This window comes from Hermetia illucens, chromosome 3, assembly GCF_905115235.1.
Source record: "Hermetia illucens chromosome 3, iHerIll2.2.curated.20191125, whole genome shotgun sequence".
Taxonomy (NCBI): Eukaryota; Metazoa; Arthropoda; class Insecta; order Diptera; family Stratiomyidae; genus Hermetia; species Hermetia illucens.
The window spans coordinates 85,124,468-85,196,556 of record NC_051851.1 but is presented as its reverse complement, the minus strand read 5'-3'; positions in this window follow the sequence as shown (position 1 = coordinate 85,196,556).

Sequence of the window (72,089 nt, the reverse complement as noted above, 5' to 3'; positions counted from 1 at the left end):
AATAAACCTCTCTTGGAATTTCTTCCAATCTGTTTGTTTAAGCTTTAGCCTATGGACGCCACTGTCCTCCGCAGAAGGTGAGCTCTTCGTCCATCAAACAGAACCTCAATAGGAATAGCGTTATGGTCACAATCTTAAGAAGCAGTCAATAGTTTCCGTTGAGGATTCCTAAAATTAAAGTTCGGGCGCACGTTAGCAATGCACAAATCCAGAAGGGATTTTGCTCTGGACCAGATTGGACTATCTGACCCATATAATTCGCAATTTTTCCTCTATCTGGTATTGCTTTATCCAAGATTTGGCCAATACCCCTCTGGGATTCTTTGTGGCATTTAGCGACTAGATATTCTCAGCATTCAAATCGTCGACTATAATATAATAATTATGCAACCTGTTCAATTCGAGTACCATAAATAGAGAATGGAATTCCCCTTTAAACTTCGATAAATTCAGGCCAATTAATATGCCTGAAACGATCATGGCGACCCAGTATTCCGGTACCATCTCCCCCATCACAATTTCGTCTATTGTTTCTCACGAATTCAAAATCCTCGAATTTTATGGAATGCCTCGGACTGAGGTGACTTTTCGAAATCGAGACATTGTGAGGCTGTTGCCTGGCAGTGAAATCAAGATGCTCCGCTCTTCGGTATATTCGTACGATGGAATTCACATCAATTGTAGTGATAGACCATCCAGCGGTACCGTTGTACCTACAGACCGGCAAGGATTCTGTTTGTATTAATATTCTGTGATACTGTTTATTTCTGTGTTATGTACTTGTAGCGTATGCTGCATGTTTTCACACATGGTTAATACCTTATTGAAGATGGTGTTCATCGCGCCACTTGCGCCTTATTGGGACTTCTTAGCTCCCCCTTGTCGAACCACATCTGCAAACCGGATACTCGGGACAATTGGTGCCGAAAAAACGTACCGTCCAACACAGCTGACAACTTCGTTCTTTATCTCGGTCCCTGCTGCCTTGTGACTGTAACGTTGCGATATGCTGGACATCTACGATAGGAAGCTGGATGCCCTCCCCTTCCGCAGTTGACAAAGAAGGTTTTTTCCTTGTTCTCTGCTTGAGTCAGCGAACATTCGGCTGTGACATGGCCTTCGCCATGCTTTACACATCGCAAGGTCGTTTGGCAGTTCACTGCTGAGTGATCATAGCGCTGGCATCTTCGGTACTGGTGTGTCTCGCCCATCACCAAGCACTCAAAACCAATTGCCTGGCAAGCTGATCTGATTTGATGCCGATCATATCGCTTACCCGGCCCTCTGCGCAAGCATCTCCAAGAGGAATTGCGGCTGAATTCGTTTTTCCAAAACGGATCTCCTCGTACCAAAATGCGACCTGAGAGGAACTTGACCTCAGTTTCTGTCTCTTGGAGGATCGTGCTGTTTCTCCACATTCAATCCTTTCAGAAGAAAGTTTTGCACCTTGTTTTCCTTTGGTGTGTAGGTGAAGTGAGGAGTCTTCACTAGCTCGAGCACCTCCCTTGCTTTCTTGTAATCCGCTATTTGGACTCATAATTCGATGGACAGATACTGTATAAAATGAACTCATATGAATGGCGCGGTTAGAGTTTGGAACTAGATACATCAAGAAATATTTTGACCATATACGAATGGGAAATTAGGAAAATAGGAAATTTATCACACAAGATGAATACAACACACTTTTATCCCCATGGAACCGCTTTTGCAAAGAAAGTAATTCCCTGAAGCTACTTCGAAGTCAAAACAATACACAGTTCTCAATTGAGAGACTGGATTCTGGCAACAGAACTTAAATGATCAAAATCGCCATTTAACTCGTTCGAAAAATAAAAATTTGCACACTTAGATTTTATTTACCTTGCTTAACATAAAACTCATATTCATGCTCAACTCAGGGAAATCCACCTATACGGATACAAAAAGCTTCTAAACGATCCTTAACTTCTTTTCTACTAAAAGTACCAGAAAGTCTGATAAAAGAGATGTGTCCATTCTTTGGTGGCATCACAGAAAAATATTTAGCGAAACAAAACTACCGTAGAAAACTCATATTCAGCAACATATCTGGGGACTTTCATCCCAATGGATCCGCATATACATAATATAGTACATTTCGAGATATGCGTGCATCGTCAGGTGACCGAACTCCGCATTTATATAAGCCTGATAAAACGCGTAGAGAGGTGACCAATCACTCGGCCATGCATCCATTTGGAAATCTCTGGACAAACATAAAGTGGTGCCTACCGATTAAATCCTTTCAAAATTGGCCTTGAGAAGACATGAGAGTTGAAATTAGTGTCCTTGTTTTTTTTTTACAGTTGTTGTGTAAGTTGAAAAAGGAACTAGGTTTCCTTCCTTGAATGAATACTAGTACCTAATTCAAATTAGGTACTAGCACTGAGGAAGGAGGCACGTGGTCTCCGAAATGATTGTATGCGGGAAAAAATGAAAATATTTACAGGATAAGGAAAAAAGCCTAGTTCTTTTTTCACCATTTTATTGACAATAGAAAAATGTTTATAATAAAAATAGGTAGGTATACGTTAGTTGTATCTCTTCGGCAGTCAACTAGCGTTATTAACACTAAAGAGGGACAACATATCAACCCAGTTGAAATGGGGTTGCCCCACACATTTCTGATGGGAGGTCGCAAATCGCTAGTAATGAAGAGGCTGACAGACCCACTCGCCAAGGATCTGGCTTCACAAGGGGGAGATTTTACCCAAACGCCAAATGGAGAAATTCCCACCATTAGACAAAATAAGACAGAAGAGGAAGCAAAGTCGCTAAAAGTCCAGAGCTAAACGCTTCAAGTATGAAAGGTTTTGTGCTTTGACTCATTATATTACGTTCATTTGAGTGGGCATTTGTCCCATTTAGCTTCGTCAGACGTGCGCTTCAGAATGATACCGGCAACAAATTGCTTAGAATGCATTTAATGCACTAAAGTTACAACTTTGAATTATTATAACTCTGTTAGTAATCGCACTATTACTATTACGCACTATTTCAGACGAACTCTGTTAGTAATAGAGCGAGTTTCAAACGAAGCAGCATGTTGATAGCAGGGATGATAGCCTTCTTATCGAATGAGGGTTAACGCCTGTACCTATCGTTGAAAATTAGCACGAAGTGAATCTATTTTGCGATGGCAAAAAAGATGGGACGATTCAACTAAATGAAGCTGGACCCACAGGATTATTCCAGATGTCTCAAAATAGATGAAACGAAAGCACGGTGAAGTTAGTTACGATCTAATTCAATTCGTAAGTGGACGCGGTGACGACTCTTGTGATGATTGTGGAGGATACGGAGAATATTGTTTTTAACGGTCCGTTGTTGGTCGTACACAGAGCAGAGGCGAAAATCTAGGCCAGGGCATGGTTATCGCCCGAGAATATCATGAACCACATGTTAGCCTCTGAAAAAACTTGCACGGCAGTGGAAAAATTCATAAACGCGATCCACAATCTTCTAAGGAAGAAGAGGTTCGGAGGAAAGTAGCAAATAACGACACCAACCGCAGTTCGTAACTAACCCTGTCCTGCGATGTAATACGGAAATGACAGTCCGGCGGGGTAAGGGAAGGAGAAGAAGAGGGTGGTTTTAGTGAGTAAAAGTGTTACATAACCATATCGCCGGAGCAAGCGGTAGGTTTTGAACCTTTTCACTTTCTAAAGTTAAACACAATGACAGATAGACAGGTTGATAGACAGGCAGTAAACAGATTTTAATAAGGGTTTTGTTTTACACAAAACCTTAAAAAGGAACTCGATGCCTCTGTAATGACATTCTTACTGTCCCTTCAGAAGAGAGACCTGAAACCCCTGATACATCTTTTAACAGGAGACTGCTTTTTATACTTCCTCAAGGAAAAAATTTTCTGGTAATCTTAGCTATAAGTAGCGTAGGTGATAAAGAGAAGATGACGGGCGTATATCTCATTCACGGATAGCCCGCCTCCTCAGAATTTGGTCCAAAATACCTTGAAAATTTGTATACTATCCACCTCTAGAAGATGTCTTCAAAGTACCAAAACTCTGCGAAGCCAGCCACAAGACAGTGGAATGGGCTTAACAAGAGGAGCTGGTGATCTCCCAGCGAAAGTAACTTAACCGAACCTAAGCTGTCGCGGGACATGTATCCACAAACGAGATGAAAAACTTGTTGCACGATGGTGGCGCACCACCACTTTTCAAGGTTATTCGTACCAACTTTCACGCATTGTTGGAAAGCAACCACTGCTATTTGAGGCACTCATTTATGCAACAAAGTTTTGCCCTATTGTTTCACGATATACATTTGTCTACTGGAAACCTTGCAATGACATAGCTGCTACGTCTAAGAGTATCTTCTTATGCCAATGGCGTTGCTCCCTACCGAAGTGTGATAAACTATTTTAAAAGCATTTGCTAGAAATGGGAACTTTGTTATTTCCGGATGATTTGGGCCTCGGGTCAACAGTGCTACAGTGCGAACCTATTCGATCCATCCCATAAGGACTAACTCCCAATGCCATAGGCGAGTCCGAGTGCCAAATATGTGCTGAATCTGCCTAGGCTTCGTGTCTTATCTTCGAATTTTCATAGTTGTAAATTTATCTCGGCAGAAACCCCTTTTACTGAGACGGAGATCCCCTAATACATAGAGTGTTCAATTTGCGGACACGTAGCCAGACCTTAGCTTGGGATTCTATTTTCGCCTAATTTCAGGTTTCCATCTAACTGTTCGGAAATTGTTTTCCCCCTTCCCCAATCAATCATCATGTATCATGTCAGCGAGACAAATAAGACCCTCTTATTTTAGAAAACCTTTGGTGTAGTAAATCATCCTCAATCTGAATTTGATTGGTACATCAAACCAACGTTATGACGGTAAGGTAGAGTTTACTTAGCTGCCGAGATCCATTCCTGTTAAAAGTAACGATGGTTTTATGAATACACTTTTTTTGAGGAATTTGTATACATGGTGATGATATTGGCAATATAATGTTAAAAAAATATTTGAGCTCTGCAAGAAATGCATCAATCTTGTATAAATTATGATAATTCCGCCAATGTTTACATTACATTATACGTTGCTAATCAAAATTTCAAGTTTCAATCGTTTTAAGATGGTAGTTCTGCTGCTTTCTTACAAAATGTATAATAAGGTTCGATTAGACTGAAAATTCCTGGATATATTCTCATAAGCTACAACTACTCATCTTAGATATAATTTTCATCCAGTGCAGCACATGCCAGACAGTGAAACACGGCCTTCGTGCCTTTCTTCACGCATTTGACAAAAGAAACAGAAAACTCATGAAAATGGTAATTCCCATACACCATTGATTTCTCAATCAGTTAGCATTTTAGATGTCACCATTACTCATTTACTCATTTTCACAACAACTCGGAACACTTTAGCGCCTACATCTTAGATACACCGAAAAGGGATTGCCTGAAGGTTCGACCTCTCGTGTGCCCTTCCACTTCTGCTACTTTGCCACTTTGTCGCACTGTCATCCTGTCCTATTCCACCCTATTTTTTACTACACACAATATGTACATATCTATCGACTAGAAAGAGATAAGATGCCATTAAAGCAAATCAAGCATTACTTTGTCAGTTTCAGAAAGGATTTGCCCCTAAATACCTCCACTCAACAATATTAAGGTTGGCCAGATGGAACCGACGAGAGTCAAGGAACCGAAAATCGACAGAGCGAAGTTGGGAAAAGGAAATCAAAGACGGGATGCGAGATTGTATAAAAAAGAATTGGAAACGAATAAATGACTGTATTTGTATACGAGAAACGGGTAAAGATCAACTTGCTATTAGGGTGGATGGGGTGGCCGTGATATCGGTTTCATAACAATTTACTATTTATGCTCTGGGCTGGAGTTTCGATTTGCTGACTAGATTGCCCCAAACATGTCGTCCATATTGCTGGCAGATATACACGGATCTTTGAACCCTCTACCAGTTTAACAGAACAATGGGTTTTCATATTGGCTCCTAATTAATTGGAGACGCTCTCAACTTCATTTCTTTCATTTTGTTTTCGAGAAATATTCAAATCATGCTGAATTACAAACCCCATCATTTGCTTCGCTACGAAGGTTTTATTTTCAACCTGCTTCAAAACAGAAAAAGCGAAGCGACTATTGACGTAAAGCTTTTGGTAAGCAAAAAATCCCTTTCCACAAATTGGTCACACTTGTAGTATTGACGAACGAATTGAACTGAACAAAACGAATCGGGAACTGTTGAACTTTATCGGTTCCCACCGAGCACCCTTCCAGATGAGCGCCACGTTTCCGTCAAACTGCTACCGGAGCAATCGAATGGACCCAAAACATCCGAAAACCGCCACCCACACCCAGCAATTCTGTCTTTTTTATGGATTCGCCGAATCGACATCACAGTAATAGAAACAGGAGTAGAGGTTGCGTAGCCCCCATTGCCTACGTAACCTAAACCAAGCGAAGAAATGAGACGGGCATGGAAGTTTTGCTGTTTGTCGTTCAGATGCTTAAGGATTTCGATTACTCCCCGTTGAAACCGAAGTCCTTTTTAAAGTTCTTACCGACACTTGTTCAATGGAAGTGGTTTTAGTTGACATTTCGATAAGACATTTATACCGACCGACTGGATACCCGAGAGCAGATATTTTCATGCAAGGACTATATCTATATTTGGGCGGAAAGGGCAGAGCCGAACCAGTCAAACGGTATCACACAGGCATTTCGCCTCAATTCGGCCAGCCTCAAGATGCTCTACGTACATAATTGTCGGGGTTGGAGAAAATGATATCGGCAGACGACCAGATACGAAAAGGACTCTTATTGAATTAATGGGAAAGGTTGCAAGGTATTATTATCAGGAGGGAATAATTTGGAACCTTTTTTTGCAAGCGAAAATCACATTTCCGAAGGGTTATAAATGTGAGATTGATGTCCTTCGAATAGATCTTAGTAAGGAATATAACATTATTACTAAGTGTGTCGTTTGAGTAGCGAAAACACTAAATTTCGGCGAATCGGAAAATCAATTTGGGCAAATATGCTCAGTTTATTGGAAAATTTAAATCGTCCTTTTCATAGTAAGGGACATTGCATCAATCTTCTTTTATAATTCCTTAATTCGCCATTAACTGCGGTTTTTAACGGAACGTGAGTAATTGAAGCGGCCCAAACCTGTCCTTGGTAATAATTTGAATAAATACACATATAGCCTTAAGGATGTCTTCCTAAAAGTAGGGGCTGGTGGTTTGTAAGAGAATGAACTGAAATGATCTATACTTTTTAGCAACTGAATTGGGTATTTGATATTGTTTTTGAATCTCTACATATTGGGTGTGTAGGAAGATTCTGTAGTCTATATAACGGTGAGCGATGAGCTAGGTTTCCATAGGCTTGTCATCTTATTGGTATGTGTGGCGATGATTCAGCTCGGAAGATCTGTGGGGGCAAGATCTAAATCAGAAAAAGATGTGCCCGATCCTATCTCAGATGAGCGAGTAGGAGTATGTTAGGGACATCGAATTCTGGGACACCTGTACAAAGCTGAGATGTTTGAAGTTATTAGGGTTAAGTCTAGACTAAATATAGATCACTGTCACGTCGATGATGATGACAAGAGGTGCAAAAATACGGAAACGACATTAGAAGCTGATTTGATAACTTCGTCACTCCCTTTGGGGCCCAAATGGGCTCGGTTAGATAGGGCGAAATTGATGTATGGCGATTAATGTTTATTTTCAAAATACGTTGACTTACACTTGGTAACCCCGGAAAACCAGCAGTTAGAGTGGCGGTGAACTAACATAAGTAACATGGAAATGGCTCTTAAGGTAATGTTGCAGGTTATTCCGACCGAGTCTTTGCAGGACCATAAGCACGTTCATAGCTATGACACAGTGCGGGTTCAGTTGAGTTGAACTTCTCACTATGGCCTGATCCTGACTTCGAACGAAAACTATGGAAGAATTTGTTCCAACTCACGCGAGACCCCTTTGCTTGCATAGATAATCGTGGGGATTATTTAAGGCAGCTACAGTTTCTAGCGGAGATTGTGGCTGGAACCCATAATACAACGACAACAATAGTAACAACCATAGCAACTATAATTACGACCAACAGCCGAAGTTAAAATTTCCCGAACGATTGGCACCGGACATACACCTTGTTTATCGCTTTTAGCGACTAAACTGGCAGATTTTACTATAAATAACTTTGCAAGAAGCGCAAAGCTACAACACTCAGCTACGGAAAAAGTAGAAGGGTCCACTGTTCCAGCGACATAGGGAACTAATTGTGAGAGAAGCAATAACCCGGTGAAAGGTAATAGTCTCGTGGACAAAAAAGGAGAAACGCCAACTATCTCGACGTAGGAAAAAAGGAAAAGAGAAACGATGACAAGTTTCGAGCTGCATAACACTTCATCGAGAAAAAGGTTGACCAACTCGCCAACCAAAGACGAAAATGTAAGTCATATAACCGGAGATAATGATTACCTAAAAGAAGTCAACTCAAAAACTGCGGGACCACCTTACGGATAATAAAGGCTCCATGCATACTAATGGTATAATGGAATTAGATGAACCCCTAAACTATATTACATAATGGCGATACCTTTGGAAGATTAACGAAAAGGAACTGAGGATAAAATAAATCGCTAAGGTATACACCAGAACAACGACAACAAGAACAACAACCGATAAAAGGAGACAAGGGAAAACAGCGCAGACGTATCGCCAATAATGGACGAAGTAGCGTCACAGAAAATTTACGAATCAACAGTAACAGCGGAAGTTAGATATCGACAGCAGTGACTGCCTTTAGCAAAGTCGACGTCGATTGTTATGACAATATTAACGGTAAAGAAAAACAAAGGAGGCAAACCACGTTCAGAGGGAAGTCATCGATCTGAGCAAGGGAGGATCTTTAGCAGAATGTCTTCGAAAAATCCGCAACAGAGCCAAACCAGAAGAGTCAGATCGATCCATCAGACTCGAATCGGTGGTATACTGGTCCAGATTGAGTCGAAGGCTAACAAGAAGAATACGTTCTGCGAGACAATATAGAACACTCTAGACGCTGACGCGATGGTTTCCAGCTTAGAATCTATGCGCACTTTAGAAAACGAAGACTTGCGCGTCGTGCTGTATGGATTGTGGTATACAGGAAGAAGACGGGCCTCATGTTTCACTTCCGGGTGATATCAGGTCTTCAAAGAAGAGCTGCAAAAAGTGAAAAATTACTCATGATGATTCTCACTCAACTAGCGAACATGCATAGAAGTGCGACTGTTCACGATCTGATGAGGGTGCAAAAAAATTTGACTTTTTATTTTACAGGTACCAGTATCCAGATAGGAGTTCGAACATGGCTGAGGAGAGGGCTTTGTTTGGGTTCCTTCTTGGAAAGTGACTGAATCTATGTCCACCTTTTGAAATAAGCTCGGCGCCTTCCAAGACGAAATTCGAAAGGCAAAAAGGAGAGTTCTATTTCTAACGCATAGCTCAATCAAATTACCGAGAATACAAATTTTCCAATTATCCGAGGGGGCTGGGCTTACTGTCCTAATTATCGGTAGTACTCTGCCAGTGCTGTCACAAAGTGACGTAATCTTTGCTATGGAGTCCTTAATGTCAACGAATCGAACTTGACGAATTTGTAGAAGCTCTTCCAATAAAATTAAATGAGTCAAAAGGTGCGGACGCAGATAGAAGACTTGCGACAGAATCGGTAATTAACTCAACAATGTTTGACAGCGAGTGTTTTTTCCTTCCGATGTAAGGTTATGAGGCTCGTGCTAATGAGGAAAACCGAAGGCGACCCGAAGTCGCCGTCAGCCGTAACGAGAAATTGCTTGAGAAGTAAATCAAGCAACATTGGTTGACGGACTACTGTAGGTGACTTCTGACTAAAACAATATGGTTTTAGAGCCAGGCAATCCACAGTTGATGCGATTGAGGAAGTGGCCCAAACGGCCCAGTGGTGCCCCTTGCGATGTTAGACATAAGAAACGCTTAATATTCTGGGAACTTGTGCGACATGTTCAAGGCGCTGGAAAATTGGTTTCATATTCCCGGAAATGTGAAATATTTTGCGGGTATTGAGGAATTGTTTTACGAAACCAAGGAAAAACAGCATGAGGCGGCTCAGGGATATATCCTTAATTCTGACCTTTAGAACCACTCATGCATTAGTATGCTACAATCCTTACTTTGTGAATCACACCTGGTGTGATACGCGGACGTTGTTGCGGCACTTTTCAAATACACTCAGTGAATTGAGCCCGTTTATCTTATCGTCTCAGAGACAACCGTAGTGGTGACCGCAAAAGTTATTCAGATTGTACTCCATGCCGCAGAGCGGAGATTTGCATACTATTGAAATGGAGAGGGGAAATAAGAAAGCATTGCTTATGAAAAGAGCCTGCGCTTTCAGTGTATGGCAGTAATATTGGGAAACAAAATTGAGGGGCGGGTGTACTGCACATCTCATCGGAGACCTGTAGCCATGATTCAATTGAAACCACGTTGAGGCTGATCTAACCCAAAATCGGAAAATCACGGTTGCCCAACTGCATTTATTGCAAGAGTGTCATAGATGACTCCCGCCTCACCTCTTTCTTCTCCAGAAAATGCAAGCAATATCGCCATCGCTTGTCAATGGAAGGGTGTTGCTCCAGATATGTAACATACCCGAGGTTATGCAACAAAGAAGGGTCAAGCGGAACAGTGCGCACCTCACACTCAAGAAATTTTTAAGACGAAAAAGAAGTAGATGGATTTAAGAGACGGCAGGGTAGCAAAAAAAAGCTTGCATGAGGTAATTTGTGAAACAGTTCCGGATTAATGTACAGGGTGTATTTTAGGTAGAAGTAAGTCTGAGAGGTATTTTGGCGCTTTGTGCGTAATGCTTCTAGAGGGTTATGGCCACCACATGTTTACATAATTCCTAGTGAGTGCGCGATGGTTGAGTTGGTTGATCTCGTCACGTCCGATTCCAATCTCGCTTTGTTCTTCTTTGAGCTTTTCCGCTGCTGTTGGCACCTGCACAGCAGCAGTCATTCAACATGAAATCAAGGAAAAATAACGATAGCAACAAAGATAATATGTGGATGCACTATATGTATATATAATTTACTATTGGAAATTGCACCCAGTATTTAATGTTTTCTACTTATAACGATTCCTACCTTTCTAGAAAAATATTTAAAAAGAAGTTTGGAATGTTGTATAATTTTTTGTTAGAATCTTTCCAAAAGAAGACTCTTTCCTTTAATGCAACATTATTTTCAATTTTATATAGACTTTAACCAAAACAATAATTTCGTCTTTTATCCGAGGGTCCATTTAAGGTTAAGTTAAGTTGTGCTGTCGAAGATATTTCCGAGGTGTGATTTATTTTGTGGCAAACTGACGCAACCACTTAGGTGCATAGGTAAGGTTATCTGCTCTTCCTCTTCACAATGGCTGCAGATAGTCAATGCAAAACTTCATCATTAGCAGGTGATATTTTGGAAAACAGCGGCGGAAGGACTTCAAATTACTTTTATAATTTTTTAATCGGTGTAATTGAACCTAGACATAATGTCAACAGTTTTGAATATAATGTTAAGGATGTTTTTCTAAACAGAAAAAGTATTAAACATAACTCTAAGTGAACAAATTTCTCTTAGGGCTTCCCTTTGCATTAATCATCACCTGTAGGCATTTGATACCCGCCTTAGAGACGAACGAACTCCGGATTACTGTCGTTACGCAAGGTTTCGGTTCCAGTCTCGCTGGTGACAGAGGGATTTGTGTGGTGACTGGAAGTTGGGTACCAATCGACTCTGCTGGGAATGAGTACCTGAGTCAACTCAGGCTAATAACCACGAGCCCAATGCTGACCACATTGCCTCCTGCAGTGAGTGTACTACAGTGCATTGTTACGATTTTAAATGTGTTTTAGTACATTGCACTCTTTGCATTGCCGTACCAACGATTATTAACTGCATGTTGAGTTTTTCATCCTCCTCATATGAGGTCCCATAATTCGCATACAACGCACTTAGCTCTGCGAATATTTCGAGCAAGACGCGTACCCTAGCATATTGCTCTTGGTGCTGGGTGGGGTCACCCAGCAGTTGCCCTTCCTTATACTTTTCGTATCCTCCTCTTCCTCTTCTGTGTGGCATTAGCGGTCAGCGTCTGCTCATATTCAAAAACATTACCGTTAACGGAAATATAGCAGCTTCATATATGAGGATTCTTTGCGACTTCGTCGTTATGAACTTCACCTGTTGTAATGCACTGATGGCTCGAACTGTTCTTCCCCTGCCATAGTGCGCAATTAAAGGCGGCTACGCAACCTTTGTTAATATGTACTTCGTTAAACATTTTCTGCATTGTAGGGAAGTGCTATTCGCGCTAATATATAAAGGAGCTATATTACTGATATTAAAATAGCTCATCCTCCACTTCCACTAGAATTGCCGACATTTGGAGCAATTCAACTGCCACTGAAGTCAAGAAAGGAATATTATGAATGAAATCAAGCAAAGCAACAGAACCAACAGAACCTGGCAACTTTGTATCTGACTTCTAGAATGCGAAGAGCTCCTATCAACGAATGTCATATATCCAAAATTTGCTGCAATGTTGGTCGCTCTCTATAGCTTTGAGTGTTGGCTGAATATAAAAGGCAATGAACGAAAATGAAGATGTTGTATTGGACTAATGGCACAGCACGCTATGATCACATCCGAAATAGGGACATCCTTCGACAAAGCCAAACTGCCCAAACTATCAGGATCAGCGGATTCCGCTTCTGAACGGGACAAAGACTGAAGAAGATGAGAAAGAAAACAGTTAAAACTCCCTAATCCGACGCATACACTACACATAACTCAACTGACTTCACTTTCCTTGCTGTAAAGAGTTTAAGTGCCACTTTCATCGCTTTTACCGCTAACTTCTGATATACGGTAAGACCTTACTCTTTCTCTAAAGCCTTGCAAACCTCATCCTGTGAAATTACCTTCTATTCTGATTTAACGCCTGCTTGTCTAGCTTGACCAATTTGTTTCCAGTTACATCCTAGATTTTTCGAACTAAGATCTCCTTTTTAGAATTGTGTGATGCTGCTATCATTTTTATCCGTCTAGAAGTGCCAACATATACCCCTTTATCATGTCTGGAGATAACAATCACTTCCAATTTCTCCTTTTTTTAAGTTCCTCCTTTCTTTATGCTGAGGTCGAGGCTGAGCCTTCGCCGTCCTGCATGCCTGACGCCTCTTATCATGACACCTGTTCTGGAAAAACTTGTAAAGCTGCGTAATGTGTTTACGCAGTGCGATGAAAGCCTGTCGAGATTAGATTCTTCGTTTACCGAGAGATAAAGCAGTGAGAACTTTTCTGGATCTTGAACTTATGAACTTGAGCATGGTTAACGCGTTATCATGTCCTGGGAGCCGGCTTCTAACAAGATCTTAATTACAAAATTCAGTTCAGGTGGAGGAACACCACAATTGTCCAGGGTAATGCACCAACGGAAATTTGCGACATAAACAACTGTACATAGTTCAGCAAAGGCTTTATAAAGTGATATTGTGATCGTGATGGTTTATCTGAATTCCAAGGTGGGCCCTGAAAACTCTTGCTCAGATGTGCTATGAAGAAATACAGTATTGATGACCATAGCAATAATGGATAGAGGTTTGTGGATTTCTGCAGCTTTGACACACCGCAGTTTTTTGAATTGTCCAATAAGCAGCAATGCCAATCTATGAGTCCAGCAGCATTAGTACACGCCATAGCTGTCACCTTTTCTTTGGAAACTTTAAATTTCCATGTGGTAGATTCTTGCGGAGATGCAAGTAATTTCCTTGATAGTGATTTTCAGTTGAAAAAGGATCTCGTCTGCATTGTAGACATCGTCGCGAGTAAGAGCTTCTTCCTCCAAAAACGGCTAAAATGTTTTTTGAATTGTTCAGCCGCTCTTGAATTTGGTGATAGTATTTTACCTTGAACTTGTATTTTAAGTATTACATGCTGTAACTTGAAATTTTTGAAGTCAACCAGGGCCTGCTTTGAAATTCTCTGATCCATCGATTTTTTCATTCAACTCGAGAGATTTCTCATACAAAAGTGGGCCACGTTTCTCCCAAGTTACGCCTTTGTATGAACAAATTTGAAGCAGCACCACCCAGTTCTTGGTCTTTCGTATTCTTCGTCACTATTCTTGTCTTTACTTCGTCTCCGCTGTCCCTCGTGGGCACAAATGCTGTGAGAGCCTCTCAATTTTTTTTATATGGGTGATTGTTGTTTTTCCAACACCATAAAGAAGTGCTAGAAATGCGTTACTTTCACCCTTATCTAATTTCGACAGGATATCTACTTTTTTTCACTGTAAGGACAGGTTGTTTCCGCTCGGACTCGATGTTGACGCCATGCACAAATTAATTAACAAACCAAATTGCATATATGTATGTAATGAAAAAGGAAAAACTCTCGTTTCTATATGCGGGATGAAAATTCTGGGGGGGTTTAACGTTAGTACCTGCCATGTAGGCATAATCCCACGGTCCTCGTCGGACACGGATTGATTTTGGCACCATAATCAGAGCCCCGCCATGCAAGCACAGCGGTGCTGGCTTATACTGAGTGCAGGCTCAGCATTCATACCAGTGGATGCGAGACCTATCTTACACCTCTGCCGCAACTAAGAGGCACGGCACCCGAGTTGTACAGCGCAAATGCACGCTTGTGCTCCGAGGAGCTCTGCCCGTGATGTATGCATAACTACAACCACCATGAAACTCCCACTAAAGGGCCAACTGCAAATAACCGGGCCGAGAACACATTCTCCAAGAATTCTCCTGGAGCATATGCTCTCAGAGGGCGATCCCGGTTCCCATGGGGCCAGATAACCTCCGATGAGGCTTCGTGGCAGAGCCACTTCAGATGAGTCCCTTGCAGACTCGGGTCTGGTCGCCCTTCTCGAGTACGTAGGGACGAAACTCCCCAACGGGTTAACTGGAATCAGTCCGAGGCGGAGAACCGCAAAGGAACCTTTCACAAGCGTACTACCGCTCTGTGTACAATACAACACAAAGGACATCACAAGACGACACTAACACCAAACAGGCAAGACTGACCACCGGGGCCAATAGGCCAATCGCCCATCAACTGCAGGCGAAGCAGCGTCGAGGAGCTCCCTCCTTCGTCAAAAGGCAGCACGCGCGAACTTATTAGCGCATTTAAGTGTCCCCCCGCCAGTAAGGCACTGGCTAACATCGAAGATACCGTTCAATACGTGAACGTCCATGTCGTCTAGATTGCGGATGTCACGGTACGCTGGACAGACACAGAGAACATGTAACCAGTCCTACGAGTCAGCTCCACATAAAACACACCCCTGACTGGGAAGCAAGATTGCGTTTGAAGAGGAACTCATTCAAGCTACCGTGCCCCGTCAGGAGGAAGCCCATCTCGAGTCCGAAGTCCACGACGGAACTTCCTCTGGCAGACACGTTTCTAACGTACTCATACGTGACCCGACCTTTCCCACATTCATCCCATCTAAGCTGCCTCTATATGCGGGATGTAAGAAATAGGTACATATTTACGCACAGAATCTTCCTACCAACATTCAATGAAGTAAAACACGCTCAATACCTATCTATACACAGTGGCAGCGAGCGACAAATTCGCGCCAACTTTCGGATAATTGAGCGTTAGGATAAACTAAGTCGCCGTTCGGATAATTAAGGTTTGGACAATCGAGGTTGTACTGTGAACTGTGAGTGTGTCTGAAATGTTCTACACTGACGGGACACTCGACATAAATTAAGAGCAATCGATGTGAAGTTTCAGTGCAATATGAAGTACAAAGCGGGATCCTCTTTGTTACCGGTTATGTTCTGCTTGCTGTGACATCTTTTCTCAAAAATCTTGACTCAGTGTAGTACCTGTGGACGTACTGAAGATGGAACTGGCAGTGGATAGGTCACATAATAAGGAACGGGCTATGGTACGCAGTAAAATCCACCATAATAGAGGGGCCGACGAGTAGGCCGGCATAGAATGGGCAGAAGACCATGCAAGCCTACCTACGGGTAAATAGAAGCCAGATAATACCAGCCACAAATGCTTTGGGATCAATTCGTGCAGTTAGCGATGCGGTGATTTTCCGACGTTAGTATACCTTTTTTAAGCTTTATTCCAACGGTATCCTACTTGATAGCAAGATTGCTCGTAATAGGAGAGATTCCCTGATTCATAGCCCTTTCCGCTGTAAATGTCCTAACAAAGATCAAAAAACTTATTTATCTGGAGTGAGAAATGAGGTGCTAAAAAGTGTCTTTCAAGATTACTCTTTGTCAATATCTTTTCGATAAACAATGGTATCTAAAATAGTCGATAGGCTTAATTTCCTTAAAGTGAATTTGTCCATATAAAAACCACGTTTTCTCGCATTTATGGGTAATATTCCTAAAATCTTCCATAATTAAGTCCATCATTGACTTATAAAGTCATTTGAAAGCTAACAGAATAAGGCAACCTTTACCGGCTTGGCAGGTTTCTGAATTTAAAGTTCCCTTACAATAATGCATATTAAAATTTAGATAAAAAATCAATTTTGAAATTTCTTGCAAATTCAAACAGTTATATCTTCGAAGGGATGATGACAATTGCAACTGAAAAAATATTCATTCATAAGAAATTTTATGAAGTTTCCGAAAACGGTATCAAATCTGGAATTAATTGATACAGAGAGTGGAAAATTGTGACTTTTTTGGCAAGGTCAACCTTTTTGACACTATTTACGAAAAACAGTATCCTTTAACGGTAAAAGATATAGTACCCATACATATAGTACTCATTCCCTGGACTAATTTTCCTCAAACAAGTGGTACTATTCATTATTAAAATTTGGACCATCATAAACGGGACACCATCTACAATGAAATCTATAAGCGACACAATGATCATCTGGTTGTCGATAAAATCTGGCTCAATAGGTTATGGGATGGTCACATAATTCGTAGGGTTGATGATGATCCAGCCAGGTATATAAGGGCAAAATCTATGGTAGAAAAGGAAAGCTTGGCATACCCTCCCTAAGACGGGGCGAATGAATAGGCGCAAGACAACTTTTCTGGATATCGAATTGGTAAACTTCGGCGCAAAATCGGCGGGTCTAGATTGGATACCGATTGTTGATCCGTTGATGGTGATGGGTTACACTCGTGCATTATTATTCAGGGAAAACCTTTCAGTTATGGTTAGAAGACACTGACTAGTTTCTGGAATGTCTCTAGGCTCCTCAATCGCAACACTATGTTTTGGAATCTGGAAAGTCTGTCAAAATCGAGCGTGAATCCCATGTCGCATCTATGCTGACGGCATTCAAATAGCGAATGCTTGCGATCTGGAAACCTATTCCAGACGGGATGACTGTGGAATCTCAGCCACGAATCAATTCAGACTTCGGATATAGAGGCAAGAAAATATTTTGCAAATGTTTCTCCAGTCCAAGCTAGAACATAATTTCAAGTCTTTTTCTTCTCGTTTATGAGATATAAAAGGATTTCAGCTATCACTGATAAAATAACTGCAACATATAAACAAGTGGCATATCGCCGTGCATCTGTTACCTGCTGCTTGCAAAATTTTCCAGAGCCGCATGACATCTATACTCTGGACAACATTGTGGAAAAATGTGCTGAATTTAGTTCCCCGTTTCTTTCTGAAATAATTAAGACTTGCCTTTTTCTATTCGCTCGTAATAATTTTTTTTAGCTTGCGAATAGCGATATTTCGGGAAAAACTTGCTCCCTTCATCAGTGCAAACAAGTCTTGTTGCTAACAACAGTGCTAACAAGACAAATATTACTAACGAATAGAAAAAGGCAAGTCTTAATTATTTCAAATAATTTAATCGCTAGAAACACCGGGAAATTACACTTAGAGTCGAAGTAAATATATTTGAAATAGTTGGCACAGGAGGAGGATTCTCAACGTGACGTATGATGACACAAATTGTCACAAGCTGCATTGAGGTAAATTCTGGTGTTTAAAGTGGATTCTGGCAGGCCATCATTCAGTCGCCTGTAGCATTCCTTACCCTGTGATGGGATTGATGGATAAACAAATGGGGAGACAAACATCTACAGGGTTTTATATAAGTAACGTTTTGTTTTACACAGCACTTTAAAAATATCTGGTATATCACCTATAATTGAGTTTTATGATTATACTCGAAAGTTGGACTTTTTCGGACCTTAAGAACATCCCTCACACTACCATCACAACCACAAATTAGTATTTAGATCTAGATCCTGTAAATGAAGAAATATGATGTGATTACAGACTTCTTTGTCTATCCTGAAAGAAGAAAAGGTTTTTTTATTTAGTTTTTTCAAAAAATTTTTTTTTAAATAATGGCGAATAGCAATTGTCTAGATCTGAATTCAACTTAGTGTCATCCAGCTAATTAAAAGAAACCTGTGACTTTCAGATAAATGGACCAGCAGGCAGACAAGCAGACATATCGACCCGATTTCAGTAAACCTTAGTTTTTGAACTCATGTACCGGACAAAAGGGTAAAGATTATTATAAAATGCAAAGGCGTGATGAAGTTTGGGTGAAAAGTCCACCCTCGTGGTCAGCGCGGATTGCAAGATTTCCCCTTAGCTCTAAAGGCGTACAGGATGTTCCACTATTGGCAATTTGAGAGATTTTCGTACGAAATAGGTCACACGATTCGATGTGAGCAAGCCATCGTTGTTTCGGTCGGCGGTTTAGTTGCTTATCAATGATTTTGATGTTCAGACCAAGTGACCATGCCACCTAAGGTCCAATCCCATATGAATCGTGGATATCTTCATTTAGTAACACCTCGTCTCCATTACCGCGAGACGCGGTCCATTATATTCTATAGGCAGGCAGCATTCAGAACTACTAGGTTGCGATAGAGCAGATGACGTTGCGGCAAATTTTAGATTTAAGACGTTCGTTGATACGTCGATCACAAAGAACACCAATTGTGGAACGCCTCTTCATCTAGGTTGCGTTAATGTATGAAGCAATTGCATAACGCAGTCCTCATTGGCTGATAGTATTGACCCGAGATATTTAAATTACTCAGAGGAGAGGACAATGCCGCTGACAGTGATTGTGCCTGTTTCATGGGGATTGGTCGTAGTTTAAACATTCTACTGGACTACCTTCCTTTTCCCATATTGGAACTGTGGTACTTTCTTGCCAGTCAGAAAACCCCAGAGCTCGGATGGGATGTTGTCAGGTCCTGTTGCCTTCCCCGATTTTATTCGTTTTTTTGTTTCTTCAGCTTCAGTTGCGCTGACAGGTGGAACTGGTCCAAATATCGGCAATGATTATAGAAGTGGAGGATGAACAAATTCTTCAGTTGAAATCTGCTCGAAATATTTTTGCAATCTATCTGTCGCGGCTCGACGATCGGCAAGCAAAGTACCGTTCTTGTGATTGACGCAACAGAAGTGTTCAATATCCTATGTGTTTTCGTGTTGGCTTTTGGCAAGTCGATATAGATCTCTCTTGTTATCGTAAAGTTCTTTGTAGTGGACCGCTCGGGTGGCAGTGAGCGCTTTCTTTGCTTCCCGGTTGGCATTCTTACAAATTTGCCAATTGGCCAGCGTTTTATCATTGAGAAACTTGTGGTGGACGCGTTTCTTTTCACGAGCCTGGCTTGGTGACTCCCAGGTTTACAGAGGCCGTTTTGTGGGTGGTGTCTTTATTTTGGTTCTTTATTCTCCCGAAATCGCTACATTTAATGCGCGTGGGACCTGTGCGTTCCTCTGTTGTTTTATCACTCGCTTGATTCGCAGGACGGCAATTATCACTGATGTTGGTCTCATAGGAAACGGCTTTGCTATCAGTGACGGTGGTAAAATGTCGGCATTTTATAAGAATTTGCGTTTTACTATTCCGACTATAAAATGTCGGAAGATGAGATAATGGTTTGGTGAACTATGTATTCATAAGTACGAAGTCATGGGCAAGATCGATTATACGCTCACCGCCCGCGTCCAAACCCTTTTTTCTCAAGGCACCTGTTATCGTCTGCCTTTTCATCCACATAACCATTAAGGTCACCTGCAATGATGATATTGTCGTAAGCAAGCACGTTGCGGGTCTATGCATTGAGAAGTTGCAAGAGGGCATCTTCACCTGTCTGTGGTGCGTACGCGGTGAAGAAATGAATAGTACGATCAGCCGGTCATCAAGCCGTTCGACTTCTGGGAGGACATCACGGAAACCCTTTGAGATGGCTACGCTGTATTGGGTATGTGAGCTATCAAAATTGAGAAGTTTATAGTTATCTTTACTATGTGCACGTTCTAAGTTGCAGTTTTTGACAGTCTGGTGCCATTGAGTTTCTTGTAGAGCGCAGACATCGACTCGTCTTTTTCGAATGGGTCAAGTTCCTCGGTCTTTCCCGCCCATGCATCAAGGACCCTTGCCCATTTCTCGACACATGAAGACCGTTATGGCGCGTCAAATGAGGTGGACGCCCTAGTGTTTTTTTGAGGCTTGTTACTCGATCCGATTATGTTTCTTCTATCGACATTGGATGCATTTTCTTGGTCGGCCTGTCGCGGAACCTGTCACCAAGAGAGATTAGGTAGGATTTGGCATAGTGGAATAACTCAAACTATACTTTATCTGTCTCTTTCCCTGATCTTAGCATTTTATTTTTGTTTTACTGAGAATAGTGAAAAGTACTTTGCCTCAAGCCTTCCTCCTTTACTTGGCCCTTTCGCTATGACAGCCCAGCACTTTACCACTTGAGCCATCCGGACACTAAACAAATCACTGGTCATAAAAATAGCTGCTTCTGAAATGACGTTGTCACACTTAGAAAGCCGAAAACAATAATTTCACTTCACTTCAACCAGAGCGCGGGTGCACCAAATACCACAACAATAATAACCAGTTTCTTTTTACCTGCAATCAATTTTAAAAAATTGATTTTTGTCCGACTGTAACTGCAATTAACGACACTTTTGGGTCCGAATGTGAGTCGTCAAAACAAGATGAACCCAGATAACGGAATAAAACTAAACGGTTTGGAAAAACGAAAACTCCTATTCGGTGTCAAAAGGGGTCCTATTCGGTGTCAAAAGGGGTCGCATCGAAATGTGCTGCGTCGGAACGAAACTGACTCTCCTCGCGAAGTAATGCTTTGCGGAAGCTTCACGGAGGATGTAGGCGATGATAAGTAGCGAAGGACCGCTCGAATATTAGTATCACAACATAGGTTTCAAGTTCAAAAGGATAAGCAATGTATTTTCAGTGTCTAAACTGAAAGCAATAATCAGATTTGTGTCTAGGCTGGCGACTTGCATTGACACTTGTTGATCTGAATGTAGTTACTACTGAAGTAGATCACCAAATGAAGCTACTTGTGGGAGGCAAATCCGACAAGAGTCTGCCAGTCACAAAACGAAAATGTAAATAGTCCTTTTACGAAGCCAACTGGGATGATCGCAAAGTGACTGATGTCACATTGGACCAATTCGGGTCGGTGATACAAATGAAAGTTCCAAGTGATTCGCAAAAATTTTGAATGAGTACATCTGAAGATATATTGTTAACTTTTTGCAATGGGGATACGTTTAGAACTTTGGTATTACTATGAAACGTCGAGAGAAACCCCGAAGATGTAATTTCAAGCAAACTGTAAAGTGAGAACCGAACCGTAACCAAAATAACAATAAGCCTAGTTTCTTCTTGTCTGCCACAGGTTTGTGTTGGTATTAGTCTCAGGAGCTCCACGTTACCATCATCATCATCACCATCTCCTCTTCTCGTATATCTGTTATTTTAGTGCAAATAACTCACTCGAACTAATCCTGAGAACAATATTAAGCTTCTTGTACATTACGAAAGTACATTCTCTGGTTTTTGGAGAATTTATGAACCTCTGAGTGAAACACGGCATATCCACTTGTATCCGTTTTTCAGTTTTAGGGGAAGTGTGCATAAGAGGATGCATTTAGGCTATGAATTTATAATGTTAATTTCCTCGTATGTTGGTTTTTATGTTTGAGAGTGTTCGACCATTTCTATTACAGGGTGGGGTTCGAATCGCAGAGAGGCAAGGAATTCTCCGTTGGACGTCCTGAATCCACTGTTGTGTTAATTGATTGCAAGGCGCTGTTTGAATAATTAAAACAAATTTTCTGTGGGAAAATAACTTTCGGAGCCAAAATCAACTCTCACCATCGTGATTGCAGCTTGTATTGCAAATATTAGCAGAGTCTAATAAGGATGTGAATAAATAAACGAGTGAATTTTGGCTCAATGAAAAGCGTTAGCTTATATGCTTTGGTCTAAGCAGAAGCATTCAGTTGTGTTTCTGTCCCTAGTTTTAATTGAAAGATAAATCTCCTTATCTAAGTGGAAAAACTTTGGTCACTTCGTTTAGATAGAAACATGACTGTAAAGCGGTGAAACTGTTTCGGCTCCGCAGGTTGCAAATTATGAAAGCCTCTTTAGCCAACATGCGCCTTTGATGAATAGGCTACCACTTGCTTCATTTCCAAGTTTTTCTTTGAGGTGGTGCTTCATTGGAATTCGTTAAAACATTACCGGGACTCATGGTTTTGCGCTTTGTCATGCAAATGATACTCCGATGTAGTTTTAGCAAATTATGAAGAGTTTTCCGAGCCTTCTACCACTTTTAGACATTCACAGGCGAAGTTCATCTACATAACTGAAATTGTGGCTTTATATGCATTTTCTAAACCCCCAAAAACATCCTATAACATGGACACTGAATAATGTTGCTGCACGCTAGTGCTTTATCTGATAACACTCATTTGTTTATTGCACTTGCATAATATATATTACATTCGCATGGTGTAGTCTTTAGTCTATTTCTCCAGGCTTGGATTTGAATTGTGCGGAAACGTGTAGAATAGAAGCTACCTCTTCTCTGGCTGAGATATATCTTCAAGTTATTTGCAAAGGAAAATTATGTTCTTATACGTAAGATGATATTCGGAGTTCCGAATATTTCCGTATGAAGATCTACAACCTACATTCCCAAATCTACAGGAAGAAATCCTTCAGTACCATCTTCTTCCCCATTGCAGGGGCTAATATTTCACCTTTAAGCCAAATAGATGTGTTAGAAGTATTTATGTTTGGTTGCATGAAATGGAGAGAACTTTCGAAAGGATTCTGTCGATAGATTCCGTGTAGAGAAACGTTTTAAGCTGTTTGCTGAAGGATCGAAATATGGGGCCTGAGATGTTTTGCAGTAGCCAAAGCTTTTCCGTCCGCATCTTGCAATAGTATTCTGTTAGCGGATTCGATTCAAGTACAATTTCGAATGTTTAAGAAACTACACACCATGTGAGAACCTTCTTAGTTTATTTGAAAGGGAACACCTGCATTATTCCTTTGTGGAAAAACGTTATATCTCGGGGACACTCGAGTTCGAATGTTGATCCAGGTCTTTGAGTGATTACGGTATGTTACTATCAATTCGCACTATAATACCTTCTACCCAGCTCGACTTGCATATTATGCAGAAGGCAGTGGGCGTCGCCTTAGTTCCTCCATGGGTGCAAGGCAACAAATCCATATTGCAATCGATTAAATGCGTTGATTTTTTAAGGGTGTTTTCCAATGTGACGGCTTGCAGAAATAGTTTTTTTATATATATATTTGGAAATCAGAATATGTTGAGAGCACACTTCATAAATTTCAGATTTCTAAATATTTACGGAGCCGCAGCAAATAGAAGAGTAAGCGTCATGTTGATGTGCATAAAAAAAGGAAAATTTCAATCGCTTTTTTCTGTAAACCTGCCGTACGGTTTCGTGGAACTTTTATCCACAAAAACCAACTCCTCCTTTCACTCTTCCCAAGGAATCGCCGCATTGAATTACGCCACGAGGCTGGACCAGTATTTAACCGTTATTCGTGATGGTGGTCCTCTTCCTTTCTTTCTTCCTTCTAAACTGCTCTTGGCAAAGTATTCCGCGGATATTGTTTATTGCTTGTTCCACCGCTTTTCACACCTCAATCGTTGAGTTCGATTCCACTATCTTCCCCGCTGATAAGTGAATATTGCCAACCTTGGGCAGTGGAAGAGTGCATATTCTGCATCCTCCGTTACGTACTCGCAAATCGAGCAGTCCGGAGGATCATCCTAACCAAATCGGTGAAGTTATCCTCAATTACCACAATGTCCGAATAGAAGCTCTGTTAAGTCATAGCCCACGTTACCATCCGTCTAATCCAGTTTTCGACGTTTGGGATCAACATATGGGTCCAGCGTCCTTTTTGTGCTTATTTTCCATCGTCTCTGCCATTCTACTAGTGACAGATCCCCTGCCCTTGGTCTCCCTACCTCCCTCTCGTCGAGGGGCGTTAATTTCACCAGTTTCGTAAATTCGTGGTACTACAATCGCCAATATATCGATTGGCATCATCCCACCTATTTTACATCCTGCGCCGTCGGATGTCGTACGGTAAGCGCAGCAAGTTGTTATTTTTATTCTATTGTTGATACTACCTAGAGCGGTTGCCCAAACGGTTTCTGCGTACAATAACACCGAGGTAACCACTCTTCAAATGAGTTCTCGACGGCTTTGCCATGGACTCTTTATATTTGGTAGAATTGAAGCGATCAACATTTTTTGGAGTTCAACTTTTGATGGAAAATCACTCCAAAATGGTTGAGAGTAGACTGAGAACGTATAACTTGGTTTCCGACTTTAATCTTCATAAAAGTATCCTTCCTGCGCTTGGGGATCAAGGCTAACGTGTTGTGTGTTGCGGGTGATGGCCCACCATCTTCCTGCAAGATCACTTCGTTGGCGTATATTTTGACATCCTCGATGGGTCTTGCTAGGTTGGAATTCCAAGATCTGCGAATCCAGTAGAGGGGACACCGCCAGGCGGACGCAACGTTAGCACTCCGTAATAAAGTATGTTCCACAATACAAGGCCGAGGACTGATTTTTGTGGTACACCAGAAGTTATTCGATATTCGTCATTTGAATCGCAACAAAGCCGCCTTTCTATCAAAAACTCAAGAGCAATATGTTTAACGTACATCGCGGCACGCAGCCTGATTTGTTTCCTCGCCGTTTACGTTGAGGGTTACCATCGTACAATATTTGTTTCTTTTAATAGTTGATTTCGCCAGATTTCTCACCAAATTGACAGCGGTTCCCCTTAATTGATGCCATAACTGGTTTGTAGCTTCAGGGCCACCTTCCCTGCAAGGCTGCTTGAAATGCATGGTTTTACTTTGAATTTCTTCCAGCAACTTTGTATAAATGGTGTAGCTTCTCATATTCTGGCCTCTTTCAGCAGCGTTGACATCGTCTTCTCGCATTTAAGCATGCCTTAGGATACTCATTGATTTCAGCATTCCACCAGAAATGTGGTCTCCGATCGCCGTGACGTGAAACTGGCATAAGACAACTACATTCTTTTCAGAACCTGTGCAGTCATATCCATTACATTTCTTAACAAGTTTGTACCTTGCAGTGTCATGGAGTTTGTGGAAGGTCATCCTATTTCTGTCCTACCTTGATGCGCCCCATTTGAAAGACAATTGCTTGATGGTTGCTAATATTCGCTAACATGCCATTGGAGATTCTGAGGTAAGCCACCTCTGATCAATGTTATCTCTATTATAGGACCCATTTGTCCTTTTCGAAATGTGTTTGAACCTCCGGTGTTTGACAAAATATTGTGCAGACACGAGAATACCACCAATAATAATGCGTCTTCCTGCGTTCGTCTGATACGTGTTACGTTCTACCCTAGACCTTTCAGAGAAGTATTTAAGTTTACTGTGCGTAAAATCTCCGAATAGGTAAGTTCGTTTTTGGCTAGTAATAGTACGGGCGTCGGGTTGGGCCCTTCTTCAAGCTTCTCTTGTTTCCAAACTTCGACCAAGTCAGTTCTTTCAATTTCTTATCAGCTTTCGTTGCGATGACGACTGTCTTCTTTGAGGTGCCTTCTCTTAGGGTTTTTGAAGCGCTTTGTCATTCTTTCTCTTCGAAGCTTCGTCAATAACCTCCCTTTTCGATTCGCGGTACTCTGATGGGAGCTTATTATTCTAAAGCCCTTTTGCTAAGCTCTTGACATTATTGAAGTAGAGAGAGCGAGGGAGTTACTTTTGTTGTATGAGTTGTAGATTATACTGCACCTCGCTTATGCCTGCCCGCCTCCAACTATTCTCTTGTTTTGATATACGATGGCCACCATCGTAGCCCTTGCTTGCAAGTTGCTCCAAAGTGAAAACCAGCCTACTTTCTGTCGATCGATAGATACATACAGTTACTCAAAAAAGTATCCGGACAATGGTTAATTTAGAATTGTAATGCGAAAAACATAGATTTGTAAAATAGTAACATAATTTCGTTTTCCACGATAATAATATTTTATAGCAACACTTTCGAATGAGCCAAAAAAAATCATCATTTCGTTTTAGTACAGTTGTTTTTCTGAGAATTTATGTATACATGCTTGTTATGAAAGTCAAAAAAGTATCCGGACAGCGATGAATTCTTGGAAAATGCACAATATTGCAACTGAGTTGTCTTTTGATTTAACATGGTGATTAAACATTGATTAGTAGCGCATTTAATTCTTCTGTGTATACACACGTTTAATAAAGATGGGTCGGAAAACGCGGGAGATTAGTAGTGATGTTAGAAAAGTTATTATTGATCTTTTCAAGGACAATAAACCGATACGAGCGATCGCGGAAATCGTGAAAGTGAATAAATCGACGGTTCATGAAATAATTACACGCTTTAAAAAAACGGGTTTCATCGATAAGAAAGGGCGATCAGGCCGTTCACGAAAGTTCAATGACCGAGAAGAAAGATGGATCGTGCGGAAAATGAAAATAAACCCCAAACTAAGTGCAGTTAAGTTGAGAGCTCAGGCGGAAAAGAGGTTTGGTAAAATTACAAGTGTCGAAACAATTAGAAATATTCTTCGAAAGAATAATTTCCACGGTAGAGTTCCCAGAAAAAAGCCCTATATAAGTAAGCAAAATCGGCAAAAAAGGCTACGGTTTGCTATTGCACATATAAATAGGTCTTACGATTTTTGGAAAACCGTTATATTTGCCGACGAAAGCAAATATAACATATTTGGATCAGATGGAAGTAATTTTGTATGGCGGCAGCCAAATACGGAGCTGAATTTGAAAAATTTAAAGTGCACGGTGAAACATGGCGGTGGTTCTCAGTTGGTATGGGGTTGTATGTCAGCAGCGGGAGTTGGCAATTTAAAGTTTATAAATGGGAAATATGACAAATATCAGCATCTCACAGTCCTTAAGGAAAACTTATTTCAAAGCGCAAGGAAAATGCAAATGGAGCATTTTTGTTATTATGAGGACAATGATCTCAAACATAATTCCTACGTTTGTAGACTTTAGCGGCTGTACAATTGCCCAAAAGTGATAGATACTCCGGCGCAAAGTCCGGATCTAAATCCAATAGAGCATTTGTGGGAACATTTGAAAAGAAAAATTCAAAACTGCGAAATTTCAAGTCTAATTACACTTAGAAAAGCTTTGAAGGAAGAGTGGGCGACGATCAGTCCACAATTTTGTGAGAAACTTGTCAAATCGATGCCTAGTCGACTAAGGGAAGTAATAAAAAATCGAGGAGGTCCAACAAGATATTAAATTTTACATTAAAGGGGTAAGTTTCCTTCAAACGCTTTCTGTCCGGATACTTTTTTGACTTTATTTTTTGTAGCGTTCTTAACAACGGAGCTATTTTTTTTTAAAGCGGAAACTGAGAAATTTTTTTTTTTTGGAAATTTATTATAAACCAATCAAAGATAAATATAACAAATAATCATTAAGCAAATGTGCCACAATTGTTTATATTTCTTTGAAAATATCTATACAACGGTCATGTCCGGATACTTTTTTGAGTAACTGTACGTATATGGTTGCTATTCACCCCTTGATGGGGTATAGGGCGTCAACCACACTAACGGGCTGTTGTTCACTGTTTATTCCAAATCGCGCAGGACATCCTGCGATGCCTGCACTCCTCTACTTATCTAAGGCATTGTTGAAAATATTGGCCACTTGCCTAAGAAAAATATTAGTGCGTGCACTACACAAAGGAGTAAGTTGCTCCTGAATTTAGCTCAGCTCTAGTCCAAAACAAGGATGCATAAGTGCTCCTCTACTGTTCTATGCTCTAATCAAGTTCCTCGCTTGTTTTCGGCCAGCGTAATCCAATGATACGTTGCAGACAAGTATTTACGAAGGCTTGGAGCTTTTGAATGACAGTGGTGGTACCTTCCATGCGCTACTCCCATACAGCAACACAGAACGCAGTACAGAACAGTCCCAACTTGATGTTGGTGTTGAGATAACTGCATTTCCACATTTCAGACAAGGGAGCATGGACCTTGCCGTTCGGACAAGTGAACATGAAGAAACTCACCGAAAATAAAAAGATATAATATGGGTGGAAAGATGTAACTTTGGTGGATTCCGCTTTTGACCTCAAATTCCTGTGACATTTGGCTACGATGCAACAGCCGGCATTCTATGGCATCATATGTACTGCTGATATTAGTTATTAATTCCTCCGGAATGCTTCTCCTACCTAGAGCACTCGAAAGCTTTCTCGAAATCGGTGAAGAGCAGGTGAAGCGAAGATTTGTACTATACCTAAACAATCCATGGGGTATTACGTGTTCAATTCAGGGGGACGTAAAGCAGATATCAGCCTGCTCAGTGTTAGTCAAATTTTCGAAACACTCTGTGGTGCGATTGATCAGCAAATTAACTCGATATTAAACTAGGCGGAGTCGCATCTCTAAAAACCTGTGAGAAGTGGCGAATGCAACACGCAAGTAAACGTAAGATATGGTGATCCATTTCAAGACGGATGCCAGTGCGTCTCTTATTACTCGCATCCAGGAGGCAGCTCCTAAATCTACTGCTGATAGCGAAGTGGTTGATCGGATTGATCGTACGGCGTCGGTCATTTGAAACCCAACTTATCGGCAACCCCTATGCTTAAGCAATGTACCACCAATGACAAGGCGGTGGAACTTGCAGAAATACACAAGCTCCCACCATTAACTTTGCGATCACTTAGACGTGTTTCTCCATCAAGCAAGATCTCCTCAAACGCTCAAACGACTCCTTCAATTTCTTATAGAAAGCCTCCTTCTTTGCTGAATCGAAAGTCTCTGATGATGCGTAACCCAGTACCATTGAAGTATTTCTCATTTAGGACCAACCCCTTAGCAATTGTCGAGGGGGGCACCTTGCGGTTGCTATAATCATTCAACCCCGGATTCATGGTTGCTTCCACCAGGCTTTGCAGAGTGTAATATCACAGTGCCACAAGAGTGAACGTTGTACTGTCCAGAATCACACCATCTAAACTCGCCTAACCCCTGAATATTGCGACAAAGGAACTATCCTGTAAGCTGGAGAAATAACGGCACAAATTGTCAGGCGCTATTCGATAAAACTGTATTCTCTTGCCGATACTATTGCTTCTTGTTATCAGTGATGTTCTCTGTATAAGATAACGATCCTGCCAGTCCTCATGCATTCGTCGGAGACTCGGAATCTTAGCAAGAAAAATTACGAACTTTTGGCCCCGTACGAAAGAATAATCCTCGGAAGAATTTTTGGCCCCCAACATGTGTATGGACGGTTCCGAAACCCTATGTAACGACGAAATCTATGAGCAATGCCACGACCATCAGGTTGTGGATAAAATCCGGCTCAACAGGTTACGGCGGGCGGGTCGCTTAATCCATATGGATGAGGATAATCCAGCCCGGAAAGAAGACGAGGCAGACCCTGCCTGAGATGGAGCGATGGCGTAGGTCAGGACGCCAGACAGCTTTTAGGGATATCGAATTGGTGGACCTCAGCGCAAAACCGGGATGTCTTGTTGTCTTGTTCCTTATTATGGCAGGCCTAGATCGGATAGCAATTGTTACGTTGTTGATGATGATGATGATGTTCTTCATTCGACCATCTTCGGAGAACATGTGGGCTTCATGGCTTCATAACCTCTTTTCAAACCTCGTCTACGCTGATCACATCTGGTTGCCTTTTCAGTAATGAACAAAGGACAAATCGTTTTGGATTTCAAGGAAGAGTGTTGGTTCTGCTGACGCTGGCACCGAACTCAATGTTGCTAAGCGCACAGCAGTGGAGAAGTGCTTACCTCTCGGGAAAACTTGTAGGGAGGTGAAATGTCAATTTTTACGCGTTTCCTGAACTGCGCGTAATTTCTTGTCGAAAACATTCTTCGCCACTATTCCCGGCGTTTCCATACCATGCATGCATGCATTCATAACACTGTACAATTACCATAATTCTTAACTTTGACTGGAATGTTGCAGTCAGAACCCAGCCAGAAACCGGCTTCCACGTCAAGAGAGCGCTCACTCAAGTTGGAGAAAGCGACCATCCTGAAGACGCTCGGTATCGTTGTCGAGGAGCATGCGCACATTCAAGAAACCAATCATAGCCCGTTTCCAATAGCCGAAGGTGACAGCCGTGAGATCGGTCCCTATCCGAAGCGCTGTTGGCGTAAACCTCAATCCACGGTGCACTGCGTGAGCATCTTCAAAAGTCCTTCGTTCAGCGACTAGACAATACGATACATTAACGATTTTTTTTAAATTTTGAACTCCATTCCAATAGTTTATTCCATTCGCTCCGAAGACAAATTATACTCGCCCCCGCGAAACGGATTCTGGGATTCGTGATCTTTTCCAGGCATCTTAGCAGGTATCAGCAAAATGGCATTCGCAAGATGTTAAGAACCACATGATTATAACCAATGCCGATTTTAGAGAAAGAATTGGATGCGATTACATCGGAGATATATAATCATTTCTGTCACCTCAAGTCGCCTACTATCATTTTGTCACTCCTAGTTGATTGCGTTAGACCCTCGAACCTTAATACTTATACAAACAAAGAAAACGGCCCGACATTATACAATCGTTCATTGCCATTGCCTCCATATTTTCATTACGGGGAGAAATTTAATGGTGTCAAAAATTAGCATTTTATTTAGACAATCCCACGGATGCCTTAAAACGTCCCTCTTGAGACTTGGATTACAAATTATTACTTTTTATCATGTCTTGCATAATTCAATGTGCTTCAACTCAATGCTCAGAGTAGTCATAGAATATAACATTTATAACAATAGGAATCATCTTTATTTTCCACCCGCATCGTGTCTCCACTTCTTCGCTGGGTTTTATAGTCCTGGCATAGCCTCGTGTCGCTGAGAACAAATGAACATGTCGCTAGGCGACAAGGAAATCCCATAAGCCAAAGGCTACAGAGTCATGTCAACCATTTACTCATCTGATTAAACACGCCAAACACGTACGAATGCTATTAGTCATTATTTAATTTTTGCCACTTTATTTCTGCCAACAAGCAAAAAGGGTTGACAGTAAGGAAGAATTCAGTCGAGACTTTAGATCGACTGAATATTTGCTAACTTTGGTACAAAGCAGTTTTAGGGAAGCGTAAATGGAACTTGTTGGTGGTATCGAGGTGGGCTTTTGTCAAAAAAGTTCTAATGTTTGACTAGGATTGAAGTAAAAGCTGAAGTTTTCCGCGACGTTCTTACTTAAGTAGTCATATCCTTTTTGTTCTTGCAATCTTTATTGTGGATTAATAGCAAACATCTTTGTGAAATTTTCTTTTACTATCTGATGATCGCGGTCTTCATCAACAACCCTTTTACATTACAAAACCATTCGCAAAAAAACTACAGACCTTTTACCAACGATACTTGACTACGATACCTCCCCAAAAACCGAATGTCGATTTGGTAAATTTTCTTGACAATGGAACCGGGGTGAGTCGGCAAGGTGATAGCTAACTTATTTATGATATTCTGTTCTTTATTGCTTCGTTGTTTCCAAAATTTATTCTAGCGGGAGAAACAATCATTCAACTTAAATGAATTCTACGTTTAACGTCATGGGAAATAGCACAATATTTTCCGTTCTGCATAGTTGTTCATTAGGGAAAGATGAGAGATGAAAGATGGATTAGATTAATTCAAACTTCGTAAATTCAAATCAACCTTGCAAATATAAGAAGTGGGTAGCATCTCGACGTTAGAGCTTTAGGGCATGAGTTCTTAGTTTGGAATTATCGTACCTACCCCGGAAAAGTGAGTTGAAAGCACAATGTCGAAAGGAATTTCAAACTTTGATCAGCTAGGAAACATTTGAATGGTGGGCGGGAGAGATAACACTGTCAACTAAATTCAAAAACAGTTAATACACCCCCTTTTTTTCCGAGTTATTGTATAACCGCCCTGCAAGACCAAAAGTTGACAAGGAATCAGGTTTATAATTATCAAGGGTGTAAATTAGGTATGGAAAGTTCCCTCCAAAATGCTGCTTTCATGCCTAAGTCCCGGACAGTGGAATAATACGCGCTCTGGGTTCTTCAGGAGTTCATCATATTTAGGGCGATTACGTAAAGTAAGTGGTCAATTTAAACCTATTGAGCTACTGACTGTATACTACGTACCCCAAGAGAAACTGGGTGAGATTATAACGCAGCTACCCACTATTTTTCTTCAACCGCTTGTTATGGTTAGGAATCAGCTGGTGCCATCACGCAAAGTAAGATGAAGTTCCGCACTCCAACTCTCACGAACTGTGGCGACATATCGCAGGCGCGCACCTGAGCGCTATCGCGAATTAGCCTCTGCCGCCGCATTGAACGCCCGTGGAAAAAGCTGCCTAACAGGAGACCGGAGCGACAGATGTCAGAGTGACACGAAGAAAAACATTCTCGTGGAGACAGTCGTGACAATAGGAAGATAAAATTAACATAGAAATAAAACAAGTCGCAATATCGGAAGCGGTGCTGCGGATTTAAAGGTTTTGTGTTCATCTTATGTGAGAAACTTCCTACACGATTTTTTATATTCGTATATAGCTAAAAACCCAAAGTATTCCTTCATATTTTTTTCAAACTACAACAAATATATACTTATTACAGATGTAGATATTATGCTTAGCCTAAACAAACAAACAATGCCTATTACCCTATACTATATCCTTGATAATTTCTCCTATCTAGGGTCGAAAATCACAACCGATAACAGCTACGAAATCCGCGAACTGTTATCATCAGCCAACAGAGCCTATTTTAGCTTACAAGAACTGTTCCGCTCGAAAGGTCTCACCATAGGGTCAAAGCTCTGACTGTACAAGACAATGATCTTGCCACTCCTCATGTATTCCTCGGAGACCTGGGTTCCTAGCAAAAAGAATTGTGAACTCTTGGCCGCGTTCGGATGGACGATTCCGTAGCCTACATAACGACAACTCTGTGAGCGATTCCATGACCGTCAGGTTGTGGATAAAATCCGGTTCAATAGTTTACGGTGGGTGGGTCACTTAATCCGTATGGATGAGGATGATCCCACCCGGAATCTCTATAATGGCAATGTCTATGGTAGAAAAAGAAGACGATGCAGACCCTGCCTAAGATGGAGCGATGGCGTAGGTCAGGACGCCAGATAGCTTTTAGGGATATCGTATTGGTGGACCTCGACGCAAAACCGGGATGTCTGGAGTTCCTTATTAAGGCAGGCCTAGACCGGATACCGGTTGTTGCGCCGTTGATGATGATGATGATGATTACCCTATACTATACTTACACATGCACGTATATACATTGATCGTACAAATATTTCCGATTTATTTATTTACATATACATATAAATACACACCTTTGTCTATCTGCTATTGACGAATTGATATGATATGATGACGTCATACACGTTTTAAAATTCACGAAATTCATACAAAATGTGAAAATTTCACTTTCAATAACTTAATTATATAATTATTATGTTAATAATAGTTGAATTTTTTTCAAACTTCCCAAAGTTATGCCTGATTCCCTTATGCTATACTAGTGGCAAATTTTGTAGTTCTAGCATATACTTAAGGTGGCTTTCGGCTAAATTTCTAAAATATCCTAATATACTATAAAAAACTTTATTTGTGGAGATATGGGAAGGGGGTGTATTTTGGGGCATATTTTCGTTTAGATACACCACTGTGATTTTTTGCATATTTTTCGGTTGGGTAGGTTCTGAGAACGAGAGCTGTTACACTTTTTGAGGGTCATAATTTGTGCCCCCACTCTCCTACATTTCATCCGATATCAAATGTGGAGCCAGTTTCGAAAAGTACTAATTGAGCCCTTTCATATAACATCCCATGCCCATGTTCTGCGAAAAAAAAAGTTGCAGTGCTAACGAGATTCTGCAACAATCGTGAGCAATACCAGGAACATAATTATTTTAATTTCGTAATTTAATCACCTTTTCCTTTTTTTTATTTCGATTTATCATTTCATATTTATTTGTTTTATTCTTTCTTTATCCATTCATTTTAATTTCGTTTAATAATTAGTGTTTCATTACATTATTTTATTTATTTTATTTTATTTATTTCCTTAAATTTTTTTTAAATTAAATTGGAATTTCGCTACGGTCGGCGGGAGTGTCATAGGTGTTCGACATTTGCTCCTTCCGGTCTCTGCCAGACCGTTTTTTGCGTGGCTGCGGAGTTTTGTGGTGCGGCAGGATTCGCAGCATTCGAAATTTATTTCGAATGTTGCGAATGCGAACGAATAGATGGCGCGGATCTATCCACTTTGCGGAGCTCGCCACGGGAGTGGAGGACCGGCGAGAAAAGTGTGCCATGAGTTAGGGGCAGAAAAGAAACACATGAAGCCAGACTCTATTCTGCCTCTAACGAGCAAACAGTCACAGTCACACAAATTATTTAATAAAGTCTAATGGTTAAATCTATCGAGTATTGATTGTAAAAACCCAGTCTATGTTCCGGTGTACCTAAAAGTGTGGTTTGCAAAGAAATTAATATTAAAGTTAAAGTTTATTGCGTCGGCTGACGTGAAGTTGTTAGGGCTGCAGCCGTTTGTCCGCTCCGGTGTTGTGTCCTTTCTTTTTCATTTTCTTTTTCTCTGCTCTCCCCTGACTCTGCAGAAATATGTTGCGCGAGGAGAAATCCGTGGAAGGCCTCCCTTTTGTCGACGCAATCCGGCTGCATGGAGGCACCATTGTGGACGCCACCAGATTCAACGACACACTCATCAGTCTCGACGAGAAGACCATTGGACTCGCCACGGACGGCCGTGAGGAGTGCTCATACGTCTGCTTGAAGTGCCAATTGATCCGTAATCTTCCGTTGAGTAAGGAAACAATCACTTGTTGAATGAACTGGCGCTAGGCGACCGTACCCCCAGCGAATTACGAGAATGGAAGCAGCTGAGTGGGGATAAGGTCAGCTCTGAGCTCTCTGGCTGCAATGGCTCCCAAAGAGCATCCACACCATCTTGGCTTGTGCGGGCTCGGAATCGCTGGAGGTGTTGTCCGCCATGGCCGACAAAGTACATGAGGTGTACCCGCGCCTCGTGGCTGCGGAAGTTTCCCGAGATACAGCTCGGGAAATCGACGAGCTTAAGTCGATGGTGATAACATTAACCGACACGGTCACAGAACTCGCAGCCACGGTTGGTAGATTTCGCTCGCAATCACCGTCGATGTTCGGGTAGTCGTACGCTGGAAATCTCATCGGCCTCGATAGTTTGTTGGTACCTTCGTATATACGGAGCTTCAACGACTAAATGTACCACAGGATGCTTGTTTAAGGAGGTCAACCCGTGTGTCGGATTCACGGAATCGAATTTTTTTTGCATCAATTGCATCTAGATATAGTGTAGAATATATGGGGAAAGTGATTTTTTGGTATTCGGAGTCGTTAGGAAATTATAGTATTAAACACGTGATAAGTCACATGATAGATTTCTGTCGATCGCCGTAATAAAGCTCGGATTTATTGGTCCGAATGACGTTCAAATGACTTCGCTAAAAGGACAAGAATTGAAGCCAAGGTCGTACATGTGTTTCATTAAGAAACCTAAGGTTTATGGGTTAGGTATAGCAGATTAATGGTCAGTTAAGGTGTTATGGTTAAAAATCACATTCTGCTTTTTAAATGCGAAACAGCATGTTGAAAATCGGCTGCCACCATAGCCCAAAATCTATCCAACCAAATTCTTTGAAATTTTCACGACTTATTCAGAACATATTTCTACGGTCCACAAAGAACGATACATTGAAGAAGCCGTGAAAAAACGCCAAAATTCACAAAAGAAAGTTTAAGATCGCACCAACAATTTAGCTTTTATTATTTTTTAATAATCCTAGTTTGCGGACTGTAGTTAAGTCTGTACGTTAAAATACTTTTTTTCTTTAAGATAATAACAGCGCCCTTTAGCGTGGCAGCAGAAAAACACCTTTTTTTGAAGATGGATGTATAAATTGCCCTGTATTTCAATAAATAACTATGCGATTGTGGTGAAAAAATTACTATGCATGCTCAAGATATTAATAACTCTATGGTGAGAAATTTGTATTTGTATCTTCATCCACTTCTTCACAAAAAATTTCTAAAGAAAGCCAAAAAAAACGGTTTTCACACGGGGTGACTCCTTTAATGCAACAGAAAACTAGGCTCGCTGAATGTCTCGACGACGGCTACTCGAAGCGCAGTACCACGTCGCCTTATAATTTTCGACCCCCTAAGCAGATGTTGCCTCCTGATCGCCGCGAGCGCTGAGGTGTCGGTTCTCCGTGTACCCCGACCGAACATCCTATTTCCGCAAAACCTACTACTAGCAACCGCGAACTCTTCTCCCATCCGCACCTACGGCTATAAGCAGGTGGACGTGAGTTTCGGGCTGCGCCGAACATTTTCGTGGCGTTTCGTTCTGGTGAAAATTAGCATCCCCAGACTTCCTGTGTTACTATGAGCTGCTGGTGGATTTGCAGAATAGAACATTGAAAGACCCCGCAACTTCGTTACATATGTCAGGGAAAATTTCTACCTGCCAAAATAACACTCTTTCCATAATTTTCGAGGACATTCCCAACCACCACATTCATGCACTCCCCCCAAAGGAACGCAACATCACTACTAAAGGTAGTTTCTTTAAGCCGGTTAAGAACAATGTGCAGCACCACATCAACACTACCGGCTCTCCAATCTTCTCAAAGCTGCGTCCACTTTCACCCCAGAAGCTTGCTGTTGAGAACAAAGAGTTTAAAGACTTAATGAAACAAGATATCTGCAGACCATTCAATAGCTGTTGGTCCTCTCCACTTTCCTAAGCCAAATGGCGAATGGCGGCCATGTGGAGATTATAGGCGTCTGAATGCTCAGACATTTCCAGACCGATACCCCATTTCACTTATCCATGATTTTGGTCAATCGCTTACAAACTGCCGTGTTTTTGGGACCTTGAATCTAGCCAAGGCGTACCACTAAATCCCTGTCGCTCCCGAAGACATTCCGAAAACAGCAATCTATACACCTTTCGGACTCTTCGAGTTCCCCAGGATGACTTTCGGCTTGTGCAATGCTGCGCAGACTTTCCAGAGGTTCATCCACTCTGCTTTACGAAATTTGAACTTTTGTTTTGCCTACATGGGTGATGTTTTGGTGGCTTCCTGTTCAGAATCTGAGAATTTGGAACATCTTGAGTGCTTTTTTAAACGTCACCTTGAGGCCGGACTTGTCCTAAATGTCGAAAAATGCAGATTCCTTCAGATGCAGTTAAAATTTCTGGGTCACTTGATAACCCCTGACGGTATCCAACCTGATCCAGAGAAGGTTGAAGCGAGAAAGAGCTTTCCCCTACCACGGTAAATGATTCTTGGGCATGTTAAACTTCTATCTTCGTTTCTTGCCCAAGGCCGCTCATCACCAAGCGATCCTGAACGCCTACTTCTCTCGGCCCAAAACTAAAGACTTCATGCGTTTGAGTCGGTCAAACAACAGCTTGTTGCGGCAACACTGCTGGCACTTTCTCAGCCAGATGCACCTCTAGCTGTGTTCGTTTATGCCTGAGATACAGCGGTAGGCTGCTCTTCACCAACGGGTGAATCAAATCTCGGAACCGTTGAGCTTCTTTTCAAAACCGCTCAACCCATCTCAACGTAAATAAAGCGCCTATGATCGTGAGCTACTCACCGCATACCTCGCCATAAAATATTTCCGTTCTCCCATGAGGGCAGGCCGTTCACCATTTTTACGGACCACCAGCCCCTTGTATTCGCGCTTGGACAAAAGCCCGACAAAGCGTCCCCGCGTAAACTTAGCCACTTGAGTTATATCAGCCAGTTGATCCCAGATATCAATACGTGTTCGGAAAAGAAAATTTTGTTGCAGACGTTTTGTCTCGAATCTCGGGGGTTACAGTTCGCGCGCGGTCAATTATATGGCAATCGCCGAGGCACAAAAAAACTACCCACAGCTTCAGAGCCTGAAGGCAAACTGCAAATACAAATTCAACGACTTTCCAATTTTCGGCCCAATCTCTTATTCACTCTGCGAGACCTCGGATAAGGGACCCAGGCCATTCATTCCGGCTAATTTTCGTAGGGAGGTATTTAAAGCAATACATGATCTTACGCATCCAGGTATTAGGACGACGAACCGGTTAGTCAGTAATAAATACTTCTGGCCATCCATAAACAAGGACCGAAACTCTTGGACCAGACAGTGCATCACGTGCCAGAAGTGCAAGATCAACAAGCACGTTCGAAAGGAGGTGGGTGTATCTCCTAGGTCAACCAAGTGCTTCCACACCATCCACCCCGACATCATCGGCCCTTTGCGAGATTCGCATGCATTCAAGTTTTGCTTCATAATCATCGATAGGTTTACGCGGTGGCCTGAAGCATTCGTTACCTCTGTCTGACATTACGGCACAATCATGTTTCCTTAATGGCTCGCGACGTGGTTGTTGTCCTTACCTTTCGTCTTCCTCGGCCTCCGTACAGTCCAACGAGAGGAGTTAACGAAGAATCTGCGCCTCCCTGCCGATCCTGTGCGGGACATCAGAGCAAGGTTAAACTGGGAATGCTGCGTATGCTCAGGGACGTTTTCGAACATGCGACCGTGCGTTCCCGATACGTGACAACGGAGGTCAATATCCCTAGGTACACCAAGACGTTCACAGTTTCTCATTGGGGGACGCTTCTGGGAGGCCCCTGCAGCCATCATACGAGGGCCCCTTTAGAGTTTTGGACCGAGGCGAGCACTTGTTTAAGCTCGACATCCAGGGCCGGCCCAAGTGGGTGTCCTTGTCGAAACTGAAGGCTTTCAACGAGCCGGCGGCCGCTTCGAAAAAACGCCCGCGAAGATTCACATTCGCCTGGTGACATCCCATTGGCGGGACGGCGCGGACGGTTCGTTTCGCTGAACCCGCATGGTTTCAGCTGGAGCGATGTGATGTGGCACCACATTGGAGGGCAAACCTGAACGCTATCGCGAATTTGCCTCTGCCGCCGCATTGATCGGTTGTGGAAACAACTGGCGGCCTCATAGGATACCGGAGCGACAGATGTCAGAATGACATGAAGGGAAACCCTCTCGTGAAGACGGTCGTGACGATAGGAAGATCAAATTAACATTGCAATAAAAAATGGGTTTTAATTTAACTTATGGTTAAGGACGAATTTTGTAATGAACAATACAAAACTATTGGTTATTTATTTAGTTAGCAATAAACAGAAAGTACTCGAATTGGATTTAACTCTGTATAGAGAGTAAAAGATCAACCCACTCTCAACACAACCTGTAAGTATATCGCCGTCTTCCAAATTTAAGAATTTCTCCCCTGGCTAGATATAATGATATACGTCTAATGCGACCGTAATGTTTAAGGTGTGTGTAAAACAAAATCTTATTAAAATCGGTTTACTATCTGTCTGTCTGTCGGTTACACGCATTTTTCTCAGAGACAGTTATAGCAATTGATACCAAATTTGGTGGAAAGGTGGAAACTATGAACGCTAACTTCACTTAAATACAACTCGAAATCCTCTTCGTTGGCGTAACTCACTTTCGTGACAACCACCGGAACTGCAAGATCAGGAATACCTTCTTCTTCTTTTCTTCAGTATTTGCCCGTGCGTAGATCTCGATCTGGTGACTAATTGACAATGTGAGCCAAGTGTAAATTTGGTATAGTAGAGGCTTATCTTTACAGTATGCTGGTATCATCAAAGGTTGGGGCGAGATTCGATTGAACTTGCTTTACAATTTATACAGTATCACCCTGTGAGTTTGGGTTAGGAAATACACTCAAAGTGCCTCCTCTTTTTGGTAAAGGAGAGGAGAGTAGCAACCTAGGACTAGGGCCTTGATGAACATGTGTTCCTGCAATTGAAATATGAACATGCGTTCCTGCAATTGCTATAGAGTTGTTATTCCTAGCCATTCGCAAATCCTAAGTATCCGAAATCCGTCTTAGTGGACGCAAGAAGGTGAGGATTTTGAAGAGAAAGGAAGGAGAAGAAGAGAAAGAAGTGAAGGGAGATCGGGTCGCTTCCAGCTGTCGGTAGGAGGTACTAGCCAAAACTATTTGAGACACAGACAGAAAATAGACTGACCTCCACTCTGCATCCTCCCCTGTCGATCAAATTAATATAATCCGGATTATTATGAAGTGATTTAGGAAGGGTAGGTCACTGTTCCACCTGCTCTTGATGGAAAAACAATTTCGATAGCATGGGCAGAGAACGTATCCAGAATGATCTACGCAGGAGGGTCATTTCGGAGAAACTAGTACCTATTATCAAACCAACAGAGGACCGCGTAAAATATCACGTGTCCCATTCAGGTAGAATCTCAGTGGAATTTGAAGTCGAAGGCGAAGGCCGCCATGGTTGCATCTGGTCACCGATGCATTTTTCTCATTATCGGCGACGTTCTTTTACGACGCTATCTCATCTTTTCTAAAACATATTGATAACCTAGTTCCTACCTCAACGACTAATAGGCTTTAGTTTTGGAAAAGTAATCTTGAAGAGCCGGACTGAAGACAAACCCTAATAAAACAAATGTTCTCGGTGTGACTAGTCACCGAATTCTTCAAGTTTACATTAAAAGGAGAGCATCGAGCAGGTCGAGTGATTTTTAATTTTGGTATCGTTGCTTCCGCCAACAGCAACACCGAACTTGGTGTCATTTGACACACTACCAGCACTAAATTCGCTTTCTTTCGTTTTTTTTGGAAACACCACTATCTCAAAAACACCTTCGCGTTCAAGCCATTCAGAGCATAAAAAATAACCGCCAAACTTTCATAAAGTCATATCTGCATCGTGTCATCATGGTATGTTAGCCTGAAGTAATAATATTATAAATGGACAGCTTGGACGGCGTATGACCAGATACCCGTGGCACGTTGTTAGGCAGACTGAAGCGATAGAGGGTAAGTCACACATTGAAAATAGATTGCGAATTATGCCATTTAATGAAACGCACTTTTCAGATTGGAAGTACAAGCTTCTCAAAAAATCGAGAACTTCATGCGGGCTAGCGAATAATGGTTCTTGCCGCGCCTTTCTGCGCGAGTGGACTTCGTTTACAAATGTTTAATTCGGAGTAGAAGAATCGACTGCGACTTCCTTGGACCACTGAGTTTTTGAATAAAAGCTAGGTAGGTGGCCGCTCCCAATTAGCGCTGTGGTACTCCGTTTTGATGCCATAAACTCCTAAGACCATTACTTCCGTGATAAGGTCTAACGGGCAGAGTCCAATCGGCTCAGATTTTCAGAGCCAGCGCATGGCATTCGTGAAGGAAAACAGCTCTCTTATAGCTGGGGGTTGCTCTGCGGTGATCAAAGAATGGTTTGCCTAGTGTCCGTAGCCTGGCTAAAGCTGGACAGTCGCAAAGGAAGTTCCTGGGGGTTTCTCCCTCTTCTCAGCACCTTCGCCGATGTAACTGATAAGTAATGCGAGTAGATTTCACCCTTAACCGTCACCAGCAAAATACAAACTGTGCCCACCAAAGGACTGCCACAAGCGGAGCCGCGCTCAAGTAGCCACCTCCCAGATCAAACTGGATTATCCTAGTTCTTAGTATGGATGTTATCTAATGCTGATGGCGTTGGTAGTAACGTTTTTGAATGCTCCTTCTATTTCAAGGAAGGTAGATAGGGTGTGCTGCTTGTACAGTAGTGGCCACCAAACAATACGAATTACCTCGTGGAGAGCGGTTTCTGAGGATTTCCCTTTGAGGTGGCCATGCTGGAACATGCTAGAGAAAGGCGTTTTCCCAATATCCGTGGCTGTTCTGGACGTACTCTCGAGTCGTTAGCACGAAAGTTCTTCGCAGATTCATGGGCACGCCTGCCTGGGCTGTGACCCGTAGTCTTTCTCGCTGCCGGGAAAGTGTGTCTGAGCCAGTAGCTTCACGGTTTTATCGGAAGATTCCATCCAGGAGCCTTCCGACTTTTATAAAAGGATGGGCAGATTCGATGGTGCTTTCAATGTTCTGATAATAGTCCAACTAGGACTGTGTCTTGGCAATCCTGATGGCCAACTTGAACTTCTTCAGGCAGCCCTTATATGGCAGCGAATTCACAACTTTTTGTGGTCCAGACAACCTCCAGCCTCTAATCAGATGTGAGCGGCCGGTATCCTAGGGATTTTGTCGTATGGGATGAATTTCAGTTTTACGCTGTTCCAGGCATTGCTGATCTTATCGACGTATGAACCGCGAAATTTCCTTGGAGAATTGGTCCTTCTATATTCTAACCTCGAACCAAAAGCCTACGTGCGAAGAATGAAGAAGAAGAAGAAGTAATGAATGAATCCCCCTGTTCGAATTCGCCGAAGGAGGAAAAGCTCGATATTCCACACCCCCGTGCTAGTTAGCCACTAGCGGAATTACCAGTCCCACACGCAAGAGACTCCTGGACAGATCCTTCTGTTACGGATCGGATACGGTTTCGCAGTTCATGCCTCGTCGTCCCACTATTGCTTCTTACCTATTTGTAGAGGCTGCTTGGCCTCCGAACCCTTGCATACTCTGCTCGGCTTATCTTGTTTTTCAACCTCGTCTTGAGGTCGATAGCTTTTGAAGGCGGTGGGCTTCGAGTTCTGCCCCTTTCCCAGGCTGAATGCCAGCAAATCGTCCTCCGATGATGAACCTTTTTTTTATTGTTGTTTGTTTGTTTTTGTTTGAGTCCATGTCTTTGTCCCACAAGTAGTTCAGGAAGCATGTCCACTCTGACTAGCCCGGCCACCTGGATAAGGGTGCTATTTGAAAGTTAAAGTGCACAAGGTATTCAGATTTCGCATACTAAGGACCAAGCTCCCTGCAGCAGCTTATCTAGTGCTGGGAGCACGATCTCCGCGCCGTTGTTTGGGCTCATCCTTCCGCAAGATCTGCTTGCCCCTAACACATGGTCAAAAGGCAAACCCATCCTCGTCAGTTAGATGAGACTTCTTTCAACCCTAAACGTCCGTCCAAAGACGGTTTCCAGTGGCCATTGCGAGAAGGCCACATTAAGACTTGTCGAATTATGCAATCTTAACCTGAACTATAATCAGACCAGTCCGCCCCTGAATAAAAGCAAGTATGACTTCCAAGTCAAACATAGCATATTGTCAAAATATACATGAAACCATTTAATGTATATTGACGACGATGATGATGGTGGCGATGATGACATTTTCACTGAAGGTATGGAAACAAATACCTCGTCATAGTGCAAGCAGCAACATAAGCTGCAGAATTTGGATATTATCCTCAAAAAAAATCGCAATTCACTTCCTTCTATGTAGTATACGTTCGGATTTACAAAGTCGAGTACGGATTTAGAATCAATTAACCACATTCACAATACAGCTAGAGAATTACTAACCCAAAATCCTGAAGGTAGGACGGTATTTGCTTTGCACTACGATCAAATGCATTCTGTTCCTGAGTTTTTGGATAAGAAGCAAACCCCAATTACATTAGGCTATTGTTGTGGTAACAACGTTAGCACCAATAACCAAATAACCAAAAACATTAAATGGCACTGCTTAAACGAGAACAATAAAGATAGGAGACTACATATCTGAGGTCACTGATAATTTCTCCTCTAGGATCGAAAATCACGACCGTTGGCAACTGCGTCGATGGAATCCACGCATGGTTGCTGGCAGACTTCACTCCAGGCAAATCAGCACCAGATCAGATTTTCTCTATGCGGCAAGCGATGGAAAAACTGTTGGAATATGGACAACAGTTGCACCATCTATTCATCGACTTTAAAGCCGCCTATGATAGCATAGCCAGGGTAAAACTGCACACGGTCATGAGAGAATTCGGTATCCCGACGAAATTAATAAGACTGACTAGGCTGACCCTGACCAATGTGCGAGGCCAGATAAAAGCAGCAACATCAACAACGGTCTACGACAAGGGGATGTCCTATCATGCGTCCTCTTTAACCTGGCCCTCGAAAAAGTGATCCGTGATGCCGAGGTAAATGCAAGAGGTACGATCCTCTTCAAGTCCACCCAACTACTAGCCTATACTGACGATATCGACATCATGAGAAGAACCACCCGAGGCATACAAACTGCCTCCATCCAGATCGAGTATTCGGCGATTGGCGCGAGATCTTGGGCTGTACATCAATGAAGGTAAGACAAAATATATGGTGGCAACGTCAGCACCGAAGATGAATCAACCAACAACATCAAACCGCACTGGTCAAACGGGAAGAATAAGGATAGGAGAATACAACTTCGAGACCGCTGACAATTTCTTCTATCTAGGGTCAACCGATAACAGCTACGATGATGAAATCCGCGCACGGTTGTTGTCAGCCAACAGAGCCTATTTCAGCTTACAAAAACGTTAGAAACGTCTCACCATAGGGTCAAAGCTCTTACTGTACAAGACTATGATCTTGCCAGTCCTCATGTATTCCTCGGAAACTTGGGTTCTTAGCAAGAAAAATTGCGAACTCGTGGCCGCGTTCAAAAGAAGAATCATCCGAAGAATGGTTGGTCCCCTACATGAGGATAGACGATTCCGTAGCCTAGATAATGACGAAATCTATGAGCGATACCATGACCGTCAGGTTGTGGATAAAATCCGGCTTAATAGGTTTACGGTGGGCGGTTCACTTAATCTGTATGCATGAGGATGATCCCACCCGGAAAGTCTATAAGGGCAATACCTATGGTAGAAAAAGAAGACGAGGCAGACCCTGCCTAAGATGGAGCGATGGCATAGGCCGGGACGCCAGACAGTTTTTAGGAATATCTAATTTTTGGACCTCGGCGCAAAACCGGGATGTCTGAAGTTCCTTATTAAAGCAGGCCTAGATCGGATACCCGTTGTTGCGCCGTTGATGATGATGATATGAGGATGGATGATTCCGACTTCTATCTGTTAGCGATACCATGGCCATGAGGTTGTAGATAAAATCCGGCTCAATAGGTTACGGTGGGCGGGTCACTTAATACGTATGGATGGGGTTGATCCCGCCAGAAGATTCTGCAAGGGTAATATCAATGGTGGAAAAAGAAGACGAGTTAGACGCTGTCTGAGATGGAACGATGGCGAACGCGGGACGCTAGACAGCTTTTAAAAATATAGAATTGGTGGACCTCTGGGCAAAACCAGTATGTCTGGAGTTCCTTATTAAGGCACACTCTCAGAAAGCAGGGATGCTGAAGGAGAGGAATAGAAAAAATAAGGATGAAATGATTTCCAGAAATAAAAATTGTCAATACCGATATATGCACATATGCATACATCTACTTTTAATCCCTTATCAAAGTTCTAAACGACTCCTATTCCAAAGAGTCGTTGATTAAATTGCCGCTTTTGCATTTTAATTGTCAATTGCAAGGATTATTAGCCGTAAAAAAGATTAGACTCCAAGTACACGACAAATACGTCGTTGTCATTCTTCTCTTCTTTGTGTACGTAATCTCTCTCCGTTTGAATTGGTTGGCAGAAAGTGGTCTGTACAAAATACAATTGCATTCCAATTTCATTTTGCGGATAGCACCAAAACAACGTTTTCCTGTTATCCTTACAGGCATCGAAGCAATTAGTTCTATTTTTATGCACAAAGCTTTCGGCTAGGATCTAGCGCGTTAAGTGAAGTACCAGATGAAAAGCGAGAGAATTAACTTGTTGGGGTCAATTTCAGGAAAAAAGGAAAAAACGGATATGCACATGCACACCCATACATACCTACTACCCTTAGTGGTTTTAATACGAAGGGGAATCAAGGGAACGAGGAACTAAAAAAAATTACGGGAGTGGATGGTATTGTGGTGCTTTAGTTGAAGTTAAGTAGATGTTGGTATCCGAATCCGCCGAAATAATTAAACTGAAGCTTGCAGATGAAATCTGAAACTTCCATCCTTTGCATGCCAAGCTGCGATATAATAAAATGCGCTGGATCCATTCATGCACAATCGGATTATATCACATCCATATTTCGATTCCGGCCAACGAGGAAGCTACGGTCATCATTTGGAAAATAAGATTAAATCATTCAACCCACCGCATCTTGTATCCTCTATTTTATGATGAGTAAACCCTTTTTGGTGAACTTGTTTCGTTTTTACGGAAAAAGAGGAATAACACAAACACTCGTTTACACGAGTGTGTGTGACCATGGTGTAGGGAGTTAAACTGTGCGGATTTCGTGTCCTGCTCAAATATACCCGGGCACATGCAATCCGCGATCTATAGATGAACGATGCAACATCATACTATGCTGGTTTTATCCTTTTTCTGTGCAATTTCACAGTCCGATCTAAATGGAAATGCAGAAAACTCAACCACAATAGTGTGCCAGACCGAATTTCAACGAGACCTCACTCTTTTTGTTGCCTCTTCTGTGTTTTCCATCCGCCAGCCACGTTTCATTTACCATGGACATTCACCTACCCTTTAAATGGTAATTCCATTTGTTTGTACCCTGCACTTTCGTGGTCTGCGGTTTAACACTCTACCCTACTAGTCCTCAGTCTAAACTTCAATGTTGATAGAGTACACGATAGAGGCAGATGGAGACGGGAAAAGGGCGGAGAAATGAGTTCTAAGTTAAAGGAAAGGAAAAACTTCTTTCCGATTGAAGAATATGTACGAGTTCGAGTTTCACTACATGCACAAAACTAATTGCATTAACTTCTACTTTGTACATTTTCGCTTTTGGAGAGTGGAAAAAGGGAATCAGGCCGTTGATACGGCCACTGCAGTGCCAGGGATTGAAATGGGCTTAACCTCATTAGAATTAGTTAGGGTTTCGCTTCTTAATCGGTGTTTTAAACTTTTCCATTCTAGTAACCGCCAACTTTATTAATTGTTTTCTGGTACTTGTCCACGAAACTTTTCGTAGTTTGTACTTAGGTAATCTTTGAAAATTAGTTGTAGAGTGGATGATTGCAGAAAATACTGTGCCTGGGCAGAATACTTTCCTGTGCATCCAATTCTGGTAATTTGAAAGAGCCAACTGGGTCATTTATATTGTTTTGCGTTGGACACACGAGTAATCCAGAACGGGGGACGGACGAATTTTTGATTAGTCGGAAATCTGTGTATAATATACAATGTACTATTTCAACCATCGCTTTTCACCCAGAAAGGAACCCATAATTGCTATTGTGAAAGATTTAGCTTAAATTATAACTTATTTATTGTCATCAAGATTATTATCATCGTCATCATCAGCGCCGTCACAACCAGTAACCGGTCTAGGCATACCTTAGTAAGGAACTCCAGATATCTCGGTTTTGCGCCGAGCTTTGCCAATTCGATATCCCCAAAAGCTGTCTGGCATCCTGGCCTATACCATCGCTCCATCGTCACGTCTTCTTGTTCTACCATATACATATTGTAATGCTACATTCTCCTGGTTGGATCATCCTTACCCATACGGGTTCAGTGACCCGGCCACCGCAACCTATTGAGCCGGATTTCGTCCACAACCAAAAGGTGAAGGCATCAGCTACAGGATCGACCATACTTATCTGGGGTGTCAAAAATTCTTCGAAGGATATTTTCTCGAACGCGGTTAAGGGTTCGTAATTTTTCTTGCTAAGAAACCAAGTGCCTATGAATATATGACGACTGGTAAGATCATTACCTTGTACAGTATGAGCTCGGTGAGGCGTTTCGAGCGAAACAGTTTTTGTGAGCTAAAATAGGTTCTGTTGGCTGCCAACAACCGATGTGCGACGTAGTTTCTAAAGGTCGTAATTTTCAACGACATCAGACGTGTAGGCTCCTATCTTTATTGTTCTAATATGAAAAGTGCGATTTGATGTTGTTCGTTTTTTAGTATTAAGTTTTTATACTTTGTTTTACCTAGATTAATGTTTTGTTTTACCTAGATTAATGGACTGTACACCTCGGGTGGTTCTTCCCATATTATCAAAAGCGCCAGTATAGACCAGTAGCTGGGTGGATTTAAAGAGGATGGTGCCTCTTGTATCAACATCAGCATCGCAGAACACTTTTCGAAGGACCAGGTTTAAATGGATGCATGATAGGACATCCCCTTGTCCGAGACCGTTATTGAAGTTGAATGATTTCGAAAATGGTTCTGTTGGATTTACTTGGGCTCGCACATTGCTTAGGGTCAGGCCAGTCAGTCTTACCAATTTCGTCAGGATACTGAATACTCTGATGATCGCGTCCAGCTTTGCCGTCCTAGGCGGCCTTGAAGTCGATGTTCTGACATTTAAGAAGGCTAAGAGGCGGCGGCTTTCAATGAACTCGTGGTCAGCTTGATTGAAAATGGTGTCGTCTAGAGAAGCCCAGGTTTGTTTGTAGATAATTTTCCGTGCAAACCAAGCCCTTCCGAAAACCGTTTCGTGCGATACTGCTAACTGAATAATCTGGAGTTTGGTATCATTTCCGTTGTTATATAAGCTATGCGAGCCAACCTATCGCTTGAATAAGGGCTCTGTCTCCACTTGGCTGTTAAAATTTCAAAGTATGATCATTATATTATGCCGCCTCCTAGAAGGTATACTTCTCCGACTCTGCAGTCTTGCCTGTAGGGACGTAAACGTTAATGCGGCTTACTTCTCGAAATTTGCCACGCAAATGCAGAGTGCATAGCCTTTCGCTTATGTTTTCAAAATCGATAACAGCATTTTTCGTTTTTTGACTGACTTTATCTAAATTAAGTTTTAAATTGTAAACAAGTAAATATTAAAAATAAAATGACTGAATTAGTTAACTAAAAAGGTAATAAAATAAAAATATTTTAATACAGTTAGAAGTTATACTGCAGCATCATTTCCATTGGTAATGATTAGGATTGCATTCGGATAGCTGAGTGATTAGAGCACAAGACTGTCGTACGGAAGGCCGCGGTTCAAATCTTACTGGTGGGAGCGGGACTTGTATCGTCATTTCACATCGGACACCAGTCAACACAGCTATCAATGAGTACCTGAGTCAAATTGGGGTAATAATCTCGGACGCATGCAATGCTGAACACTTGGTTGCACGTACACTGACTGGCCTGATACTGACTAAACTGTATCTAAGCCCCATTTTTATCCCACCTAATAGGGTAGAGCTTTCATTGTTTTGTCTCTCTTGAGACTTATCGTCACGTAGGTGGTTGCCTTCCAGAAACCTGCAAGCTGGTAGGTATAGTCAATCGAGCTTCTAAAGTGTTAAGTGGTGACCTCTATGTTCAACCTTCAGCCTCAATGGCAACATCCAAACCCAACAAACTTTTATTTCACCCAAGCCACATGCTTGTACGCTACCAATGGACATAGATCCTGGATTTTGGATAAGGGGCCCAACACGTGAGCTTTCCTAAAAATCGTCACCCAATCCATAAGAGATAACCCTAATACATGTTGCTCCAGGTATCAAAACGTAACACGAGTCAACAAAAACATCTAAATATTTGGACTGAAGTTTAGATAAGAAGAAAGAAGATCGCCGAAGGGGATTTAAGTAGATATCGGTATGTAAAGTATTTTGAGCTCAAGATATCGGGTGCATGGTCCACCATATTTTTTTTCAGATATTTGAGTTGGGTAGTTTCTAGAAACGTGTCCTTGTAGTAACTAACCTCTTTCTGAACGATGTCAAAGCTAATATCAGTTTCAGAAAGTTCTAGTCGAGACTTTTCATTTGATACCCCACACGGCAATACCTGGTGAAAAAAAATTTGCACCCCCTTTATGCATGTGTGGAGTCCCTCGACGTAGAACTGTGTTGCTCATTGCAAGCAATGAGATTCGTATTATAGTTACTACCTCTACCAAATTTCGTATCAATAGGAGTAATCGTTTTTGCGACATAACAGGTGTGATAGATACGAAGACAGATGGACGGATAGACAGACAGACAGTAAACTGATTTTAATATGGTTTTAACAAAACCAGTTGACGGAAGATATAAATATTATGGCGCGATTCTTCACATCAGAAGGAGATAAAATAACAAACGGTGGTCTACGAATTAGTGAAAACAAGAAGATTATGAAGCCAATGAGAAAAATGATACCAAATAGGCAAAATATAACGATTGTCGAGTACGGCCTGGAAAATATGGACAACTGACGAAAAAATAAAATGAAGTTAACGAAAGAAAACGGCGAATACAGCTCGCAAATAGAGCCTTCTACTCGGTCCTACCGTTTTTAAAAGCCAGCTACATACACATGAAGTCATAGCTTCGAGTATAGAGAACTATAATAAAACCTGCGCTATGTTATCGATGCAAAACACGGACCTTAACCGAAACATCTGAAAAGCTGGTCAATACTTTCATGTGGAAGGCCCTGAGGATAATAACGATAAAAACAGAGCATCCAGTAACCAGCTACCGCTACTGCTACGTTGCTTCCAGTCATCGACGAAACCAAAAATAACAAGTCGGAATACCGGAAGCTCGCGCTTCGGGTATAAAGGTTTTGTGTTCATCTTATGTAAGAGACGCACATTTCTCTGTGCGTATATAGCTACAAATCCAACATAATCCTTCATATTTTTCCAAACTAGGAGACATACGTACATATTAGAGCCATAGATATCATGCTCACCCTAAACAAACAAACTGCCTATTACCTGCTGTACACATATATGCACATATCTAAATTTATCGTACCCATATTTCCGATTTACGTCTTATATCTATCTGAATTAGGCACTAGCCGCAAAGTTCATTAGCACGCATATATTATATACCTACATATACACATGTCTGGTTGACAAATAACTAAAAAACTAAAACAAAATAATTGTCTGCGACCCAATTCATAAAAATTCATTTCGTTGTGGTATTGACGAATTGATATGTGATGATGACGTCATGCGGGTTGTAGAGTGCACGAAATTCACAAAAAATTGTAAAGTTTCACCCCCAGTAACTTTGTTAATAATAGTTGGATTTTCTTCAAACTTGACCAAACTGTGCACCATATTCTTCGTTATACCTATGCCAAATTTTGTGCTCCTGGGATGAACATAAGGAGGGGTGCCGGGTAAATTTCTAAAATGTGGAAATATACTATTATTAACTTTATTTGTGCAGATATCGGAACCGGATATATTTTGAGGCCTAGATTTCGTAGAGATGCACCACTGTGATTTTTTCCAGATTTTTCGGTTGGATAGGTTCTGAGAACGAGACCTGTTACACTTTTTGTGGGTCATATTTTCAACCCTGACTCCCCTATGTTTCATCTAATATCAAATATTGAACCAGATTCGAAAAGTACTAATTGAGACCTTTCATTTGATACCCTACTTGGCTACATTCTGTGAAAAAAAAATTTGCACCCTCCATTCACATGTACGGAGAGCCCCCCCTTAAACTTAACGCAAGATGGCGCCACTTACTGCATGTAAAGGGATCACCAGATTACATACTCTCACCAATTTTCGTGACAATCGGTCTAGCCGTTTCCGAATAAATCGGGTGTGACAGACAGACAGACAGACAGACAGACAGACAGACAGACAGACAGACAGACAGACAGACAGACGGACAGACGGACAGACAGACACCGTCACCATTCTAATAAGGTTTTGTTTCACACAAAACCTTAAAAATGAGTGCTTCGATTATTGCACGAGAACTTTAGCAAAATCCTCTTTTCTAGTACGTAAAAATAATAAACAGAGATGAAAAAGTAGAATTTGTCATTCAAAGAAAACGTTGGTATACTATATTCCAATAACGTCAAACCATATTTAGAACTAAAAAGTAACCACCTTGAATATATTTGATTTAATGGAAAATAAAGATTCTATAATGAAAGGTTCTGTATAAAAGTGCTAACATTGTCGGAAAATTGTTGAAGTTCGAGCTGGCCAACTAGAAGTCTGGAATGTTCAAAAAATGTCCAATGATTTTGATTATGTGTATTGAAATTGTTCGGACTCAATTAAAGGTAAATTTGGGTAATCTCTGTAAATTACCTCCTTGAATAGCGAATATACGTACAAAAAAGTCTGAAAACTTCATGCATGCTCTCAGGAAATACAAATCGCAACAATATTATCAAAACAGGGCAACTATGCTAAAGCCTTATCCCCCAGTTGTCCATTGTGTTGTCTCCGATTCCTTTCCAGGACGTTGTCTGGTAGCCCACGGGGGATATAATATAACAAAGTAAGTACATTATATCTAGTATCTAAATTGTCTAGTATCTAGAGCTGTGTATCTAATAGAGTAATTTTACACATCTGTGTGAAATAACCTCTTGCCAAGCTATCTATGTATGTCCTTTATGGTAAGTATTGGAGCGCAATTGCTAACTAGTTTCAAGCATGTAGCCTCACTTTGGCTCACGAGTGTAGTACAAGGGAGGAAGCCATCTCTAGTTCTGGCCAAGCAAGGCGAAGTAGCGTTTCACTTAGTATTTGCTACTTGTGTAGGCGTTTATGTACTCGTGCATCTTTCTAAGTATCATAAGAGAAAGCCACTTTTGGATGGAGGTACTGTTCACATAATGTAACGTATCATATACGAAGTTTTGGGATCATATAAACTGTTACGATAATAGAAGAGCAACTTAAGTGCCAGTTGAAGTTGTTCAACCAAACTATTCGGAGCAGAAGTGTTAGTTTCTAATATGGGAATGTAAACGCTAAACCATGAGAGGGAGTATCACTAAAGAGACACAAGCCGAATTTCAAAGGAGCTTACAATGGAATGTAAATTAACGGAAAAGTCAATAACTCTATTGAGAGCGAATTTGAAGCGATTCTTTTACCAAGTAAGTAATAAGGAAGGGGGAATAAGGGGCAAAGAGCAAAAATAGGGAAACTTTAATTCTTACGTTCTACTCCTTGACATTTGTGAACGGAAATATTATTTACATAGGTTTACAGGTTTTAAAAAGAACGCTTACCGCTATTACTACCTCCTCTTGTACATATAACCTAAGCAACCAAGCTCTCATACCACAGATATCCACTCCGAATCGGCAGAGTACTCAGTAGCGGTATGTCACGTTTGCTGCTATCAAATGGAATCCCACATAATTAATCGTCATGTGATTCACTTATTTCAGAATTTTTCTAGATTCATTCAAAACTGCCAGTTTGCTTCCTATGAACTGGCGACGATGAATACCTCCAGTGTCAAAATAGAACAACTGAACGCAAAAACATATACTTACATAGTATAAGCATATCATTCGCACGGTTTCCCCTACACTCAAGGAAGCCGTGGAACAGAACAAACGAGTACGAGTCGAAGGAGTTCTTCTGTTCAATACGATTTTCAGTGCCAGCAACCACAGACGTCGTACAACCCTTATATTTGTCGAACGGGAGAATTTTTCCTGCCATTCAAGAAGCTCGAATGGAGAGAAGGTTGGTTGAAAATCGCAGATTCGGGAAGCCCTTGATGGCAAAAAACCCCTATCTCGACTGCCAAAGCAATGTTTGATTTGGTTTAATGGTATCTTATCGCTTCAGTGGAAAAAGCGAGCAGCAAGTCACCCTCGACTCTCCCAAAGGCGTCATGTCGCATAGAGGTCAAACGAGTAAAGTTTTCAATCCTCGTCTAGCTTTTATTCTCGAATCCTAAACGTTCAACGGAAGACTTAGTTCTTTCATCGCATTCCCATTCCAATGTTGTGTACCGGCTGGTGACTATTTCCTTCGATTTTCCCGACTTTCTTCGTTTTGTTTACCTCAAAGGGCACCCATAGACGTGTGGTTCCAGACAAAGAGTTCCGTATGAAAATTTAAAGAGAAGGTTCTTAGGACTATGTTAATTGAATTTTGTTTACTTTATCCTTTGGTAACATTTAAAAGTTTCAAGGGCTTGAAAGGATATTTGTAGTGAAAAGACAAAAGTAATTGCTTTTCTATTTTTGGTATTTCTAGATGGAAGATATCGTAATGATAGACGATAGTTGAGTAATTTGGAAGAAGCAGATCCAGTAAACAAAACAGGTAAAATCTGAGTGAAATTATGCGGTGTTTCCAAAGATTAATTAATTGAAGCAATAAAAACTTGTTGTTTCTTTTTCGTTGGTGTGGGTATTTATTCTTGCAAATACCGATATTTCGGGAACCACTTGTTCCCTTCATCAGTGCAAACAAGTTGGAACTTGTTTGCACTGTTGGAACTTGTTTGCACTGATGAAGGGAACAAGTGGTTCCCGCAATATCGGTATTTGCAAGAATAAATACCCACACCAACGAAAAAGAAACAACAAGTTTTTATTACTTCAGGTAAAATCTGCTAAATTTAGATAAGGCTTTTCGTAAACCTGAGCATAGGATTCGCTCAGCGGATAATACATTAAATGGGTAAATAAGTTTGTTGAGGATGCAGGAAATCCTGAGTCTACATTCACTTGATAACGGACTTGACCGTTTGGAAAACAACTTATTTAGTCCTTTGTGGTCCATGGACCGCTCTTTTTGAGGTTAAATACCCAAGCTTATCACTTTCACTTCAATATAATTCGCACTCACGTCGCGTTTGCGATTATATATAAATAGAGCGATTACCACCTGTCGCTACATTCAGTCACGCTGCTCCCAAGGCAGAGGTGAGACAGCGTCTGATGGGTTGCCCCTGCCATGAACGAAACCGACAGTCAACTTTTTTGGAGTAAATAAGGCTTTCCACCTGCTCCCCTAAGTTTCAATATTTCATTAATTACATTATATAGCCGGGCGCCCACAATCCCTACGCACTGAAACTTTACTCTGGTTCCTCGAGTGCAGCAGTTTAAAGTAAAGACAGTACACTCATCCAACTAAATCAAATGCAAATACTTCGCGGAACTTCCATATCATAGCATTGTTAAGAGTTCTCCCACTGTTACTACTATCCATCATATAATTCCTTCTTACTAGCTCACTAGGTAACAAACTGGATTTTTTTCACACATTCAATTTATTCAACTTAACATTTAGAAGGTTGAGCTTAAGGCTATATCTTAACACTAGAACTTATTTCTTACGACCTAGTCTTATCTAGAAATTAACCTAAAGCTTAATAATACGAATGAATTACAGATTAACTTAACCTAAGCTTACAAGCTAGTGGGGGAAAGTCAGGAAAAACCCCTCATAAGATGAAGATTGCGTATGATAAAATGATTACCGGTAAAGGGCTGAAAGAAGGATGCGTAAGGGGAGGGTTAAAACTATTGGGAGATGGAGTAAACAAGGTCGGAGCGATGTTCATTGTAGGGTCGATGGTAATACAGTAGTCGACCGTTGCGATAAACGCAACCTAAGGAATGAAGGTTTGGGATGTCGGAAGGAGGACATAGGTTCGAAATTGGAGATCAGGAGGACTGATGTGCGAGTAGATGGAATCTCGGACTAGACTATTGTCATGGTTCAGGACTTGGTAAAGGAACTTTATAAGGGATTTGATGAGGAAAACGTCTAAATTTGGTGGGAGGTTAGATCGCACCAGGCCACAAAGCCGTACGCCATTAATGGACGTATTAGCAGCTTGTAGCAGTAGAGCTTAACGTCAGGACGGACAGAGGACTTGTAGGTAAGGATGGACCATAAGGATTTAAGACCGCTTGTAGTGTTGTTGAGGATCGAATTAACGTGAGGAATAGGAGAGAGGCGGGAGTTTAGATGAATGCCGAGGTATTTTGTGGAGGTGACGGTGAGGATTGGATCTTGGCCAATTTTAATGAGGAGATCGGAAATATCGCAGCGCATCTTGAAAGTGATTTTTGCCTTGCCTCGAAAGACGATGGCATGGCATGTTGAACTAAAATGGATTTGCTTCCCAAATAATTTATATTGATTCATTCAATATTGTCTAAAATGCACCGGACACTCTTACGGTAATTAGATGCTGCGCCAAGATCACTTTTCTATAGTTCATGACGCTGACTAACACTTCCACCCAGGCAAAAACTGCATATATCAGGATAAATCCCACCACCCTACAACTGCATGATAGTCCCCCGATATTAGACATCATGTTTGCTAATCAGGGCTGTGGAAACAAAATCCGGGCCCCGGCTGAAAATTACGCTGTTTCCTCTATTATCCCTTAAGCGTTATTTTCTTCTTCATGTGTCTCTATTCCGAGTCGGAGGGTAATCTTCTTTTCGCCCGCTTTCGTCAGGTCTGGGGAATATACTGCAAGTATTGGCTGGGAAAACCAACGGTAGACGTGAATATCAACCGCCGTTAGGGAACACACACTGTGATCCTACGTAATTGGCCCAATTTGATGCATTGCTCAAATGCGTATAATTTCAGCCAAGCAGTAACCGATTTTAGGATTTGGAAAGTCGGATCGATTTGCGATTTGCCTTCCGGACCCAAAGTTTCGGTTCCCCATATTGCTGCTAATTTCCTCATATTCCCGTGGGTGGTACTAATCTCCCAAGACTCTGATGACAGCCACGATTTCCTCCTCCTCCTCCTCTCCTACTGCAAAAGGAAAATTCTTATATGTATGAGTTTCAGCAGAAAATTAATCCAGGTGATCCGTGAACACCTAGCTTTTGACTGCTTTATGTTTTCTTGAAGTATTCGTGCATAATAAGGACTGGGCAGAGAGAATCGAGATCCGAAGTAAATGCGGACCACTCTCTATTGTCATACAAGTGTAACCGTTTTAAAGTCTCTTTTCCAGATCTGCGAGAAATCTTCATATCTTCCCTCCTCCCGTCTCGTTCGGCCAGCATACGCTCTACAAAGGATCAAACAGAAAAGCAAATAAGTTCTTTGTGAAGGGAGCTGTGAAAGTTGTAAAATATGTTCGCCAATCTGCAAAGCAGTGTGGGTTAGAATCCATTGTTCTTACTAGCGTTTATAAGCCTTAACTGACTGATAACGTTAACGGCATTAGAGGAAGATTTGGTTTAGCATTTCTAAAACCAAATGCTCTGATTAGGATTACGCCTGCGAGGGAAAGTGATATCAGTTTATCAAAGTCAACCGTAATCCTTTGGAAGACCCTTTAAGGAGTTTTCCTACAAACAGGAATTCCTGCAATTGTCAATTGCCTATTGTCTTAAAATATGTTAGAGCAATCCATATCGAGGCTGTAACTGTACCCAATTTCAAGTTGACTAAGGCACTTATTCAGAACGGAGTCGATTGGTACCCGACGTCTGGCCTACGGTAAAAATCCTTTTGCCATCAATGAAATTTGAACCCCGATTTTCTTAATGAAAAAAGCTAGGTCTAATACCAATACACCATTACGCCACGTATATTGTCGAATATATAGCTGCCCAACCCCCCGATTCCCGACTCTAACATAGGCGTAATTTCTCTTCCGGCGCTGCGTGATGAGGACCGCTTCCGTTTTTTCCTCCGCAAGCGTCAGACCAGAGCTCTCTAACCAGCATTTGACAGCACTGATTGCCTCGCTTGAGTATAACTCCGCATCTTCGAGATGCTTTGCGACAACAACCAGTGCAATGTCGTCAGCGTAACCCACCACTGTGGCCTCCTCCGGAAGGGAAGATTAAGTACATCGTTGTACATGATGTTCCACAGTAGTGGGCCCAATACGGAGCCCTGCGGGACACCCGCGGAAACAACGTACCCCTGCGGTCCGTCATCAGTGTCATACCAGAGCCTCCTTTCAGTTAAGTAACTATCGACAATTGCGGCGAGATAGGCGGGAATACCAACCTTCGCTAGGGATTTCCGGATTAGATTCCAATTGGCCGAATTGAATGCATTTTTCACGTCCAGGGTTACTACCACGCAATATTTGCTGGTACTACCCTTTCCGTGAATTGCATCTTCGGCCAAGCCAGTAACCAATTTGATGGCATCAATGGTTGATCTGGCCTTACGGAACCCATACTGCCGATCTGAAAGGCCACCTAGGCTCTCAACTACCGGGAGTAATCTGTTACAGATTACCCGCTCTAGCATTTTGCCCACCGTGTCCAAAAGACATATGGGTCGGTATGACGATGGTTCACCTGGAGGTTTACCAGGCTTAGGCAGAAGCACCAACTTCTGCCGCTTCCATACCGCTGGAAATATTCCCTCGGACATGCACGCTTCGAACAAATCAGCGAACATGTCTGGCCTGGATTTCACGGCAAGCTTAAGGGCCTTATTCGGTACTCCGTCCAGACCCTTTGCTTTATTGTCTCCTATTCTGCCGCAGATCTCCAGCAATTCATCTCTGGTGACTGGCGTGATTGCCGTCACATTCAGAGGTGGTTGGAATGTGTCGGTGTTCTCCTCTTGTGGGGGAATAACCCCTGGATAATTTTCAACAGAGGGTGGGGCACGTGATCTGCGGAGATGAACGGCCTCTAAATCGTCCCATCACGATTCCATAAGCTCTCCCCCACGGATTTACGTCCGCTTCTGAGCAGAGCTCCTTAAAGCATTTCCTCTTGCTTCGCTGGATGGCGAGCTTGAGGGTTTTGCGGGCTGCCTTGTAGGCGCACTCTTTCTGCCCTTGATCGACTCTACCTACCGCCCTCTGAGCCGCTCTTCTGGCTCGGTGGCAGGCTGATCGAAGGCCGGTCAGTTCATCATTCCACCAGTAGTTTGGTCTTCTACAGGGGAATTCGCACCTCCTAGGCATGGACGCGTCACATGCTTTGGCGATGCATTGAGCCAGATGGACAGCTCTTTCCGTAGAGGCGCCTGCTTTATCAGGCTGATCTAACCACATCTCTAAGAAGCTCTGCTCATCCAAAGATTTTGCAGACCAGGCTGAAATCTTTTTCGGTTTCGGGCATGATAGCTCTTTGCCCTGAGGTTCGACACATGTCTCAAAGAAAACTACCTGGTGATCGCTGTGGGTGTGGCGTTCGCTGATGCGCCAGGACATACCACGCGCCAGCGAAGGGCTGACAAAGGTCAGGTCTACAACTGAGCCTGACCCCCCTTTCTGAAAGGTGTTTACAGCACCTTCGTTAGCCAAAACCATGTCCATCTGCGCCAAAGCTTCTATTAAACTGCGCCCCCTAGCATTTGATTCGCTGCTACCCCACTCTAGGGCCCAAGTATTGAAATCACCAGCAATCACCTTTGGACTTCGTCCCCTTGCGTCGAGCACAAGATTATCAAGCATTTGCTCGAATTCAGACAATGCCAAACTTGGTGGGGCGTAGCAGCTGTATACATATACACCACTTATTTTCGCCCACACAAAGCCACTGGCTGCTTGACTTGCAGTACATTGTATCGCCTGTCGACCGGAAGCCCATATCGCCGCTCCATCAGTCGAATCTGTGACCCATACGCCACCGTGGCGGCTTCTGTACGGCTCACTTATGATGGCGATTTCCATCTCTGATTCGAACGTGGTCTGCTCAAGTAAATTCTGAGCGACCCTGCAATGATTGAGGTTTATCTGAATAAACCTCATTTTCTTATTGCAGTGAGCGCCTTCCTAAATTCAGGATATTTACTACTTCCGGCAATATGCCGGTTATCTTGTCCCTCTTTCACCTCGCACAATAGGCATTTGGGGTCCCTATTGCACTCCCTGGCAATATGGCCCTTCTCCCCACACCTTCTGCATCGATCGGATCGATCAATGCTGCTGGTGCATACCTTGGTGAAGTGCCCAAACCTGAGCCATTTAAAGCACCTCTTTAGTGAAGTCTGTTCTCTTAAACGGCAGACAACCCATCCAATCCGAACTTTTCCGGCAGCCAACAACATCTGCGCTGCCTCCGCTTGTACTCGTATTGTGGCCGTTTGAGTACCGCCATAGGCTTTTCGTAAACTTACAACAGACTCCTCTGTAAGTTCTTCCAACTTGAATTGCTCCTTCAGAGCAGTACAAATTTCTGCTTTTGATGTTATTTCATCGAGATCCTTACATTGTATGTAGATCTCATGTTTTTGGGCACGCACTGCGGCGTTCTCCCTAAGTGAGTCCTTCACCCGAGTGCGAAAGTCATCACCCTTGCCCACGCTGGATCTTTCCAGCTCGAACATGAGATCCCCTTCCTGGGTTCTTCGGATTCGATTCACATTTCCGCTCAGATCTTTTAGGTCGTGATCCGCTTTGACCTTTCTGAGTATCTCCGCGTAGGACAGATTGCCCTTACTGGAGATAACAATCGCATCTGGACGGGTTCACAATTTTGCTTTTCCTTTCGCTTTTTTGCTCGTAACCTTAGTTCATCCATCGTTTCCGTTCGTCTTGGGCTTCGCAACGCTGGTCGACTTTTCTACATTCGCTTCAGAGCTATTAGTGATGGTTTTCAGAGTTTCCTGTCCGCCTTTTTTTCTCTTAGGTGCCTGCTGATTATTTGAAGGATCCCCCTCTTTTTCCCGTACTCGTTTATTTCGCCGTGTTTCGATGGTAGTACGGTTAGGTGTCACTTGGGTCGCTTGTGACACTGTTGGTGCAGCGGGGTTCGGCGTATCCTTAGTATTCTTTTCCTCCATCTGCGATCTATTATAGAGGACTCTAATGGCCCTCACCATATTCTTTATGGCTTGGTGCACGTTGTGCTTGTCCTTGATGAACTCGGACAGCTCAACTATTTTTGCCCAAGCTGGATAAATGGTAATTCCTCCGGATCGGGACTCTGCTCCTTATAAGCCCCGACAGGGTTACTCCTTTTATACGATGTTTGTCTGTCTGTCTGTCTGTCTGTCACAGCCGATTTATTCGGAAACGGCTGGACCGATTGCTTCGAAAATTAGTAGGAGTATGTGATCTGCCGTTCCCTTTACATGCAGCAACTGGCGCCATTTTGTGTTAAGTTTAAGGGGGGCTCCCCATACATGTGAATGGAGGGTGCAAATTTTTTTTTTACAGAATGTAGCCATGTAGGGTATCAAATGGAAGGCCTCAATTATATACTTTTCGAAACTGGGTTAATATTTGATATTGGGTGAAACATAAGGGAGTGAGGGCTCAAAATATGACCCCCAGAAACTGTAACAGATCTCGTTCTCAGAACCTATCCAACTCAAAAATCTGAAAAAAATCACGCTGGTGCATCTCTACGAAATCTAGGTCTCAAAATATATCCGGTTCCGATATCTGTACAAATAAAGTTAATAATAGTATATTTCCACATTTTAGAAATTTACCCGGCAGTCCCTTATGTTCATTCCAGAAGTAGAAACTTTGGCATGCGTATAATGAAGAACATAATGCACAATTTGGTCAAGTTTGAAGAAAATCAAACTATTATTAACAAAGTTATAGGGGGTAAAACTTTACCATTTTTTGTGAATTTCGTGCACTCTACAACCTGCATGATGTCATCATCACATATCAATTCATCAATACCAAAACGAAGTAAGTTCGTATGAATTGAGTGGAAAAGGATTATTTTATTTTAGTTTTTTAGTCATTTGTATATAAATATCAATTATTCCAAGGAGACGTGTGTGTATGTAGGCATATAGTATATGCGTGCTAATGGACTTTCTGGGTAGTCATAATTCAGATAGATATAAGAAGTAAATCGGAAATATGGGTACGTTCAATTTATATACGTGCATATAAATGTACAATATTCGGAAATAGGCAGTTTGTTAGAGTGAGCGTACCATCTACGGCTGTAATATGTACGTATGTCTCGTAGTTTTGTAGCTGTATACGGATAGAAAAATGTGCGTTGAAATTTCTTAGATAAGATGAACACAAAACCTTTATACCCGAAGCGCGAGCTTGTTTTGCTATAAGCGCGAATAATAACATCGTTACCGTGAATCGATTTTAAGGTAATTTTCACCAAAGCCGGAAATATTGCTACCTGCTTTTTGGAAGCGTTATAGGGAGGACTTGTTCAAATGATCTTAGATTTGAGAACATATATGTACATACATTTGTTAGACTGAAATCCAATATCCATTTTTTACTTTCATTGTCGGACATAATATTGTAAGCATAGAAAAATTTAAATTTTTATATTTCGTTGATGAAACTTCCAGGTGAGCAGTTTCATCCACGAGTCTAGTATTTCTCAGATCAACTATTAGGTCATAATGGCGAAGAGAATGAACACCTAGTATGGGTTTAAAAAGATCTGCAACAACAAAGTCAAGTCATGTCTCCGCATAGGTCCAGGTTCACAGCCATGGTAATATTCATTTCATCCGTGGTTGTAATTGGAAAGTGTAAAGGGGCACTTCCTTTGCTGTTACCCGGCTAAAGGGTCTTAGAGAAATTTCTGGTTTTACATGTGAGAGCCCCAGAATACCTAGAGAAATTGTAAGGGATTTAGGTATCATCCCTATACTAGCGATATTATATGAACTACAGCCATTTGCTCCTGGTCCGACTTCATCCCGACATAAAAGAAGAGATAAGTCTGGTCTTTACTGCGCAAAGCGAATCAGTTTCGCGGTAATCATCACCGCCAGCCAGAACAACTATGCCAGTTCCTCCAATCTCAGGGGTAAAATTTATCCGTTCCGTGGTAGTATTTTGGTGATGTATTCGGCATTTGGGCAGATTAGTCCATATCAGTATCGCTGGACGTTTTCCAGATCGGTATTTGTCCATCGCAATATCTCGAATATGTATATCTGTAAAAAAATAGCGAACACATTCAATGGGCTTATTTATTCAAAAGATGTGACTTCAGCAGTAGCAGTAGTAATAGTAGTGCTTCAAATCAGCAACCTGAGCTTGCAAAATTCCTGCATATATATAGAAGTGCATCTCAGTCATAGCTTAGATGCGGAGTTCTCCGAAGCTACGTGGGTGGTTTTGACCTTAACTAATAGAATTTGACAGATGCGAGTATAGTTGAAGTAGCGGCATATCAGAACACAGTCGAGGCACGATACCGTCATTATTTGGAGATATGATTTCTCGGAGGTCCTGGAGACGCATAAAAGCTCTGAATTTATGAGGTATGCAATCAAACAATTTCCGAAAATTGTTTTTTTTTGGAATTTAGCCTGAACAAGGTGTAATTCCTAAATATACGAGGCATAGAATACCTGATGAAGACAAGAAGCACCGAAAAAATGTCTTCACGGATTGTTTAGTAAAAGTGTTCGCAAGTGCATTGTTTCTGTTAACAACCCTGTAGGAAGCTGAAAATCTTCCTAATATTTTCCTTACTATTTCCTGGTCCAATTGGCACAATTTTATCCACTAAAACCATATCCTAACTCTTGTCCTCCCCTCCCGTGAACGGGTGTATATGGTTTTTTCCACGCCTGTTAACGGCAGGAAAGGCCCTTCCTTCATACAAACTGATCAACGCATTTGATGTTTAGCGCATTAATAGAATGGTTCGACGACCCGTCAGATTAGTGGTGGGACTTTGGTCTGGTTTTGTTTATCCTAAATCTAAATTTGTTTCCCTTCTGTTACAAATCCAGAACCATTTAACCAAGGTCTATAATTCGGTGAAAGAAGCAAAGGTTGTCAACGTACAAAAGGTGAAACTTTACCGGATGTAATTCGGTGAAGGGCTGCTTCGATCTTTTCATCTGCCCATCATTATGGATGAGACAATGCAAAGGTGAATGGCCAGCTGAACAACGTGGTATATGGTGGGGAAATTGCTACCCATACAGTGTAATAGGAGAATTCCTTTTAACTTGGTATACTAATGTACGCTATACTTAAGGTAGTTTTTCACGATAAAAAAGTTCTTGCACCTCGTCTTCACCCCTATTTGCAGCTATTAATAGAGTTGTCAGCTTGCTAGATTCATCTATATGTTTCTGCATTCTACTTGGATGTCCATACGAGATCTGGCTGACAACCATAGGTCAAAGCACTATTGATGGCAGTCTCCTGACCTTCAACATTTTCTGGCGGGTTGTTTAAAGTTTATCTCGTTGGCACAGCAAGAAAGGTTTGTCTGTACTGACCAACGAGACACCGACGCGACGATCCAGACCCAGAATGTCCACATTAGGTTATTGGAACTTTCATTACTTTCAGTACGGACGACCTTACCTACTTCAAAAATATATAAGGGTGGTGGTGGCGTGAAAAATCCACCGAGAACTCCCCACAATATCGGCGGCGTTTGGTGAACGAGACTATGTGAAAGTTTCTCAGCCGTGAGGGATTTAGGTATAAAACCTGCATTTGGCAATATTACGAGAACTAAAAACGCCCTCTCGAGAGGCCATTTTTTTTTTAATTTCGCTAGCCAATAGCTTTTAGTTCACCTTCCTCCCCACATACTTCCGTTTGATGTTGCTATTATGACAGATAGGCTGAGCGATGCGTCATGTCAACAAACAGCACTCCAGGCTTGTTGTGCGGCCAATTAAAAGCTGCCAGAACCTTTACATCCCCTAAGCAGAACTATCAAATACTGCTGTTTTTCATATCAGTAAGCCGGACAGGTTACCGGGATCAGCTCATGCTTGCATGCAAGGTCCTGTTCGACAATTGCGATCGACAAACGGCTGCCGGAAGCAATTCATTTGTTTACTGTGCACTCACTTCAACTTCCATTCATCAATTCGCTGTTGATCTGACTTCACCCCAATCACAGGAATGAAAACTTTATTAAGCCACTTTATTAAGTGGTGCCAGCCGGCAATCCGCCTTACAGACATCCGCATGCAGGCACTCGCCTGCTCCTTGTTGTAAAAATAAGTGCAGAGCAAGTCGACTTGCGGATAATGTTGTACCACAACGTCAATCAAGTGCCTGCCCCCGATGTTACGAGGCACGTACATTGAACATAACATCCTTGTCGCGGTCACAGCTTGAATGTAGAAGTCGCCAATGCTGTGCCCGGCCGCGGTTGTAGACAGGCTCTGCGGATAGCTTGGATGCCACGCTTGTCTAAACCAAAGTCCATCCGAATATCACGACGGAACACGTCCATCATTCTCAACTGACTCCTATGGTGGTCCAGTAAACAACTTGATGTCATCTAAGTACATCAAGTGTATCCACTGGTGCTTTACACGTAGGAATAATTCAGTAGCCATTAAAGGTGGTTCAGTGCCATCAATCAATACAGCAACTGAACAGATTTCTTTGGCCTCTAGTGTTCTCTTTCCTCGTTGCAACACCTTGATCCCATTCGGCAGCCCTTTTGCTTATCGGATAGAACGTTGTTAGTCTTGAGGTGCGCAATGACCGCTCCATCAATAATAATGATCAGCAAGTGATCGGTCTTGTGTCTACTGGGTTTTGCATTGTGTTCTTTTCAAGGGAAAGGGAAGTAATGTATGCTGTGAGGAAGTGTTGAAATTCCTCGAACTGATTAATGACTTGGTTTGAGTCATACGTCAGCGGACCATGTACAGTGCTGTACTTTTTATACCAAAAGTTATACTCCTGATCTAGACCAGGGTCCTACAGTTCTGCGAGTTTTTTAAGGCCCGTCGATCCTCCTCTTCCGTAACTTTGGTCTGGTGTAACTTCTGCAATACTGTCGTAACCGACTGTATATGATAGAAAGTTTTTGCTTTAATGTATCCAGAATTGCAACTACGGGTGTCTCGTTGGCGGTGGTATAGTTCAGGAAAACTCTCAGCGCTTTATTTTCCACCCGCCTGTTGGAACTGCTGATTTGGGTCAACCAAGCAATGTCCAGGCGCAATGAACCCCGCCGATCATCCAGACAAATTCTCCATGGTGGATCTCTTCCGCCAATCAAATCAATCACGCAAAAGCGACCGTGCAATCTGACAGCCGCAACTCCACCACAATACACAAGTAATTGTATTTGCAGCAGCGACATATCAGCACACAGTCGAGATGCAACCTCATCACTGATTTGAGATAGAGTTCTTGAAGTTGCTGGAGATGCATAGACCTGGGAAAACCTAGTCACTGCAAATGATCTATTTCCGAAAATTCAATACAGACGGACGGTGAAAAAGAGCGCATCAGTGGGTATTGAAACTGTTGCCTGCAGTGCAGCGTAATATTGTTGATGTCGCGACCTTTGACCTCATCGACCCTTGGTCGATAGTTTCCACAATGAGCAATGGAGCAACGGAGCAATGCTTGTGGTCATCTTGGCGTCCAGACGTAGAACCTCCCCACGATTAGCGATTTAGCCGCCGTGCTGTCCATTACGGGAGCTCCACCCACTTTCCCCTACCCCCAGAGACGCTGCGGTGGCCTTCAGCCATTTAGACTGAAGCTATCCATTTCTCCCCTTTTCGTAACCGCTGTTGAGGCCGGCTTCAGCGAAATTTTATTTATTTAGTTGTTCATATCATTATTTTCTATTGCAGAATAATTACACACACATACATAAGTATGCAAGTTAGAGTCTGCAACTTTCCATACAGATTTAACCATGAATACTTTTACTGCGATACTTCTAGAAATAGAAAACTTTCTTTACGTAAAATTTCCCACTCCATTTACTATATGCGGCGCACGTGTATCGCTCCCCTAAACTTTTGGCTACTAATCTTCGCAGCCACGCTAAATATCCCTTCCGACTTGAAAGGTTCGAACTATGTAACAAATGGAATATAGCGGCAATATCCACAGGTGCAAGGAAAGACTTAGCCTGTCGAACTGAATATTCTTTATGGGCTTAAGTTGGCTTTCGGGCTTGTGCTCCAGGTTAAATTGTGATGCGATGGTATTCTTTCAGAGCGAGAGAAATATTATGGCTAATTAGTAACTAGGATATTCATGACCTAGCTCGGTAGAGGGTATCGATTGAATTCTGAGGAGGCCAAACGTTCTGCCGTCTGATTGTGGGAAGTAACATTTTAGCAGTCTCATAATTTACAGTCGTCTTACGGCATGTTAAGTATTTGCGCGAACTTTGGGAAAGGGGCGGGGAAAGCCGGAGGGGACGGGGGCATTTCATCCGGAATAAATATCGTTAAGGTATCCGTGAGTAGGTAAAGTCTGAAATCAACATGAGGGGTTGGGTGTTGCTGCGAATCACTGGGAGTTAGACACAAAAATAAGGCGAATAATTGGTCACAATCACGTTTTGCTTATCAGCTCACTTTTATCGTTCGTTAATCGTGACTTTTGTTTGCTTTTCTTATTGTGGGTCCGGCTCCCGAATTGAATTCTCTTTGAAAACCGAACAGGATTCTGCTTCGCTGGGCATTATTTTCAGAAGGGCTTCAAAAACATTATTTACATTAGCCGCAAAAATATTTATATCCGCACAAACGTTGAATCGCTTGTAATATTTACGAAACTCCTATTATTTCACGAAGGGTTCAAGCTTGGTCATTCATTCATTGTTGTACAAGAGAAAGGATAAAAGTGCTCTGCAGTTCGCAGGATAGTGTCTGTGGGAGTAACGTGTTACTATTACATAAAAATTATTTTTCAGCAGAAAAAGGTTAGTGGGGCGATTAATTTGATTGGGCACTGAAATGTGCATTCAAGGAAAGTAGCTTGCAGTGAATGAATTTATTTTCTGTTAGAAACGTGAGAATGTACCATAACATTGACCAGACATTATTCATGTTGCGACCCTTAAACACATGGACGTCAGTGGATTTGGAAGGTTGGCCTAAATAGTTTGCTAAAATATGAATATGGAACTAAATTAGAAGAGCTCACTGCACGTTAGTGTTGCAAGCATGTAAGAAATAAAATGCAGATACTACGATGCATCTAATGTGAGAATCTTGACAACCTTGATGGATACTAAGTATATTATGAAGAAGAAAGTTCTCTCGCAATCTAATCTTCTTTCACGACGAGTCTTTAAAGAACACCGCCAGTTGAGAGAACTTAGTAGAGTTGGATTAGGTCAGGAGATTTTAATAAAGGATATAAACATTCTTTGACGCACCGGTCCTGCGTTCAATAAGTACGTCTTATGACCCCAACGAGTTTTGAATTAGTAAGGAAATAATCCTTATTCTTAGTTCCATGTCTACCCACTGGGTAAAAGCTCACGACACACCATAAATAGGTCGTTACCACGCGAACGTTTCGACACCGCTCAGACCCCCGCACCATTGAGCAGGGGCTACGCTTCAGCCATAAGAAGAGGTCTCCTGGTAGATATAGAGTGCCTCACATTCGCTATTGGCCGACTTAAAACGTAGATTTCAGTTGCAGTCTTATCCGTTGCTGCTTTGATTTGTTCGAAGAAGCTCATCTTCTACTCGAGTATTAAACCGAGATATTTAATCGTTGATTTTGGTTCTATAGTCAATTCGCCGACTACCTCAGAGCAAGACTGAAACCTTGATATCCATCCTCCTCTGGTCCTCTAATGTCTCATAGAGGAGAGAGCGGTAGACTATCCCTTTGAGCTCTTTTATGGAAAAAAGTGGGCTGTCGTCGGCACCTTTCGCACAGTTCTCATCGGGATGTTTGGGGAATAACAATCCTTTAATACGGTCCATATGGAGGCGACCAATTACACCAAGTGGTTCATCAACTTGTGCTCAAGGTGTGGGATAGCGAATCAATGCCTGACGATTGGTATTATCTGTCTCACACATAAAAAGGGAGATATCACACAGTGCAGCAATTAGTTGCTGAGAACCATCTATAAGATATTCTACACTACCTTAATAGCCCCATACGCCCAGAATATCATTGACCCGTACCAAAGAGGCTTCACTCCAGGCAAGTCAACAACAGATCAGATTTTCTCTGTGCGGCAAGCGATGTAAAAGCTGTTGGAATATGGACATCAGTTGCACCATCTCTTCATCGGCTTTAAAGCCGCCTATGAGAGCATAGCCAGGGTAAAATTGTACACGGCCATGAGAGAATTCGGTATACTGGCGAAATTGATAAGACTGACTAGGCTGACCCTGACCAATGTGCGAGGCTAGATAAAAGTAGCAAAATTACTCTCAAGACCATTCGACATCAACTACAGTCTACGACGAGGGGATGCCCTATCATGCGTCCTCTTTAATCTGGTCCTGGAGAAAGTGATCCGTGATGCTGTGGTTAATGCAAGGAAAGAACGACCCGAGACCTACAAACAACTATGCACTGGTCAAACGGGAAGAATAAAGATAGGAGACTGGAACCTTATCTAGGGTAGACAATCACAACCGAAACAAGCTACGATGATGAAATCTGCGCCCGGTTGTTTTGTAGCAAATAGGAAAAAACTGTTACGCTCGAATCGTCTCACCATTGGGTCAAAGCTCTTAATGTACAAGACAACGATCTTATCAGTCCTCATGTACGCCTCGGAGACTTGGGTTCTTAGCAAGAAAAATTGCGAACTCTTGGCCGCGTTCGCGTGAAGAATTCTCCGCAGAATTTTTGGCCCCCTCCATAAGGATGGACGATTCCGTAGCCCACATAAAGACGAAATCTGTGGGTGACACCATGACGGTTGTAGTGATTGACACCAAATTTGGTATAAAGGTGGGAACTCTGAACGTTCACACATATATGGTTGCATTATACATGAAAAGGGAGGGGGGGTGTAATTTTTTTTCCACCAAATATAGTCATGTGGTCCGGTTGGCTCAAGTGGTTAGCAGAAGGTCGCGGTTCAAATCTCACTGACGGCATAGGGATTTGTTATCGTGACTGGATATCGGATACCTGAATCAAATCAGGGCAATAATCTCGGGCGAGCGTTAAACCGAAGAATCTAAAAGAACTCAAGAGGCTGCCACTATATGATGCCTAGGCTCCGAAATACCCTGCATACCGATATCTGTTCAAATAAAGTTAATAATAGTATATTACTATAATTTTCTGTAATTGACTGCAGAATCCCCCTTAAGTTCATCCTAGGACCATAAAATTTCGCAGCAATTTCGCAGCAATTTCGCAGGCTATGATACTATAAAGTTTGGGCAAAATCCTACTATTACTAACAAAAGTATAATAGGTTAAAGCTGTCAGTTCTTTGCAAATTCAAAATTCAAAGTGCTGAATCAATATCACTTGAAAGTGGATATTCTCACATAATATATGCATATATTAGTGCTACGTACTAATGGGACAAATGCACACTCAAATGTAGGGGGGGGGGTTTAATTTTGAGAAAAGTTTCCGATGCATTCAATTCATATAATTTGAAAAACTCTCGAATCCAGGTTTATAATTGACTCAAATGCTTTTCATCTTTACACAAGTGATACCAGGAAACTGTACCTTCAAGAATATTGTTGATATAATACACTTCTAAGTGTGCATAAAGTTCTGTGGCATGCCAAAGATGTGTCATCGTCATGTATTCTTCTAATTGGCTAACTATTTGAAGCGCTCTGAACAAAATTTCCACACGAGAAATCTCGCTATCTGATACCAACTCAGCTAACCTCGTCCTTACTTACCAAGCTTAAGGTGAAGAAATAAAAGCCAAATTTAGTAAACATGCACAATGCTGCACTTGCCCATAACAGGTGAATAACATACTTACATATGTGTTTTTTTTTGCAATAAATAACTTTCCATGCATTTAGTATCCTCTACAGACTTAGTTATTTCAAACAAACGTATCGATTCCGTACCAAAAACAATTCAATCCCACTAGATTGTGTGCGCAAGGTATGCTTCCTTCGCAGGCTGGGCGCGTAAGGGTTAACGAGGATCCGGTGTTTAAAACGATGGGCCGGTTTACGCTGCTGGGTCCGTTTGCCTGTGGAGTGTGGGTAAGACATGCTCTATTCAAAGGCCCTACAATTAATGTCACCCCAACCAGAATTTACTCTTCCGCGCCCAAAACGGCTTGCTCCAAAGGATCGAGCCTGGGTCGGAAGTCTGGGATCGTCAAATTCGGTGTTAGATAAAAGCTAAGATCATTATCCCGTATCATCGAATCTAAGTAAAGCCGTCCCATCGGCCTTGGCCAAGAATCCGAGGCCGAATAACGTCCTGAACCAGTGGTATCCCCAAAGTCGAGGTGTCATCTAGCTGGATCATTGTTCCCCTAGCGCTCGCTGATTAGTACCTCGGCAATGGCCTGCGCTATACCGGCTCCTGTCAGTTTGTAGGATGTGTCTACCCTGAAGGGTGTACATCGTCCTGAACCCGTAGTATGTGCAACGCTCACACCAGACGCACTACGATCTTTGCGGAGGAAGTAATTCCTTTTTCGATACAAGTTTTCGTTTAGTGACTTCTTTGACCTCATCTACGGTTATCCTTCTGAAGGATCGCTGGCAGGTTGTTGACATGTTTTCATTGTCTAAGCACCTGTAACACTTTTGATTTTTCCGTTGAAGAAGATTTTGATGGCATATTGCTCGGCCTCGGGAATTGACAGAAGTGATATTTATCCGGCCATTAGTTACATCCGAGAATTCACGATTGATGGCCTCCTCTACTTCGACCTTTTCTCTGAGGCGACGATGGTCTCTGCTTTTTAGAGGGTGCATAGATTCTGGACTGGAGACTAGACTCTTCTCTCCCAGTGTCCTGCAGAACGTGCTCTTGCTGGTCGTCTTTGGGACTAATCCAACTAGGGCTCTGCCAACCTTCGTTTTGTATATGCAGCTTTCGCAAATGCCTTACCTTCCGTCGGTTCAATAAGCAGAATCGGCCGTTTGGTCCTTGTTGTTTCATTTTGTTCTTGTTTGCATTGCTTGAGTTCTTTGTGCTTCACCACTATGGAACATTTCCTAATGAGTCTTTCCTCTTCTTCTCTAGCAAGAGAAGTCACTCGACTTGCGCCCGAAACTACCCGCCAAGGGCTAGTGACTTTATCTGGTCTTTTTTTCTGAATAGGAGGATTGTAGTGCACTGGAGTACTTTACAAAGCTTCTTTTTTATTTAGGCGTGCTGGTGTCCAGTCGGATGTTGAGCCCTTGCTACTTCTTTCGCTAGATGCTGCGGTGTAACATATTTTCGTAC